General features: G+C 40.5%; 2 protein-coding genes across 2 annotated transcripts; both read left to right on the forward strand.

Annotated features, from left to right (window-relative positions):
- The first annotated feature begins 21,143 nt into the window (after window positions 1-21,143).
- On the forward strand, window positions 21,144-31,816 carry LOC119741695 (glycoprotein hormone beta-5-like). Its single transcript, XM_038217551.1, has 3 exons — window positions 21,144-21,836; window positions 28,968-29,180; window positions 31,604-31,816. The coding sequence occupies exons 2-3, from the start codon at window positions 28,980-28,982 to the stop codon at window positions 31,790-31,792; spliced, it is 390 nt and encodes a 129-aa protein (XP_038073479.1). The 5' UTR covers window positions 21,144-21,836; window positions 28,968-28,979; the 3' UTR covers window positions 31,793-31,816.
- Window positions 31,817-50,345: 18,529 nt separating this feature from the next.
- On the forward strand, window positions 50,346-57,045 carry LOC119740501 (glycoprotein hormone beta-5-like). Its single transcript, XM_038215821.1, has 3 exons — window positions 50,346-50,830; window positions 51,885-52,176; window positions 55,371-57,045. The coding sequence occupies exons 2-3, from the start codon at window positions 51,934-51,936 to the stop codon at window positions 55,557-55,559; spliced, it is 432 nt and encodes a 143-aa protein (XP_038071749.1). The 5' UTR covers window positions 50,346-50,830; window positions 51,885-51,933; the 3' UTR covers window positions 55,560-57,045.
- Window positions 57,046-72,089: the final 15,044 nt, after the last annotated feature.

Consider the following 72,089-nt stretch of genomic DNA (forward strand, 5'->3'; position numbering starts at 1 on the left):
ATTGAACATTCGGACTAATTAACCTTATTCTAAAATCACACTACCGAACCTTCGGATAAATGAACCTTCGGACTATCGCATCAAACGTTCGGGTAAACGAACCTTATTTCTTTTTCGGAATTAAACCCCGGTTAGGTGAAATTTGCGCGCTCGGACTATCGAACCTTCGGATCAATAAACCTTCGGACTATCGAACCTTCGAACTATCGGGCGGACCCCGGGATAAGCCCGGTTTATCAGGTTGTGTCCGATCACCCAACAACAACATGGAAAAAAGAACCAAGACAAAACCAAAGAGGGATCAATCGGGGATCAGCCCGATCACGCAATAAATCCAAGCCACGGGGTTGCCTCAGAGGGTTTATAAGGCATGTAGGAATCACAAAAACTGCAGTTCGTTGACTCTTGCCAACGCAAACAAACATTTCATATTGTACGTTCCCGACACAGGACGACAGACTTTTGTCTAACCCAGGAGAGTTTCTTTTGGAAATGAAAGGGTTTTGTTCACAAATCTATGCTGAAAATGCTTTCAAGAAATTGTTCCTCCTGCTTTATACTCATGAATAATTGCATTGCAAAACTGTTCACAAAAGAATCACCATACCCCCCCCCCCCTGCATACAAGCTGCACATAGTCTCTCAAGGCCGTTTGCTCAGCACGTAGCTCACCGTGTTCGGTGAATCTTTGTTGCGTTTTCTGCCTCCCGATGGCCGTGAGTCCAATTTCTATCCCGTTTGATTTATTTCCCCTCGCGAGTTGAAATTCTCACCGTTTTCGGCGAACCTGAGCTACGTGCTGAGCAAATGCCACGAACGACATTTCTTTTGCTCAGCACGTACAGCTCTCGTGTGCGGCGGGCTTTAAAGAAGGGGTTATCGGTTGAATATTTCCTGAATTGAAACAAAATTCATTAAAATAAATGTGAGGAATGAAAAGAGGGGGACATTATAACAGACCTTTATGCCGGTCTTTGGATTGTGTGTTGAAAGCACCCTTTAACCTGTTGTTGAAGGGTATCTTGATTAAACCCCCGCCCGCTCGCATATCAAAGTGATCTTGGACTGAAGAATTTCGCAGGCACAATTTTGTTGCGTGTTTCACCAAACTGAAGTGTCCCCTTGAGAATCTGGTGCATTCCTGAGTGCCCGCAAATCGGACAGTAGTCACTCCACTTCACATGTAAGCCGGGGGTAGAATGTTTTTACATACATTGACGAATTTCGGATTAGCATCGCCATCGAGGGTACTGCAGCGCTCCCTTTTGTGGGAAGAATTAAAATAATAGAAAAGGTCTCCCAAGTCCGACAATAATTATGTCTAAGCACAAACGGCCCCAGCTTTGATGCTTGTTTAAAACATCTCTGTGGGTCCATTGCACTGTATGAGGTTGATAGCCTGGAAGTAGTGAAGCATGAGACCAAGCGGAACCGCCTTTGAGCATTTTACATTTGGTTGCCCTTTCCCTTGCTACAATTGCTGGCTGAATGATTTTTAGCCGTAACCACCCCGAGAACCATTCATGTTGGAAATTTGTCTTTGTATCCTAAAAAAGAAATTCATTAATAAATCACTTGGATATGGGTGAAAATAGATATCATTTAAAGACCTTTCACCGTCCGGCATTTTCGTTCCTAGGATTCCTCGTTCGTTCACGTTGGTTTCACATCGCGTACTCGCGTGAGAACGAGACTGTAGAACGACACGAATATTTACCTACCTACAGCCGATGGATTCTAGATTTAGTCGGGCTGGCTTGATTACCGTCCTTAGCAGCGGTCACTTTAGGTTTTGTTTCGTAAATGTCTTTTAAGTCTCATCAAAACATTGTTAAACTCTAAAAGACATTTTGGTCTTCTATTTGCCTTTAAGGTTTCACCTGATGACCGTCACAAAAACTATTTCACACATGTTAATCCAATGTGCGAGTGCACCGAGTTGCAGTATAATCCTCATGTATTTCAGATTTCGGAAGTGAGAGGTCAAATTTTGGGACGATATTTCTCCTTTACGTCAGGCAATTTATCAATTCTTTTTAATATTTATGCTAGAAACAATTTTTCGAAGGCTTTTCTGGTGTTAATTTACCTTAACAAAAACTCAATGTTACACAAATAATTGCAGAAAATTAATTTCCTATTCAAGGGTTCCGGAAGCGCGTCACAAGAGATGCTTTTTCAGGCTCTATAGTCTAATAAGGGTATTTCTTAATCGTTCTATACAAGAAACTGTTTTTCAGAGTTCAAATGGCACCAAATAAAAAACCTGTACATTTTAAAAAAACTGCTTTTGAAAGGGTTCCTATACTATTTTTACTAACGCAGTAATGGTGCCAAATAGTCTTTATATAATATTCTGTAGCGCGGCCTCGTTTTTATTCCATATGGCAATGAAGCGCAGTGAGCGGAGCGATCAGTATCAGGATACGTCTTATTAAAACTACAATACAACAAGGTCATAGGCGAAAATCCCGGGAATGGGGAGGATATATCCCCTCCCCCTATTTTTGTCTGGGGTGGGGTGGGCCATTGGATCCCCCACCTCAGATGTTTCTGGTGAGAAGCCAAACAATGCCGATTTCTAGGTTTTCTTATAAATTTCAAATAGTTGAAATGTATGAAAAAGCAAAACAGAGAACATACGGTATATAGATTGCATTGTGTCATGTGGTTTCCAATCGGGCAATTTTAGGATTATTGGTCATCCCCATCCCCCCCCCCCCACCTCGCCCACACGGATTAACGCCACTGAACAGTCGTTCCGTCCCCTAGAGCCAAAACAGAGACTGAGGGTAGCACTATGTATGTGTCGATGCTTCTCAATATACAGTATGTATCAAAAAGTGCAAACAAAATACAACGGAATGCCAGACGTAATATGGGGGCCGTATCATAGGTCCGACGCCTCATAGGTCCGACGCCTCATAAGTAGAATGTGTCATTTGTTTTCTCTCTCTATTGGGATTATGTTTATTTTCTGAATAAATTCCATTTATTGTGTTTATAGCGCCTTGAGCGCCTTAATAGGTGGATATGTGCGCTTAATAAATCTTCATTATTATTAATCTTCATTATTGTTCCAAATTACACCATCTGGTTTTTCCAATGTCCAATCGGGAGGTTGGCGTCTTGGATGGCTACAGAAGCGTGATCGATACCTAAAGGCTAAAATAAGACTGGTAATAAGATCACATTCCGAGCATTGCATGTCTGAGGATGATCACGATCATCACGTCCATCTCCTAGAGCCAAAACAGAGACTGAGGGTAGCACTATGTATGTGTCGATGCTTCTCAATGTACAGTGTGTATAAAACAAAAATGGAAACGAAATACAACTGAATGCCAGACGTAGAATGGGGGCCGTATCATAAGTCTGACGCCTCATAGGTCCGACGCCCATGGGCGGAGATCCGGGGGGGGGATGGGGGGGGGGTGATATATCCCCCCACCTTTTGACCAGGGGGGGATGACCAATGTAATCATCCCCCCACCTTTTAAAGGCAGGCGTACTAATTTGGGCAGGGTCCGTATCTTGCCAATACCCCTTGACAGGCCAGCACCACGCAGCCCAGCAAGTGCAAGTGTCGTTCGCTTACCGTAATTTTCGGAATATAAGCCGCCCTGTGTATAAGCCGCAGCGCTCCAAAAACTTCAGAATAAGATTTAGGCCACAGCGTATAAGCCGCACCATCGTATAAGCCGCACCATTTTAGACTGGACTGGTCCCCCCCCCCTTTTTGAAGGGTGGGGGACACAATATCAAATGTCTTCCCCCCCCCCCAGATTTTTGAACTCGTGTCTCATTTACAGGGCCCTATTATGTACTACAATGTATCTTTTGCTTAGAAAATATTGGTTAAAGTGGTCAGAAATTGCCTCAGATAGCACCACAGAGCATTTAGAATCCAAAATTTTTCGGGTCCTTAAGCGGGCCCCGAACCCCACGCCTATAGCTCAGAATTCTGGTAGCTGATTCAATAACTCCAACCTCGAAAACAATGTTCAAACATTTTTCTTATGCCTTTAGCTGAGAAAACCTCGAAAATTATGTTTAAATTATTATCTTTTGTGCTAAGATAATTATTGGTTAACGTGGTACGAAATTGCCTCAGATCACACCACAGAGCATCGAGAATCCAATTTTTTTCGGGGCCCTTAAGCGGGTCCCGAACCCCCAAGCCGTAAGGGCTTCGCGCTTCGCGCTCGCATCAGTTCTGATCAAGGTATGTCCCCCCCCCACTTTTGAGAAGCGATTGACACCCCTACATGACGCCCCCATGAAATGTTACAGCCCCCCAGCGCCCCCCCCCCCCCCACTGAAAAATTCCTGGCTACGCCACTGTCATCAGGCATACATCATTGTCCACCATATGTTTTCATAGTTTTTGTAGAGTGTAGACCAAATCACATTCTAATCATACCTTATACCAAAATGCATCTAGGCATTATTTTGCATTAATTATTTTGTAAATAATTATACTTAAAATAATGCATAGGCATTATTTGTGTTGCTAGGTGACCAGAGCTCCATTGTGCAAAGATAGCTTAGGCCTACACTTCCAAATACATTGGATGAGAAATTTTAGTTTTGAAGATCTTTTGTATTTGTTAATGCTTGAAGGTGTTAATTATTGTCATTTATTGCAATTCAAGCTCAAGAAAAGGTTGAATTTTGTAAACCCCAGGGGCTCCAGGGGGGGGGGGGGGTTACCTCAACCCCTAGCAAGGGCTTTGCGCCTGCAACCCACCAGGGGGCCCTTAACGGTTTCTTGGACCCCGTGCCGTGTCGCGTTCCACACAAGGATGGCCTTTCAAAAATCATCCCCCCCCCCACCTGTAACAAGAAATCTCCGCCACTGCCGACGCCTCATAAGTCCGAAATTTCGGACCTATAAGGCATCGGACTCATGGGCCTTTATTTGGTTGGGGTTGCGATTTTGTCGGGCTTATGAGGCGTCGGACCTATGAGGCGTCGGACTTATGAATGGACCCCGTAGAATGAGTAACCAACATAGACAATATAGGTATGGTTTGAAAGATAGCCTTTTCACTTTAAAATGAGACACCAAACGTCCAATCCTGACAATTTTTGACAGAGTTGTGAGTTATTTTCCAAGAGAGGATAAATTGACCATGGTACCAAGTTTTCAATTTTAGGCATTGGGACAAAGAGGCCTATTATTGCCTCTGTACTGTGTGGATATTTGCCTCGCCTACAAAAATGTGTTTTGCGAGTAAACACAATTCAAAACACGTGCTTGCTATCACCTCATGCTAAAAATGTTTAGCATGTAAACATGTTTACAAACTGATAGCGAGAAAGAGTTTAGGATATACTTGCTAAACACATTTTTGTTGGCCAGGCAATTATCCACACAGAGGCTATTAGTCTACCTTTGTCCCTATGCCTAAAATTGCAAACTTGGTCCCATGATGGTTAATTTCACCTCTCTTGGAAAATTACTCATAACTCTGTCAAATAATATCAGATTTGGACGTTTCATGTCTCATTATAAGGTGGAAAGGCGTATCTTTCAAACCATACCTATATTATCTATGTTGGTTACACATTCTACGTCTGACATTCCGTTGTACTTTGCATTTTGTTTGATACACACTGTACGACTTCTAACCAGCTTCACCTTCTTTCAGCTGAAAACGACTGTTTAGTATTTCCCTGTTTATATGACCAAATTCCTAATCGTACTCGTCTTATTATAAATAGTTGAAGCTGGAATTTAAAGGCACATCACCGGAGAAACGACATCAAAAAATAATAATGATCCCCCAAAAAGGCAAGTTTAAATTTACACGCTCTTTTCTTTAACCTATTAATTTAAACCATTTATTTTACATGTAAGTGCTTTGACAATTAAATACGGGAGATAAATGATGAATACGTGTCTTGCAACTCATGCATCCTAAACTGAGCACATCTTTTTGAGTACATTTTCAATAACATTAATGTTGGTCTCCCGTGGTTAATTATGAGTTTCAACACAAAATTATATTATTATTATTATTATTTTTGCAACATAAGCGTTATTCACTTTTGAATGTGACATCCAGCAAAAAAAATATTACTTTTCAAATTTCGAATTATTTGTCGTCGAACAACAATTTAGGCGGTTTTGGGGGGTGTATAATGTGCGCAAAAGCGAAAATAAAATCGAATTTTCAGAGTGTTGAAAACGTCCAAAAATATATGTTAATTTTTTTTTCCAGTTTATATCAATGTGTCCATTAAATTTAAATTAAGGAAAATGACTGATGCAAACTGCTTACTGACTGGATTATTACCTGAAATATACTAATCGACCAATTTAGCTGGCATGACGTTTCGGTCTCAACAAGACCCGCTTCAGAGGCAAGTGACTAGTGGTACAAATGTAAATTAGATAAAACATAATAAACTGAACATCTGTTAGCGAAGAAAAACACCGATTATGTTGAAGAGCACATGTAGAGAAAGTTTTAAGATTAATGCCAAATAACATCCTTTCATGTATGCGGATCATCGCTTGAGGCTTAATGTTCTTGGACTGAAAAAATGTCACTTCAGATATGCCTATTGATAATGACACTGGACGTGGGTACCTGAGAAATGTGCGTTGCCTTTGGGTATCATGCATGTTCAGACATGACAGATGAACAGGGTTTAAAAAATAGGAGGTAGGTTGAAAAAAATGACATCAATGAGAAAGGAGGACCCAGAACTGTCTCCGTTTGTTAAAATCAAATAAAAGACAGTCCTGGCTCCGCACCATTTTGATATAGTTTTGGGTTATTACCTGGGATGTTTTGTAAGAAGGAAAACATGGACACTGGCTATTACCCGGAGCTCACAGCCACCCATGGCTATAAAAAGTAATCAACTGAATTTTTTTTTTAGGTGTCTACATTAGCTCATCGTATTTTACGATTTGTTCACATCCACTCGTCCTTTGGTCTGGTTGTTTTGGATAACTGTGCAAATCATTTCGTCCACATAATTATAATCTTAGGAGAAGCATGGGCGTCGCGAGAGGGAGACAAAGGGGGCGCTTGCCACCCTTGGAAAAGCAACCAAAAAAGGGAGAAAACAAGAAAGGAAAAAAAGGAAAAGAGGTGTGAAGTCACATTTGCTATTAATAAAATACGCAGTTAACAAAATGGGCGTCTGCATGGGTGTCAATGAAGGAGGGGTGGGCAAATGTCCCCCGCCCACCCTAAACAAAATTATCAATTGAGAATATGCTAGAGAAAGTACACGGATTTTGGGTAACAATTTGCTTTGCTCCCCGCTAGAAAAAAATCCTGGCGACGCCCATGCATGGCCAGGGAGGGGGGGGGGGAGGGCGAAATAACAAGACTTATTTTAGTCCATACACTTCTCTTTTTTCGCTATAACTGATTGCAATATAACCTCACCAGTTTTCATACCTAAATGCAGAAGTTTCATCAGTTCGTACAATGTGGCCCCGAACCATTCCTTCGTTAGCTCAGAGCAATATTTTATTATGCCCTGCAAAAACAAGAAAGCCATATCATATTTTTAGATGATAAGCATATGTTACATGAACATAAACTCAAGGACTGAGGCTCCGTCAAACTCCAAATTGAAGTCTACGGACACTGTGTCTGTTTTTGAGTAGTCATAATGCGAACCAAAAAAAATGTACGTCTCCAATATTAGGCAGCTTTTTTCTGCTTCTCATACTTTGACTGAATGGCTGGCTGTTGACAAAAATTTGTCATCATATATTAATATTCATGAGTAGAAACGAGGAAGAACAGTTTTCATCAAAGACAAATGGACAATAATTTCACCCCTCTCATTTCCAACAAAAGCCAGGAAGGCTGCAGGAAGAACCTTCTTTTCGTGCAGTGACTGTCTTAGGGCACCGATGAACTCGTACAGAAATATGAGGGATTACAGGGTTTATTGCGAGAATAACTTGGCAAACTGTCACCACTTAATATACTATGTACATAAACTAAATGTTTTCAATTTACAGGCAACGACAGCTACAAAGATAAACAAAAACAATTAAGAATTTTTTGTAGCATGGGGGCAAAGCAAATTGTTCCCCTAAAATCCTTCTACTTTCTCTAGCATATTCTCAATAAATAATTTTGTTTAGGGTGGGCGGGGGACATTTGCCCACCACCCCCATTGACATCCCTTCAGACGCCCATTTTGTTAAATGTGTATTCATAAATACCTCAGACAGTTTAGCCATTCCTAGTAGTATGTAGTCACCACTACATATACTTTGTACATAAACTAAGTGTTTTCAATTTACAGGCAACGACAGCTACAAAGATAAACAAAAACAGTTAAAACGAAGTAACCCATAACATTCTTTCCGGAAAAGCAACCCCAAAAAAACCCAAAAAACAAAAAAAGAGGTATTAATTTAATACACATTCAACAAAATGGGCGTCTGCAGGGGTGTCAATGGGGGTGGGGTGGGCAAATGTCCTCCCGCCCACCCTCGAAAAAAATGATAGATTGAGAATATGCTAGAGAAAATACAAGGGTTTGTGTGGACAACATTTGCTTTGCCCCCCCCCCAAAAAAAAAACATTCCGGTGACGCCCATGAAGGAGGGAAGTTTCATTTGAATTTTCCCTTAAAGGAAACTTCTGTCAGAATTAGAAAGGGTCTCACCCCTTGTAGGGGGGAATTTTTTACAGCCAAACAATTTTTATTTTTTTTTCGATAGAAAAGTAGCCGGTTCTCCTTTCTGGCGGCTACTAGTTTCCAGCCTTTTCTATGTATTGTGTATCTAAAAAGTTACAAGTTAAATATCAAAACGCATACGCCACAGATCAAACATTTTTTGTTTGGTTTTAGCTTTTTTTGAACCAAATTTAATCGGTGACTGCTCTATGTTCCGACACCCCTATGTTCCGACAACCTAGATTGTGTTACTCCCGGTTAGGGTTAGGGTTAGGGTTAGGGTTAGGAATAGGAATATGTGCAGTCGGAACATAGGGGTGTCGGAACATAGGGGTGTAACCATTTAATCAGACTATTTTGTATTTCACTGATATTTGCATTTGGGCATGCGATTGTTAATATCTAACTTAATACGCGTGCATGACATGAAATCGTTCGTACTTGCCTTGCCATAAGTAGGCAAGATAAATAAACCTTTGAGAAAAAAAACATATCCAATGCAATTAACTGGACAACAATCTTAAACCTTCCCAAGTGTGAAATGCTCTTTCGGCCGTTTAATTCGCGCGATGCGATTGCGATTTCAATGGTCGGTTTCTGTTACTTGAACTGATCAGCGTAAAGTCAAGGTCACGCTGGAAGTAACGACTTGTTTTCCTTTGTGAAATATACCGTAAGGGGAGGCAGATGTGACTTCCTCTGAAGGTTGAAGTAAAAGGCTTCCTATGCATTGAAGGGTGTTTACGTTCTACGATTCCAGCCGCGACGACCCCATTTGTTTTTAGAAGCGAGTAGAATCGAGCACAATTAGTCCAAGCCTGACATCGCTGTAATGCGAAGATGCTCTAATGCCAAAACCAAATATAGGTATTGTAATGTTACAAGATTTTCTTTTTGGTGACAAGTGTTTAGGATCGGAGGCTGACCGGTGATGGGAATTTCAAAAGGCTCACCTCTTCACTATGAGTATTAAATAATGATAGGAGGACGAAAAGATAAGAGGCGTACAAAACCGGAAAAAATATGTACTGGTATATTTAAGCGGATTTTGTCCCTTGGGGCACACTGCGTCCACACACAACTACATTCTCGAATCAGGATTCATTGTCTAATGAATTATGCATGTAAGCTATTTGAATGCCACCAGTGCCAGTGGGGATATATGAAAACTTGATGCATTTTATGCTTCCGACAAAGGTGTTCTAGGGCTAAAGTGATCTGTCTATGTCACTGATAAAAAGGCTCTGGTAAATTATTTTATAGTCAATGGTGCAGTCTATCCGACCAAATCATAGCTTGGTCACGTCAGTGATGGGATTATATTGCGGAAAGAATGGAAAAGATAAGTCACCAATAGCAAGCAACATAGAGAGAAACCTCACCGACACAAGTAACTATCTACTGACTGAGTAAAAGTTGAACAAAATGGAGATATTCATCGCTTAAACATAAGCGTAGCCGGGGTGAGGGGCGGGGGCTTGGGGGAGGGGTGTGTGTTGACCCAACGAATCACCGCAGAAAAGAAATTTACCACAGCAAAATATCCAAAATTCTGGCAACTTTTGGTGCTGAAATAACTGTAACATTGAGGTTTCTGCCTGAATGACATAACACTTTTGCTCATGAATATGGACATTTGCATTAGCATAAACAAACAAAAATGGCACCTAAACCATTGGACATGGCAGAACAAAAATTGAAAATAAGGTTATTTGGGAGGTGCCTTTTCAAGGACTGCACTGAAAACATTACATTGCATAGGCACTTTGAGCATTCCTAGATTTGAACACATCCACATGGGTAAGGAAAGCGAATTTCTGAAAGGCCAGTAACCGGACTTTTGTGCGATATCTTATAGTGCTGAGTTTTCTCTTCTTTCCCAATTGCCTTTATTGGTACCACGATACGGCACATAATAAACAGAGCATCGAGTCATCCGTTTCACGTCCCGCTGTTAAATAAAGGTAACTGAACCATACCAATTTTGGAATGTTCACTTTTTTAAAAACACGATTGCTGGGTTATTTTTTTGCAATAACAGCCTGTCTAAAATGAAACAGTGAGATCTAATGAGCCATTTGCGAATTAAATTTGAATAACGTCTGGTTCACTGACTTGCTAACTTTGAATTCGCCAGACCTAAGACACTGTTGCTATATCACGTAATTCGGGGCAAGCCTTAAGCTGGCAACCCCCAGCTCTGGAATGATCTGGTGTCTTTGTGCAATTCTCATCCATTGCGAGCAATGTATTGATGCTGAGCGTCTCTTACGTAACTATGCACGAGCGCTATGAGCCATTACGTGCCTAGCATTATGAGCATGTCAGTGTACCAAATGTTTAACTCGCAAAGGGTATATATAGGTTATTCGCAAATGGCTTATTAATCCACTGCGGAATTGCATTAAGGGTGCAAAAAAAAGTGTGATGCGTGTTACCACGGAATTGCCCCAGTGTAACCATGCTTGGACAGTCCAAGGAAGAACAGGGGCTTGAGATGGGGTCTACCCGATGTTCCCCAATACCTATGTTCCCCAACACCGATGTTTCCCGAAATCCTTAGGGTTAGGGTCAGGGCTAGGGTTAGGGTTAGGGTTAGGGTTATATGGTAGGGATTTCGGGTAACATCGGTATTGGGGAACATTGGTATTGGGGAACATCGGTATTGGAGAACATAGGTATGCGCCCGCTTGAGATATATATTGCCCATCCTGTTTCAATTTCGTATACGCATGGAACTCACTAATGTCATTACTCGCCCTAGAGCACAGGCCTGATGTAGTTTTTTTGGATCACTATTATGTAAAACACAACAGACCAAGTCAGCTAATGGTTTTGGTATCCGTCTTCAGCAATTGATTTCACGGACCATCACGAACACGAACAGCTCCCGGGGATTAGCGAGGCACTTAAAATGGAAATTGAAATTGAGACCAGCTTTACGAAGTGTCGATGTATGATTACCCCATATGCAAATAGCACCCACGAAAATATCAAGGTTTTCTTATCTTAGAAATTTCATCATCCCTGAGGTGGAGTAGTGAGGATGAATCCAACACTTTCTGTTAAGGGTAACTGCATAATAACAGCTGTTGAATACATTTTCCGTCCCACTTATTCAGGCCAACTTGTTTTCAGAAAGGAGATAACAAAACAATTTAGATGCAGGGAAACAAACCTAAAGGTTGTAGATTATTGCATAGAGGAACAGAGATGTAGATTTAATTCAGGTGTATCCTTAATTTAGATTAGACGTAGTACAGAACACACATTGCTTTTTTTGCAGAACCAAACAAGAATAGTAAATATATTCTTCCTTGAAGCCCTAGCTCCATTGGTACGTTTGACCATAAATGTGTCATTTTCTAATGTCAATTTGACACTGAAGATGCAATAAATGATGTTTTTTTCTGGGATAACCAATCTGATATGTATATATCCAAAACCTTCCACGGGCACCCCCCCCCCCCGATTGTATCGATCTGGAAGGGGAAAAACGACAAGAGGATTGTTACAACTACGTGAAGATAACCCATCTCACTGACACCTCAGCCGATGGCCTACATTATACGTGCGACAGACCGTCCAGCGTGCTCTGTGCTTGTTACCGAGCACTGTTGATTTGAAAATGGATAGGGTAATGTTACACCGGCTAAGAAGCCGACGAAGCTAGCCACTTGAAAGGAACGGCCTTACTTTAGTCTCAATCTGAGAAATCCGATCGCTATTTGTGATTTACATTGGACGGGTGAGTGAACGGGTTCTGTAATCAGTGAAGGACGGACTAGGATTTGGCTAAGAGACTCGATATTGTGTCATCGCTATCACTACACTCAGCACTGCTGACTAACACCGTATTCATTACCTACTGGCCTATGTTAGAAGTCAGACACGTTCGAGATCCGTTCCCCTGGTCACCAAGTTAATTCCTCTTTCTCTTGAAAATCTGTTATCACTGTTCATGATCATTTTGCCATCACCAACCCCATGAATAAGTTTTATCAGCGTAGAAATGGCTGTAATGCGACATCAGTGCTTGTATATGCATGGATCGTGGTCACCAAAACTCTTTGAATACGATAACTGTCAGTGCCGGATCTAGGGGTGCAACCCCCCCCCCCCCCCCGGCTTCAGCCGCTGGCACATGCTATGATACAATAGAGTAAAATCGGGTCGTAAATAACAAATGGAATAATAAAGTTCTTTATAGTTTATTCTCAAATTGCCTTAGAACGCAGGAGAAACCACCACAGATTACAAAATGTATGGCTGTCTTTGTGTTCCTTTTCACCGTCGTGATTGAGGGTGTCAATATAATACCGTCACCACCATCAACACAAGAATTGTTACCACCACCATCAAATTCATCACCACCTTCGTTACAATCATCGTCATCACCAGAGTCATGATTACTATCACAACCATACTACCATCTCAACCATCACCACCTTCATCACAAACCCCGTCATCACCAGAGTCATGATTGCTACCACCATAATACTACCATCTCAGCCATCACCACCTTCATCACAAACCCCGTCATCACCAGAGTCATGATTGCTACCACCATAATACTACCATCTCAACCATCACCACCTTCATCACAATCCCCGTCATCACCAGAGTCATGATTGCTACCACCATAATACTACCATCTCAGCCATCACCACCTTCATCACAGGCCCGTCATCACCAGAGCCATCATCCCAATCACCACCATACTACCATCTCAACCATCACCACCTTCATCACAATTCCCGTCATCACCAGAGTCATGATTGCTATCACCCATAATACTACCATCTCAACCATTACCACCTTCATCACAACCCCCGTCATCACCAGAGTCATGATTGCTATCACCATAATACTACCATTACAACCATAAACACCTTCATCACATTCCCCGTCATCACCAGAGTCATGATTGCTACCACCATAATACTACCATCTCAGCCATCACCACCTTCATCACAATCACAGTCCCCGTCAGCACCAGAGTCATGATTGCTATCACCATAATACTACCATTACAACCATCACCACCTTCATCACAACCCCCGTCATCACCAGAGTCATGATTGCTACCACCATAATACTACCATCTCAACCATCACCACCTTCATCAACCCCCGTCATCACCAGAGTCATGATTGCTATCCCCATAATACTACCATTACAACCATAAACACCTTCATCACAATCCCCGTCATCACCAGGGTCATCATATATCACCATCATACCACGGATCCAACACACAAGGATAAACGACTATTCTGAGCTCTAGTACAAAATGCACTAAACGGACTTGCCATCTAAAACGGAAATATTCATAAAACTTTAAGCAAAACCACTCCTTATATAAGATATACTTCTTCCAAAATGGTACACATTTTTAATATTTCAGGTCGTAACATGGTATTGTGCAGTTTTTGTCGTCAAAGATGAAGTATTTAGCCTACCCGGGAAATAAATGTCATATGTGACACAGGCATGTTTTCGATGAGAACACCGTTTACCCAAAATCTCGTTTTTATTGAGACTTTCATTAAAAATCTTTTGAGAGATGTGGTCCCGAACCTATAAAACAAATGCGAAATTTCATAGTTCATTTTAAAGCTGAAGATATTGTGCTCGGAGTTAACATGGTTATGTCGTTATTACTTATCAAAATTCAATAATAAAGGCCAAAAAGTCGGATCATGAATATTCAAAAAATATTATTAGCTGGTTTAACAGGTATTTATGGTAATTGCCACCTGTACGGGCCGTTATCGCGTCTAACCAGGAGTTTGGCTGAGCCGTTACTCCTTGTGTGTTGGATTCGTGATCATACCAACCTCGTCCCCAGGGTGTCGAGCAGTTTGCGCCCACCACTACCTGCTCTCACACCCTGCTATTGGATCATTATTTTGCATGTGCACGATTTTTGAACACGTATGCAAATGAGGGGTAGTCTGGTGCCTGCATGTGCGAAACATTAACGTTACATTGTTATGGTATGCGGTGTTTGGGGTAAGAACAGCATCAATTCGTCGCGCCGTGAGTTATGAAAACACGATTTTGTTGAAGTTAAAATGTTACAATCTGGCCCGCCAATATGCAATATCACAATTCATATTAATATGAGCTAACTGGAAAGGAAAGGAGTATTTTTGAGAACGTAGACGTTAAAATTACAATGATCGTGAAAAACACGAAATACACGTTGGAAATAACAGCACCAACTACACGATATAAATCCATTACTAGCAAATTGCGGTATCGAATCAGGATACAGGAAGAAAGTTTCCTTTCCAGGGCTTACTATTGGAAATGAGGTTGGAAATAAAGTAAGCACTAGGGACGAGGTTGTGATCATACCATCACAACCATCACCACCTTCACCACACTCACCGTCATCACCAGAGTCATCATAAATATCACCACAATATTACCATCTCAACCATCACCACCTTCATGGCAATCACTGTCATTACCAGAGTCATCATAACTATCACCACAATATTACCATCTCAACCATCACCACCTTCACAACACTCACCGTCATCACCAGAGTCATCATAACTATCACCACAATATTACCATCTCAACCATCACCACCTTCATGGCAATCACTGTCATCACCAGAGTCATCATTACTATCACCTCAGTACTACCAACATAACCATTATCCAATTAAGCTGCTTAATTTCACCATCATCATTATTACCATCATCCCACTCAAATCCAATCATCCCGGATCAGTTTGACCACCATCAACTCCAATACCATCACCACCTTCAAAGTAGTTACTTTGATCTATAACATCGTCTATTCGTTCCTTTTATTATTATTACCAACAAAAAACATAATATATTGAATGCCACAACCCACTTTAGAAACACCCTCGCTCGTATCTTTTTCATCTTTATCACCATATCCTCCTTTCAGCATTAAAATCGTAAACAATTTTTGGCAAATCAAAAATCATTGATCGTAAACTCATTTGCTGAAAAAAGCGCCACTATGTCAATTTCGTTTTAGTTTTCAAAAATACCTTAAAACATTTTAAAGGATTATTCGTATTATTACAAACAAAGGAGACAGATATTTATAGAAATCTCACATTATATAGAAATAACTCAACAATAACTTGGCTTTTTAAACAGTGGCGTAGCCCGTGGCTGCAGAGTGGCAGATTGCAACGGAATGGAGATTTTAAAAGCAACATCGGGACGCCGATGAAAGCAAAAAGTGGACGGTGAAAAAGGGTTGACGGGGTACAAATTACATTTTGCAATGGGCAAACAAATCCCTGGCTATACGCGCCTCTTTACAAAAGCTGTCCATTTTAACATGTTAGCGTACAATGACCGCGTGGTTTCCAAGTCAGCCCTTGTATTATGATAACCACATTTCGATAAACTCCAAACCATTGGCTTGTTGAAAAAGCAAAATAACCAAAAGAAAAAGATAGCAAAGCAAATTTTTAAGAACGTTTAATTGCTTATATTTGTGTTATCATGCAAGCTAGATGCATTACGTCGAGCTGAAAAAAAAACCCACAAATTGAATCGACAACATTAGAAGTGACATTACTTAAAGGTGTTTGACTTTTATGAATTTTTCCTCTAGGAGTACTTTGGTGTTTGCTTTGCTATCTTTACATTAGATTGCGTCAGCTTTGGTTTCGGGTTGTGTTTAAAAATGCTAATAAAATGTTATGTTGCTTAGGCAACAATTGTGATAACATCTCAGAAAGGTATAACACTGAGCAGTTATCATCGTAGTGAACTGCATGTGGACAACGGCGACATATATCATGGAGGAAGGACTCATAAAATTCAAACACCTTTAAGAAATGTCACTTCAAATTTGGTCTGTTCAATTTTTGTTTTTTTCTAACCTTGCTATACAAACGAATATACAGTGCAGATTGAAAAAAAACACGTGTAGTGTATAAGTGCGCATGAATAAACAGTTATGAGCCTTACGTAGCCTCAAACATTTCCCAGAATACCACATCTATCATGAAATGTACGAATAGTAATTTTTTGGCCAATGCTATTACTGTTTATGTTCTTAGGTTTAGCTTTTGTCTTATTTCGGAGTAATAAGATTTTAATTGTGAAGAGCAGAACATGCGTACTACAGTTTGCGAAAACTTAGCCACAATCCCAAACTTATTATATTTAAAAATTCAGAGCTGGTCTAAATAACAAAATTGCAAATTTAAGGGGAATAATGTAAAGGACCATCAGTTCAATCAGGATGTTGAAGTGTAAATAGTTTTAGTAGTGTACGTAAATCCTTAGTTTGGATGTTTCTGTAGTTACGGATTGATACTAAATAGATCCAATTCCAAATTTCTTTGCAAGGATAGTATTTAAGCATCAACCCGCAAACGGATAGTCTTGGTTATTGTGCAATCAGTAACGATGGAGTAAGCATGATTTAGCAATCTTAATCCATGCACTATTAACGATGACCTCATGTCATGCAGTCTTTCCAATGCATCGACAATCCTCTGAAAATAACACCAACACAGGCGAATGAAGAAAGAAGAGCAACAACACAGGCAGAGCCTAATCGATTTATAAGGAATCAATAGTCAATGACCACATCATAGATCTTACCTGTAAACCGTGATGTGTGTCGCCCTGTCAGTGACTCGAGTATTGAGCAGCTCACTTTTCCTGTGTGCGGTACCAAATCATCAAAAGAAAGGAATTAGAACGCAAAATCCGAAATGCAACCCGCGTTTCCTTGCACGCACATACATACACATGGATCGCTCTAGCTCTGATAACAGTTGAACGTGTCGCGTTTTTGTCCCGCTGCTAGCATGAAACGTTCTTGCCGCTCCTCCGCTTTCTATTTTCTCCCCTCAACAAAAGATGACACGCACACGCTGTTGATAAAACTTGCGATCCACGTGCAGCGTTTATAATGGCATGTATTATACAACATTATGAGCCTCGTTGCTTTGGAGTGGCGATAATAAGCACCCGTTTATCAACGGACTTTGACGCTTTAAATCATGTCCAACGGAATCATCTTTTTCACAGTTCATTCTAATTTCATCAATGATGTTCGCTGTACTTTACAATATGGGATATTTAATTTTACCTGTATCAATGCCCAATATAGAGGACAATTGCAGCATCCAAAATATAGTATATAGATAGTTTATAAAACGTTGAAACGATTTTTGAAAAAAGTTTAAAGAAATAAGCATTTGAGCGGGTGAATAAAGTTTCGGCGTTCTTTTCTCTTGCTGCTCACCAGAATGATTCTTTCAAGTTAACACTTTTTTTCCCTTTCAACATTTTGAGACGTACATGCAAAATATGCATCATTTGCATTTTGACCGCCAAAACGTCCGGAAATAAACACAGAGGCAAAGACGGTTCTTCAGCACACAGCACAAATTTCTGACGCATTTGTTTTTAAATAAAAATTAAACTACAAAGATTATATTCTTTCAGATGATGCAAGTCGCCGGACAAAAGAAACGAAGCGAGGAAAGAAAATGAAATGAAGGACAAATTCTGCTTTGTAATTATTTGCCTGCTGATTCATTTGAAAAGTCCAATCATCAAGTGGTAATATCGTATACAATCTTCACTCCCACATGTAATTAGTGAGCCGGTGCCGTCAAGGAAGAAAAGGCTGAGGAGTAGCTTAGCAACCGGCTGCTACTTGAGTTGTTATCGCGGGATGCATGATGAAGAGGAAATGAGAGGGAGAGGAGAGAGAGGGAGAAGCCCATGGAGTATTATCACCCATGACTGAGGAGGATACGCCAGCCTGATCAAGAAAAAACGAAGAGGGGAAAAAGGGGAGAAGAAAGTACACTGAAATTGAGATTGATATAGCGTGTCATAAGACACTGAGAGTCTCTATACACGAGCAATGGATTAAAAGCAAGTAGCCATATCGTGATCAGCCAGTATTAGAAGAAACCATGTCTTTACGGGCGATTGTTTGCATTCTGGTGATCACGTATGTGTTGAAAAGACGATTTTGGTCTTTTTCATTTGGCGGAGACCAAACAATTCTCGGAAATAAGAGAACCATTGATATGCAGGCACGAACAATAGTAAGTTGCCACAATGTATGCCTACCCACGTTTACCCAGTCGCAGTTGCTATCATCCTCTACAACAATTACCAACAATATTTTATCGTTGTCTTCATGTGTGTATTCACATAACAAATACTCATTTTTTTTATTGAAATACGATGACAGATTTTTCAAGAAGTATAGATCATGAATTTACACCGTATAAATGTAACTGATTGATTGTTGATATTTATAACCACGGGTTTTTGTCGATTTATGGCTAACTAAATAATCCATAGAGTTTCATTATCCCGCAAACTCGGAAAGGTCAGGACTGTACAGTGGGCGGATTCAGTTGGCGGACCGACATTATTGTGCGCTGTTCCAAGAAAAACGAAGGTCGGAAATCGTTATTACAGCTCCTCCTCCATTCATTATTATATTATTAATAAACGATGAAAAGATGAGAGTGAAGAACTGTTAATTCTGTTCCTAAATTGTTTTCTCCAAAAGTTCAGTTTGTTGAAACTTGAAATAAAATATACGTGTACGCATCACAGACGCGACAAAAGTGCAAATAATCTTTGGTGGAAAAAGAGAGATGGCGATTAATTTGCATCGTTAGTGGTTGGTGACATTATGTGCATATCGCTGCCGACGGAATGATATCCGTTCGTGTGAATGCGCCAATGTTATCGTCATTTTGGTTCCACCTGAATTGCCGTTCAGTGCATTCCCTGCACCGAGAAGTCGTCTACTATTTTTCGTTTTGTTTGGATTTTTTTTCACATCAGGCCTAACTACATTCAACCTTTTCAGCGTACTATCTTTGTCGGTTTTGTCTCCCGCAAGAATTCATTAGCGGATGAAAGTGACTTCAAATGAGTTGTTGATGCCCATCCAACCTAGAGAAAAACAAGTCTTTGGAATAGCTTTGGCCAATCAATTCAATCCAAAACCTCCGTGGGCTCTTTTAAGAAATCTTTCAAAGAGTATCTTATTTCCCAATATGTAGCAGAGTTTGGTTGTTTTCCTTTGGTTTGTTCTCCAGTGTTGCCACCTCTCTTGCAGTTTTACGGGGGGGGGGGTGTTTCCCAGTCATTTCCTAATTTATTTCCGGTCAGGTCATTTTGTTATCTTGTTTATGTTTGTATTTGACTTAATTAATTAACTATTTAATGATTTCCTGTCTTTGTTTTCTCTTCTAAAGGCACTCCGCTACAAGCTTTGGCTTACTAGGATTGTGCCTCCACAATTTTGTATTTTGCTTTTTGTTGTGTTATTGTTCACTGGAAATAAATGAATTGAATATAATCGCGTTGAATTGAATTGAAATGAATTGAATTGAAATGAATTGAATTGAATTGAATTGAATTGAATTGAATTGAATTGAATTGAATTGAATTGAATTGAATTGAATTGAATTGAATTGAATTGAATTGAATTGAATTGAATTGAATTGAATTGAATTGAATTGAATTGAAATGAATTGAATTGAAATGAATTGAACAAGGCCCACCAGATATACTAGAATCGGAGGAAAAACTTATGATAAAAGATACAATGTGTGACACCCTTCTTTCTAACCTCGGTTTCATGGAAACATTGCACTTCACATTGCCATGAATTTGGTCAGATTTAAATGACTTCATTATCCGTGCTTGTCGATTTCAAAGGTTTGTCAGTCCTTAGCAAACTATAATAATCCACCCCACTGCAAATCCGAGTGACGTATACATACGATCGAGCAAAGATCATCTGCACCATAATTTGGAGAAATGTTGTAGTCAATAGCTTGTTGAATGGTATAACAATAGCATTTTAATCCGTGAAACAATGTCTTCCTTAATTTATCAGTTCCTTACAGGTTCATTAAGGAAAAGTCAAAGTAAATTTTGATTGAAATTCGAATGGAATGTCTTCTCTGTTTCCATCATCGACATAAAAAAGGCTCCCGGCTGAAGTCACCGATCTCTCTCATCCCTTATCATAGCCAGATCACATGATCCATCGTCGAGATTATAACCCAGGTAACCATTGTTGACATATAAATAGATGGACAGGTGCGTGCAATTTGAGATATCACAAAAGAAAATAAAACCACAAACCAAAAAGAATATATTTAATATCGTTATCGCAGGATGTGACTAACAATCAAAACCCCAAACAAACAAACTAACGAGCAAACAAACAACCCAACAAACAACCCAAACAAACTCCACCTGTTATTGGATATAAAAATAAACAGTACAACAAGCTCGCGAGCTATAGCGGTTAGCCAACACTTTGCATAGCGTTGGCGCACGAGCCCATTTTGATCCAGCTGGAGACTACGTGCATGACATCGGCACTTTGATTCATGGCGCAGTGCCAACTTAAACAAAAGACAGAGCCTCTTGAAATTGAAACTTCACATTAGTACAATCTGGGATCGCCCGCGCGCAGCCTCCGACTTTGGGGGAAATATGAATGGAAGATTCGGTTTTCATTATCAGCTAAAAGCGCATTAATCAGGTCTTTGTTGACACGACTGACAAGCGAGTCGCAAGAGTCAAAGCTTTCCGGAGATGGTGATAAGTCACATGCTGTTAGCTCAGACGCACTTTGGTAACAGCATCGAGGCTTCAGTCTCTCCGCCCATATTTGTGGAGGCGACGACCTCACGCGCGTGCGGTTGGTCCATCCTTGTTTATTATTTTCTTTATAAAACTGACGAGCATCAGTCGTGGTCCACACACACACACGCGGCTTCTCTCTGGCGGGAAAACCGTCTCCTGATTCGTCAAACTCGGTACGCCACCGTCACACTCCTTCACTCAGCTCGACAGTAGTGGGCCGGGTTGTTTAAATTGCAAAAAAAAAAAGACTGTCGTGATCCATCGTGTACTTGCGCAACGTGACGTGCTACATCCAGCTAGCCGTTGGGCACACCTATCTGTCACCATTTTTGCCGCGGGTTACACCCACCCCCACGTCCCATAATAATAAGTCAACTCCGGCTTTACTTTACTCCAGAAAGGGTTTTTTCCTCTCAGCATCGTGTGTCTGGCCTGCGATACAAGGAAGGGTTAGCATCATATCGTCGCTTCGTCTCATCATATGCAGAATTCTAACGATCCAAGGTAAGTAGGTTTCGGATGTGTGTTATACAGGCTTACGCCTTTACTGATCCTTTGCTGTATGGAATTGAATCAATGTGTACTGGATGCGGTGATTGATCATTTCTCACTTTTTTTTTTAATCAAGTATTAAAGTCGTCCGACATCTGTACTTCATGACAATTAATTTCATGTAACATTCTTGGAGTGATTATGCGATTAAACTGCGAGTCTGGTGAGTCGGTTGTCGTGTGTTAAGACCACGACGCTCGTCACTAGTCGTAGCTTGGTGAAAGTTGCTGTTGGCTAGGAAACAGTTCGGGGAAATATGTCTGGAACTACTTATCATTGATTGGATTAGTGAATTGCAATTTAATTTCAGATAAGTTCAAAATGAAAGTGGGCTGAATTTGGTTTTAAAAAAGAATTGCCGGGACCATGGCTATGACTAACTTGTTAATATTCTCATAAACCTTGCTTAAATGACAAGAATCAACCCTCTCAATTAATATTCACAAATATCGTGGTCATTCTTTAACATAATTGGTATTGTACTGATTTTTTTTCCAACTTTTTTTCGTGAAGTTGAACCAATTATGCCTCATGGGCAGTCTGCTGAGTCTCCGTAGGTACGCTGATTTAAACCCTAATATTCCCAAGTGACACTATACATTGTGCGAAAACTACCATGAATATATTTTTTTTAATTTTAAATGGCTCACGATAATGACCTAATACCTTAAAGTAATGCACGTGAGATTTACGTTATTATGATGGACAGCGAAGCTTAGCTGTGCTTAGTCAATCATGCTGAGCAGTGTTCAAATGCCATCAGGAGGATTTGGAAAGGTAGTCGGGAGATTTTATCTCCATTCATATACTGATGACGTAAAGTCAGACACAAATATGTATAATTGGTTAATACTTACCGGAGACTGGCAGTATCGTGATTGGTATGTTATCCGATCTCCCGACGATTACCAACACTCAACTTTGCTTTTGACTTCTTCAAACAGCGCCCAAACACAGCCCGCCGAAACATGCCCGATGAACAAGACCGTGCTTTTCTAGCGCTTTCCCATAATGAACTGCCCGGCTTGTTATAGATTGGCCGCGGTCTGCAACACGCTTACGTATTTACTTAATCATATTGCAAATATTGAGCTTTCCGCCACCATTCATACAAATTACCTCGTACAACAACGGGTGAGTCAATAACATCTCAACACTTAACGCGAGTCATGGTAGGTTTCCTTTTTAGTTTACCGCCGTTACAATAATGGATCACTATTGCCCTACTGTTGGGGCCAGGAAACTTGCAAATGCTACATGCACAACGGGTACACATTTTGTTTACCAAACCCTCCAGTTTCAACCACTAGAGGCAATCTAAAACTTTGTCCCTGTAAACGCGGCACTCCAATTTTCAGGCTACGCTTTTGTGATAAATTGATATCCTTCAGGATATGGTTAAAAGCTCCGTCCGAAACTCCTCGCACCATCGGGCGCTTCTAAAAACGAATCAGGAGAAAATTTCAAGAGCAGTCGAAGGCGAGTAATTTAGCAATCATAGCCCTAGGGGATGCATTACACAGTGTTCAAAATGTCTTTTGTGCGAACATTGACACACTTGAAATACTTCTTGGGCCACGAGGCGTGACGCGTTTTGCAGTTTCTTTGATACAACTTTGGCATGAATTGTTAAGCTTCAAACCAATTCGAACTCCATCCATCAATAAATAATGTATCGTAGATGAACATAACACAAATCAGGCCATGTAAAAAATATACTAAACCAGTTTCTGTGCCCGCTTCTTTTTTTCTCGGCGGCCTCCCCTTTTGTTATAATTCATATACATTTGCAATGTATTTTGCAAATATATTGCCAATGTATTGTCTTTTTTATTTGTTTCCAACAACATTTTAGCTTTGTAGAAAATGAGTGTGGCTCCTTTGGATACACTTTTGTATCAGTGAAATAGTCGAGAAAACTGAAGAATGTATCTGCCATCTTGTAAAATCCGCCATCTTAGGAACAAAGGAAAATAAGGCGCTCTTAAAAAAGAAACTACTTATTTTATTTTCTCGCCCTAAGCAATTAGTATATACCATAGGTAAGTCTTTGTTTCATTCGCTATCTCATTGTAATAGTTAAGTAAGGGAACATTTCAGGCTAGGACTATCATCCACCTATGTCAAAAAATGTTAGCGATTATGCATAGACTATTTTCCACATAACATATCCTATCCCTCGTGGGTAAATTTTACTAAGGCAACCCAGCGAGTTACCTCCATGCATTCAAGATTTCTACTCTAGTTGTACGGTGAGATACATGAATAATATAAACTCTCTTACAAGGGGAACATCCACATAAGCGATAACCAGTTGGATTCTGTGTTTGTTTCCAGTCTCAACGACAATATTATATGTAAGTTATCTCCACTGGGATCTCCAAACAGCCTGCTTTAAAACTTGCACTTGTTCAATATACACATTTTGTATTGATGCCTATAGTCCCTCTGCAGATATCAAATATGCAGTGACGGCGACTGTTAGCGCGGCCATTTATAAAGAGGCGATGATGAAGCTTTACGTGCCACAATACGAGCGGGATAAATCCTCATCAATTTGTAATGAGTGAATGACATTGACAGCAGAGCACGGGCAATATGAGTCAGAAGTCGAGTTAGCAGTTCTGGTACCCGTGTGGGTTCGCACTGCTGCTGGCAGACAGCTGTCAAGGAATCAAAAAACAGTGCTCCTGGCAAAGCGCAACATTAAAAAACCCCACCTGACTGGTATGGATACAATTCTCATGTGATTGCCAGTTTAGTAAGGCCAAAAAAAAATAAGTCGGTCTCTTGTCAGCGCGCGCGTCGATTTTAAGCATGCGCGTCGATCTTTTTTTTTTCCAAAATGTTCCGCGGTAGCTCCAACAGCGCCCTCTATTTCTGCACCTCCTCAAATTTTTTTACCAAAGAGCACCAAGGAATGGGAAACTGCACCAAGGCAAATGATCGAAAGCACCAAGGCAAATTATGGAGGCCACCAATGTACATGAGGACAACAAAAAAGCAAAATAGTACCCACCTTGTCTGTACAGTCCAAGCTGAAGAAAAAAAGAAAGCCGCGTGGCCGCGTCAATTCCGGAACTTTGGTCTGACCAGAGACCGAATATTTTTTTTTGGCCTAAACTGGAGGCACTAATGAAAGAAGGGGGAGGGAGGTGAAGCTAACAAAGCAAAACAAAATCGTACCACAAGGGGCGCCCTTTCATCGCGTGGTAAAAACAATCAAAGCATAAAGTAAAGTTACTTTTTATGGCGCCGTATTTTTTTTTAAATTGAAGATAAGGCTTTCTCATGCAGACTGCCTCACGCAAAAGATTAGTTTTCAAGATTACAGGTGACACTTCGCTCCTCTATCTGACACGACAAATTATTCCCGCTGATTCTCGGTAGACGCATATAAGCTCTGGTCTTTCTTTCTAACATAAACACTCAGCTAGTGCACTCACAAATTCAGAGTCATTTCAAGTACCGGTTATGTGTCCGCGGTCAAAAACAAATCGATCTTTTGGCAATAAATACTTTGTCAAAAGAAACAAAAATTGTGGTAGTAAGAAGTAAGTTTGTATTATTCCATTCAAAACACGTTGCCATGTTCATGAGCGTCGCGGTGGGACAAGGGGGACGCTGCCCCCCCCCCCCCCCACGAAAAAAATATATACAAAGAGGGGGGGGGGAAGAGGTGCGAAGCCATATTGCTGTTAATTTGATGGGGGCGGGGTAGGGCAAATGCTCCCCTGCTCACGCTCGGAAAAATGATAAATTGAGAATATAATGAAAAAGTTAAGGAATTTTGGGTACAATTTGCTTCTCCCCCCCGCCCCTCTGAAAAAAATCCTGGCGACGCCCATGGCCAAGTTGATAAGCCATTATCTGTTTTGGCATTTGGATTTTTTTCTCGAGTCGTAAAAAATGCTTCTAAGGCTCTTTTTTTAAATGTCATTACGTGTTTACCAATAAGTAGTTCATTGTCCTTTTAATAATAGAAAACAAGTTTTTTGGAGGTTGCAAAATAGCTGAATGCAAAATGACACTTTACCATGTTTTGTCGCTAGTTAGTTAGTTGGGCTTGCTTGAATACAGTTTTTATCAAAGCTCATTTTAGATTTGTTTGTAAATGAGAATTAGTCCTTCAAGTTTATTCCCAAAAAAAATTTGGGTCGCAAATGACATTTTAGTTGCTTATTTAAGTTTCAGTTTTCAACCAATGACCGCCACAAAATAATTTCATAAATTTTCATCTTTGTACGAGTGCTACGAGTCCCACTAGTATACAGTTCACATGGTTTATAGATTTTCGGAAGTGAGAGGTCAAAGTTTGACACAATATTTCTCTTTCATGCGATTTTTCAGTTTCCGTAAATTAAGATACTAGTAAAAAAAATTGACAAAGGCCTTTTCCGAGGGTAATTTTCTTAAGAAATCAATGTAACAAAAATACCTTTAAGAACTCCGACTTTTACACGCTAATTTTCCTATTCGAGGGATCCGGTAGCACGCCCCCTGGGGTCAACTTCCAGGCGCAATTACATCGATGTGAACTTGATTGATATCTCGCAGTCGGTATTACCCCATAAGTAAGACTACTGCTAAGAAGTCTAAGGAGTCGGTCTGACTTTTAAACGTCACCGTTTTTTTCCTGATCGTTTCCAAAGAGCATTTATATTTTTTTTTGAAATGTTGTATACTTTTTCCCCCTTTATATAATCTGTTTCCAATAGTTAAATAAGTACATAGGAAATCTTACTAAGTGGTCAAGCTCTAACTTTTCCACCTCTTCATTAGCATAAATTTATGAAATTTAAGGGCCAAACAGATCCCAGATTATTACACGTTTCATTTAAGGTAGAGGATTTTAATCGCATTAAAAATATATATATATATACTATGCTATAAATTAATTACAACCCGAACTGCAGAAGTCTATTGCAAGATTTATAGCTATCTTGGTTTTTCCTATTTTTCAAAGTGCTTCAAATAGACAAACATAGCAGGGACGCGTACATTCCCACAATCGTTGTGATAATATGGGCAATTTTGTTTTCTGAATGCTGGATTGAAGATCATTTGTTTTCCACCGGAGCTTTTTTTGATCCGTTCCAGTTCTCTATTTGCCAAAGTTATCTTTGCTGGTAGGCCCTTAAGGAACAAAAATGTCGATGAACAATTTCGACCTGACGAGGCTAATGGGCTTTTGATTGCATTGATAACGGCCTTGCTTTGCTAGAGTAGATGGAAAAGATTAGATTAATTTGAACAGAGGCAAAGTCTAGTTTACGCAATAGTAACAGTTATTGCATGTCTCGGTATAGGCCCTTAGTTATCATTTCTTATACCCCCACCTTCTATTTGAATGAAGAAAGAAAGAAACCAAACAAGCAAAAACAAGAAACACATTATCAAAAGAAAACACGCGTTTGGACCAAAGTAGTTTGACGGAAGGAAATGTCCAGCTATGGTAGCGGATCTGAGAAGGGAGGGGGTTACGGGGGTTGCACCCCCCGTTCAGCCGCCGACCACTGCTATGATACGAGTAACATGGGGCCAATCACGGACGTCGGGAGAGGGAAGAAGACAAATGGATAAACACCACTAAAACCCCGCGAAGCTAAAATCAGGTTCTGCAACCCATGGCAAAAGATTGTACATTCAGTCATGTCGGCACAAGCTGCCGCGCGAGGTCGCTTAATATACGCATGCTCGCAGGTAGTTACGAATCGAAGTGATTCTTAGCTTAATAGAGAAACGATGTGCAAGATTTTTGAACACGTATGCAAATGAGGAATAGTCTGGTGCCTGCATGGCGTGAGTTACGAAAGCACGAGTGTATTTAATTAAACTGTTACGATCTTATCGAAACAACATGCAGTATCACATTTCATATTAATATAATCAAATTGGAAAGGAAATGAGTATTTTCGAGAAGGCGTGGACGACTGATCGCAAAAACACGTACTGCACATTTTGTATAGCAACACCAAGTACACGATAAAAATCCATTTCTAGCCAATTGCGGTATCGAATCAGGATACAGGAAGAAAGTTTCCTATCCAGCTAGGGCTTACTATTGGAAACGCGGTTGGAAATAAAGTAAGCACTGGGGACGAGGTTGACATTACATGTATTTCTAAGGAGCAGTCTGGTTCCCAGACAGAAATATTCTGACTATTCGGACAAATCTTGGGCCCTCTAGGCACCACGGCACCCAAAAGTTCGGACATTTCCTGGTAAAAAAAGGCTTTTATTAACAATAAAACGATGATAAATACTTATCATCGTTCTATAACGTTGAGTTACAAAATTCATTGCTTGCTTTTAAAAAGTTAAATGCAAGTTGTATTGTCCTTATTGAGCCCTGATGTTGGTATTTGAATAAGGAATGTTTTTTTCTGTGTCATGTTCTATTTTTGAATGTGACCGTTACCTCAGCTACATACGATCTAAGTGACGTCAGAATCGTCTGATCAGGGAACCAGATTACATATAGGAGAAACCACACTCATGATTAGAAGTAAAAGATAAATTTATCATTTTGTTTAAACCAGAAGCGCAACAAAAATCAGAAGGATAATTCAAGCAATTCAATTTCTTTCCTCTTAAGTAATCTACGGAAGCGTATATGATCCACAAGCAATTAAAATAAATTATAAACTGTTAAATCGTAACGGCGAGGTACTATAACTCGATAATAAGTCGCCGCAGTGAGATATTGCTCGTCGCGGTAAGATGTTAGCTCACCGCGACGAGTTCTTGAAAAGTACTAATTTGGATTGCTAGTGCATGGCCTCTCCATGCTTCCGTAAATAATCATAGTAATAATAATAACCCTGGATTGGACATTTGGGAGACATCCCCATAGACTTCACTGTGCCCTAACCAAATATTCCCTTGTCGTTTTTCCACGAATTTCGGTATGTTCACTAATTAGACAACGAGCAACAAATATAATCGAATTGCGACACTAAAATGTTGCCTCTAAAGGGGGGCTGTGACATAGGGAGACATGAGAATGTTTATGATAACGTGTCTACTTAATGGTGCCATTACGCGTACCAATGTCACATTATTATTATTATTATTTTTTAGGTGATCACCAACATGGCGACTATACGGTTAACATTTGGGCAGTATCTAGCAGTACTTGGAATCCTAGTGGTAGTTGTCATGAACTCCAGACCGTGTGTTTCACAGTTGACCTGCGTGCCGCGCGAGTACCTCGTCTACGAGGCCCAGAAGTCAGGTTGCAGAGCTCAAACCATCACCACCATGGCATGCTACGGACGTTGCCATACCTCAGAGGTACTTACTTTCTTACGAATTGCGAAAGAGATAGCATTTTACCCCCAGTAACACACGCAGTTTGAAATTACTCACACGTATGCACAGGGACTACTGAATATTTCAATATAACGGATCTATGGTTGGTCTGATGGAGCTTACGGTTGTTGCCCTTATGTAGGTTCCTGACGGATTTTTAAAATGTATGTTGTTGGAACTAGCGACCCCCCCCCCCCCCAGATTGAGACACGAGTCACAAAGCCAAGCCGTCTGAGGCCAGTTCAGTATGTTAGTACAGATACCATAATGGGGTGGAGAAAATTTGGCGGGACTTTCTGGTCAGTGACTTGACTCTCAATGAAACGATTCCCACGGCTTTTTTTATGCCAGGCATTGTACAAAAATATGTGAATGGGGAGCAGGTTTAAACTTTCTTTTCTCAAGTTGCAACACAAATCACAAAGCCCACAGATAAAAATCGTTAGTACTGGCTTCACTGGGGTTAACACAAAGCACCGATAAGTACTCAAACGCCATCGTTTGTGTCTCATAAATCACCAAACGGCGACTGCTCTATGCTCAGACATCCCTATGTTTGGACAACCCGCACATATAAAGATTGTGTTATTCCCGGTTAGAGTTAGGGTTAGGCAGTTGGAACATAGTTGAGTCGGAACATAGGCGGAGTCCCAACATATTTGTGTTGGAACATAGGTGTGTTACCTTTCAAGCAATAGTTTCCTTGAATACTGTATCGCAGCACCGGGGAATCCTGTCTAATGGTTTGCCTTCGATATACAGGAATATCAATGTGGAAAAGATGACGCTTGAGAGAATGCAATGCTTTTAAACCTGTTCGTGTCCATACCGGTAACATGAATACTGCCATAACGCCTCTCTGAGGTGGTCAGAAATTGAAGAAATGGAGAATATTCAAGATTTCTGTTCTGTTTTATCCGAGTTCTCTGCGTATTGTTTCCAGCTGTAACACAAGAGTTATCCAGAGATGTATGGATGGTGTCAATCAGGCTTAGCTTTTCGATTATGACCTCGCAACTCGTGTGACTTTGACGTCATTTCGTAAAAGAAAACTTAAATTGACGCAAAGCTAATAAGAGGCTTAGATTTAAGTATTGCAAAAAGTCGTGTCTTAAAGATATGTCATTTTGTTGGGGCTGTCAGATATATCCTTAAGCTAATGTTGTTTTAACTTGTTGGAATACACGGACTTGCGTAGTTATGCCCATAAATGACGTGGTCCAATACGCATATACATTTTGTAAAAATATCAGAAATGTCAAGTGTTGCAACTTTTGGATCAGATATCAAAAAAGTAGCCTATAACTATATCACATCTCGAATCTTTATTTGATACATTGATGTTTTCGGGCGCGAGTGCTATTCGTGATTTACCAGTTCACTTTCTTTTTATTTAAACGGGAAATATCAACATTACGGATTTTTTTTAGTTTTGATTTCTTTTCTCAAATATTGCAGACTTCTTTATAAATTTGCCCCCCCCCTCCCCCAAAAAAGGAATGTCAACAAACTCTATCGTCTGGATTGCCATGCCACAAGCCATTTTGTGGCTGATAACCGCGATACCAGCTATTTTCACTTGTAAAACAGACACAACAACAACAGAAACATGTTTTCAATGCTTCGAGACTGTGTCGATTGTGTCATGCATGCCGTGAGCCTCTAGTCATGTTATAGACTATAATCCGTGGTAAAATTAACCGTCTGCTGTGGCGTCAGTCATAAGGTAAAAGATTATCGCATCCGATTATCTCACCAACCGTATAGTGCCCGTTAGCCCCCCCCCCCCTAAAAAACCCCTAAAAGTCAGATGTTGCCTTGATTATTGCATACACCATTGTGGCATGCTGAGATTGACGCTTCGACTGCACAGTTTTGCAGAAAGTGATTTGGAAGTCTAACTCTAGGGATGACTGAACAAATTTAAAAACAGTTGTTGTTGTTGTTGTTGTTCGTTAGACAAGCAGCTAAATTCAATTGAACGTGGTAATGTGAAGAACCAAATGTGATGAGTTTTGCAAGACTTAAAAAAAAACACAACCTTTGGTCGCTTGTGGGGCAGTTTTGAGCTTGATGACGTGAAAACGATAGTGTATAAGAATTGTCGCTAAGGTGTCCGTGGTACTATTATAATACGTCACAACTTGAGGTTCAGTTTTAGAAAAGGATTGATTGTGGCTTCAAGTCATGTTAAAAATAGTGCATTTTGTAAACTCTGATATCGACGTTCCAGTTGATCAAAACCACAATTAATATAACTTGGGTTAAAAATAACCTATTCATAAGATGGAATTAAATTAAAAATAATCCTTGTTCTTTTTATATCTGCCAACTTGATCTCGCTTCCCACAGCTTCTTATTTGTTTGATACAATAATTTGTCAAACTTTGTCTCAATTTTGGCAGATACCACAGCTGTTGCCACCTTACAAGGTATCTGACCACGACATGTGTTCCTACGACCAGACAGTGGAGAGACAGATCCAACTGAGCGACTGCGATCCTGGCGTGGATCCGACCTTCACTTATCTCGATGCTGTAACATGTGTCTGTAAAAGATGCCAGAGAGACACCACCCACTGCCACGGAATCTAATGACAAGTAACCCCCCCCCCCCCCCCGAAATGAGGAAAATCAAAAAATTACAAAAAAAATAACAATAAAAACAAAAACATGAAAAAGCTTAACGTTACGAGAAAAAAATCATAAAACTGGAATAACAGACTGGACCAGTAAAAGCTGGGATGGAAAAAGCTACTTTTCAAGCCCCAGCAAACCATGACCTAGGCCTATATCTATAAGGAATGAAAAACGCCGCCCGTCTTTTGGAACCCCCCCCCCCCCCATCCCTCACAAAACCGATAAACCTCAAACACAAACTGCACTCTGCTTTTGAGTACTATTCTCCAGGGAGGAATGCACCGTCAGCCCGCTGGATAAGGGAAGCATTAGCTTATCAATTTCTGCAAGTGAATCTCCCCAGCTCAATGATTTCTGTAGTCAGTCTGGCAAAGCTCGGTCGACAGACGGAGACAAGAACCCCCCCCCCCTAAAAAAACGAACTGCCCTCTAGATCTCTCTTTTCTCTTCTTTCTCGCTTACCGCCTCCCGCCTCGGCTGACTCGCTACGAAAACAAGTCTATCTTTGACCACATCGGATAGAGACTGTAACAAAAACAAGACACGTAAGCATGACGCAGGGGAAGAGAACGACAAGGAGTAAAAGAACACGATTCGTCTACGCGAACAAGGAGCCAATCACACGCGTACGCACCCGATGGAGACGTCGAGTCTCGAGGCTCAAGTTGCATATTTTTATTCTTGGGTCAGTCGTTTGCAACTACCGAGAAGCGTAATGCCTCGAGCGTGCTCACAAGTGGCTCCAGAGGAAAGCATGTTACATCAGAATGAGCTAGTAGTCGGCTCTGTTGTCTTGTTTAGTACCTACTCAGTAACTGTTGTTTTTAAAAAGACTTGTAACCCAAAACAGATAATCGAATGTTAACCATCACCCAGTCGTACGATAAATTCATGCCACATTCTTCAAGGCCGGCAATTAATTTTAAAAATCGTATTAAAATAGGGAATTAATACATTTTTCCGCGTTTTATTAAAAAGAGGCAACTCCGTCTCCATTAGAATGTTGGTCGGAAAAAAATCTTATTTAAAGGGATACATTTCTGTTTGCATCTTTTGTTTTAAATCAAACATTCGTTTTTTCAATAATTTGTAAAATTCACGTCACACCATGCAAGTATTGCTACAGTTCCAAACAAATTTATGGCGACTTTATACATCTTGGCAATTTTTGTCGTTGAAAGCTCTGTGTTACTCTCCTTACCTTTCGTCTTCAGGGGATTGCATTAGCCCTACCTACGTCACTGTGTTGCTGTTGGTCTTTCTTCAGCGCACGAACGTATACCACAAATTAGTCTAAAATGTGTCAGGAAATTTAATGGAATTGAAATCGACATGTTGACCTTCGGGCCCCAAAAAGGAAACTGAAAAACAGGGACAAGTGAAAACGGGGAAGAGGAAAATAACTCAATTTAGATAAAAAGCTTCAAAAGTGCTGCGGCATAATTCTACTCGCCGAAAATGACAAGACCGTGTCAACAAATTTACAAAGGGTTCGCTGGGAATCAAACTGACTATCCATGTTACTTTCCGTGGCGCGCCAGAACTCGGCCTGAAAAAACTACCATGTACATTTCAGCAACCACATGCTCATGTTATTCGCGAAGATATTTTTTGAGATAACGGCGAGGTTATTGTTGAATCTCTGTAGAATTATCAAACTAGAGAAACAAATCGACGATATCATGCACACTCACGTGTGCTAATAATGCCCTAGGTATTTAATTACTGTTATGTTATACAACAGGTTCACAGGGGTGTATATTATAGCGGGAAGAAGCTTCGTCAATGCCGGTGTCATGTTTCCCCTTAGAGGAGTATTCATTGGGCACACTTGTTTTACGCATGGCGCTAACAGTTTTCATTTCATCGCCCGTGTCATGTTTATTAGCTTTATTTAAGCAACGGTTATGACTTTCTAAATTTACATGGTCCTTTAGTCATCTCCAATGTTAACAATTGAGAAATATTATACAATTAAAGGGGGGAAAAGTCTTTAAAAAATTAGTTAATTTAATTTCATGAATTTTCATTTGATTTTATGTCTCATAAAAGTAAAAACCATTCCCAAACGAAGCGTATAATGAAAAGACTTAAAGAATGGGAAGCAGTCCCTACAAGAAAAAGAAAATAGTAAAACGAAAAAAAGGGGGAGCTTGACGATGAATAACTTGTGATCGAAGTGCTGATGAAAATGCGATAGTGTCACGTACTATTCTCATGAGAGTAATCCAAGGAAGACCGGCTGGGGTTCCGGCCATACCATCATTTTATGCAGTGTAAGAAGATGTAATGTTAATATTAAATGGAATCTTATTTATTTTTACGTGCCTTTGATGCCTTAAAAGGTATTCGCGTGGTGGTGGGACACTGGTGTGAAGTTGTCCTCTTTGTTTGATGAGGACATTTTTAACTTATCAATAACGTATTAAGACACGAAATGTGACAGTTATGTAGTTTACTTTGTGCGTCGTAATGGCTTGTGGTAGCTTGCGGCTCCACTTTGTGGAAGCTAATGGTGTTTTATCGGTAGATGTTTAAAAGAACGCACGCTAATGTGCAATGTTATTTTGTTTTTGTTCCAGGCCATTGTTTAACTTGTATCCTTTGAGCTAAAAGTAGTCATTAGTCAGTTATTGAAACAAGATGCATCATGCAAGATGCAAATTATTTTAAAATGCCGTCTTAAGGACCAGTTGACGTATATTCAGTTTTTGCGAAAACGAGTAAGTTCGATGTGAAAGTTCAAGATTTGACGATTTGAATAACAACATGAGAATAAACAATCCTCCGCGTGTATACATTATAATATGGGGGATTTTACCTCCAATGTTGGAAAAAACGTGTTGTTCTGATTAAGTATACACCATTACAAAAACTTTGGACCACACTATGTATCTTGTTTCTATATATTTTTGTGAGGTAAAGAATAAGGGTTAGCTGTACATTCATCTTCTTTAAGATACCGTCACCCATAGATTTTTATCTCCTCCGTGCATCCTGAAGGCAAATCTTGATATGCGCGTGCGCAGTCAATACCGACCTGGTTTATTGAAACATTAGTTGTGACATTGTCAAATAAACGTTTTCGAATCATGGTTTCTTTGGCAAAAAAAAAGAAGAGGTGTCAATTGTTTTTATTGTTGTTGAATTTTGTTTCTTTTGGAGTACACTTTATTTTGCGGCCGGGAGCACGATGTTTGTACTTAAAACGTGTAAAACAAAAAAAGTAGTTCTGTTAAACCATATAAGGAGTAAGGACCGGTTATTTTGGGTCTTCTCGGTGGGGTGGGGGAGGTTCCCCAATCACAATTTCCATATAAAATGGCCAATTTTCCTACAGTTAGCAGGAATATTGGGTGGTTGAGAATATATAATACGACTTGAATTCGTCGCGCTGTGTTAACCACAAGAGGGCGTTTTTCGATTTGTTTGCCCATTTTTGGTCAAAAAACAGTTCTTGGTTTTTGGTACAATTTCTCTAAATGTTCTTTCAAATGCCTTTGCAACCTGTGTACAAACTTGCTTAGATCAATATCCAAAACAACCTTTGGCATCTAAGGTCATCGGCAGAGGGCGCTATATTCTCTTTAGGGGAAACTATCATCATTACTGATGAAGCGTTCCTAAAATTTGAGATTTTTATAGGGGCACTAGGTCCTGAAATCCCCGAAAATGTCATGTTTTGGATTGTTAACTAAGCCTATTTCAAACATCTGGTTGAAAGGAAACCAACCTAATGTCTTACCGTTCTCGAGAAAAGACGGAAAAAACCCGGTTGTTTACATCAGACACGACGGAGTACTTTTAAATGTTCTTTCCGATTAACATCATCTCGTTCAAAGCGCGTTTTGTAGTAGCCCAATTGGGCTGTTCCAGGACCTAGTAGTGTCCCTTTAACCGAAATCGGTACCTAAGAAGTACTTGTGGTAATGTAATAATTGATTTTTTTTAGGCAGGAAATGTTTCCAAAAAAATAACCCCCAAAATGGTGGTCCAACCTCTTCCCCAGGTTGTCGAACAGTATACGCTTCCACCACTACCTGCTCTCTCACCCTGGCATAGCTGCCAACTGTTACGAATTTTTCGTAATTATTACGAATTGTTTGTTAAATTACGAAAATACGATTTGCCACTAAAACATTACGAATTTCCCATTTTCTACCTAACGAAAAAAAAAATACTTGTAAAGTATCGTTTTTGACCGAAAACTTTTGGCGAAATGTCGCAATAATGGATGGACTGGTGACAAGTCTAATAAGAATGCAGTCAAGCAGCTGATAGACATCAATGCAGTGTGCGCAGTGGAGTACTTGAGGACCAGACTAAAACTATTTTTCAATGGTGTGTCATTTGTGTGCATCTCGTGGATGTGTGGTTGTGTGTACTGTATGCAGTACTTTTCAGTGACGATCGTGAGCACATTTTGTCGCTTATTGCCGGGATGAGACCCATCAGTGTGAGATTTTAATCATGGAATTTAATAAGAGTATGGTTGGAATAATTGGTAATAGAGTTTGAGTTTGTCACAACATCCAGAAAAGATAAATCAGCATGCGTTTGCAAGGTATGTTGGCGGGATATTTCTATTGCATACGGTGGCCCTAAATCATTGTGTGTAAAAACATAGCTTGAGTGACTCCAGCTGACATGCTCATATTCATTCACATGTAGCGCTGGAGGAAGGCCTGTGCGTTTCCATGTGGCAGCAAGAGACCCTAAAAAAATGGTCTCTCCCAAAAATTGTTCATTTTCACCTCTAATATCCCACCCCAGAGTTCACCCACATACCTCATACATTCAGCAGTCATTTACGAAGCCTAATGATCGATTTGAAACAAGACCAACAAAAAAAAAGTGAAAAATCTTGACGATTTCGGTGGCTTGTCCGTAAAAATACGCCTGTTCCAACGGCTGTCTTCCATTTTGTTTTGCTAATTATATTAATGTATGCATCACGTGATGACATAAAAAAAATCGGCGCGCACGATGTATTTGGGTACCACACCGCTTTCAGGCGCCGCAAGTGAGTTCAATTTTCGTCTGGTGCGTTGCCGTGGAGAGCATTCTCGTTGTCTTGCTTTCCGCGACAACGCACCAGACGAAAATTGAACTCACTTGCGGCGCCTGAAAGCGGTGTGGTACCCAAATACATCGTGCGCGCCGATTTTTTTTATGTCATCGCGTGATGCATACATTAATATAATTAGCAAAACAAAATGGAAGACAGCCGTTGGAACAGGCGTATTTTTACGGACAAGCCACCGAAATCGTCAAGATTTTTCACTTTTTTTTTGTTGGTCTTGTTTCAAATCGATCATTAGGCTTCGTAAATGACTGCTGAATGTATGAGGTATGTGGGTGAACTCTGGGGTGGGATATTAGAGGTGAAAATGAACAATTTTTGGGAGAGGCCATTTTTTTAGGGTCTCTTGCCACCACATGGAAACGCACAGGCCTTCCTCCAGCGCTACATGTGAATGAGTATGAGCATGTCAGCTGGAGTCACTCAAGCTAGTAAAAACATTGATACGAACTCAAAACTCCACATCGATAGCATGCATCTCAAAAAAAGATATGCGCACATGTTATTATTGTTATTATTTATTTGACTTCAACAAACAAATACAGACATTAAAACAAAATTATTAAAAAAAAAAAAAAAAAAAAAAAAAAAAAAATATTTTTTATTTTTTTAATTATCTTTTGGCCTACAGTACATTATTATTCACAACAAGAAGGGTATGCACATGTATGTGTACATGTAAACCATGTACCTGTACTTGATGTTTGATAAAACGAGCAGTTGAAAATGACCGCGTGGGTTGATTACTAATTGGGATTTTGAAAAGTTGGCAGCTATGCCCTGGTATTAGATCATTTGCATACTTATATCCAACATTTGTTTGATACGTATGCAAACGACGAATAGTCTGGTGCCTGCCTGTGCTTTACCTCAGCGTTGGTATTTGTATGTGGTGTCTGGGATTAATTCGTCGCGTTTTTATATTAATTTGAGCAAATTTGAAAGGAAAGCATTAGTTTTGAGAAGGTGTAGACATAATAATTACAATGAACGTGAAAACACGTAATACACGTTGGAAATAACAACACCAACTAGGCCTACATGAAATAATTACATGTCTTGCTGATTGGGCTATCGAATCAGGATACAGGAAACAAGTTCCCATCCCAGGGCTTATACTATTGGGAACGAGGTCGAGAACATAGTTAGTCCTGGGGACGAGGATGGAGGTGGTGTGCCACCAATTTCTTACTCCATTGAGCAGCAACACTTTTGAATTTCATCAAAACTGTTCGGTCGGTCGTTGGTGTCTGGTTCCCAAACGACAAGCCCATGGGCGTCGCAAAGGGGGGGGGGGGCAAGGGGTTGCACTTGCCCCCCCCCCCCCCCCCCCGACACACGAAAAAAAAAGGAGAGAAAGAGGGGGGGGGAGAAAAGAAAAGAAACGCATAATCATATTGTTCTTAATTTAATGGTAGGGGGGGCAAATGTTCCTGCCCACCCTCGAAAAAAATTATCAATCGGAAAAATGCTGGAAAATATAGGGATTTGGGGGGAACATGCGCTTTGCTCCCCTATAGAAAAAAATCCTGGCGACGCCCATGACTATTCCCGTATCCTAAAAAATGTCCGAAGTTTCCCGAGTGCTTTTTTCGAGCACCAGGGTATTTCCAGTATAAGAAAGGGAATCAATGTGTGTTTTGGAGGTATTAAAAACTCTGTTTAAGACCGGTTGGAGTCTGGATTGCCGAGGGTAATTATCAACACTCCCGACTCCAACCGGTCTTAAATAGAGTGTTTAATACCGACCAAGCACATATTTATTCCCATGCATAAAAACCTTTTCGGTCAACAAATCAAATCTTTTCGGTCAAAAATCAAAACAACTCATCAACTAGACGTTGCCAACCATTTTGTTTAACAACTTTACTTCATGTTTTATGAAACGCACCTCTGACTATGGTATGGAATGTTTCTTTACAACTCCTTACATTATAAGGATATTGGCGTGCGCGTCGCGCGTACTGCGTGACGTCGCGCAAAACGCAGCTGGGCTGGTGTTGTGTGAATTTCGGACTATGAAATACTGATTCACTGGTAGTATTGCCCATGGCTATACGTGAGGAATGTGAACGTTCAACCAATAACACGTTAACCGGATTTCATGGGAGTCCAAATTTCATGCGACACTGGAAAAGTGTTTAAGACCAGCAAGCCATGTCTTTATCATCCGTTTAAGACCGGCGGGTTAGTGTTCTTTAAAATTGTCTCTTTCTTATCCAGCCCTGACCAGTTGGCGCAAGTCAGATTTTACCCGACCCCTTTAATTGCCTCCTGTGCAGTCATGCATGAAAACTAATCCAGTGAAAATGTCACCAAAAGAAGCAGGAAGAGTAACTTTACAAGTACATATGAAAATATCTTATCTATATTGCTACAGAATAAAACTATGGCCAATTTTAAAAGTGTATAGTTTTTTTGACTCACACTGTATTATTATGCGGCAGTGTAAATTACAATATATTGTAATAATTGGTGGACATAAAAAAGTCGTCTGCTGTGATCAGTCGTGTCTTGCGAAGTCTCATACGTGATGTTAACGGATTTTTTGACGAGTAACGGGCGCAAAAGCAACATGACGCTCTCCATACGGCTGTTTACGTATGATGAAAAATTACTAGCGAAAGTGAATAAAAACACTTTTCCACTCCTTTGATGAAATTATATTTTCAGTATGTTAAATAGTGATATTCCTTAGCGTGATAGCATTAAAATAAATTCTATTGCAATTTGTTCTAGGTCAGGCCCTGTTTTGTTCTAAATTGACCGGACTACGTCCTATTGTCCCTTTTTTGGTTGTACTTTTTAGGAAGACTCCCATATGTTTTGTACACGACCCCAATCGCAGACGTATGCTGGAAATCGTGGACGATATTGTTCTCTTTTTTTCTCTGGTATTTTTTGTCCACGGTTTGAAAAGATGAACACGTACACGCGGACGGACAAGGAAGAAACAGTGTTTCATTACAAACAGTATGTCCCTTCGGCTTCACCGGCGGGGTATAAACATTTAAATAGCGGCACGTTAAAGTTTGAAAAATTGAAAACCATTTGAAAATCATTTGCCAGCAAACATTCTTTGAATAGTAACAAATTAATCTGCAAAGTTTTTAAATGATGATGTCATCAGACGGACAATTCTGTTGGTGGAGTGATTTGAAATGATCATCTAGTTTCTTTTTTGATTCAAATCAGTGCCCAAAAGCGATGATTGTGGCATATACTATTGTTGTCATTTTGTTTTGGGTTTTTTGGGGGGTTTTTTTTGGGGGGCGGGGGATGTAGGCATCCAAATTTACTGTGATGTCATCAAACCAGTTAATGTCAATGAATACATAAAAATAAATGTTCGCGTAATTCTTATTTGCAAAGGAAATATTTTCGTCTTACTGACTTTTGTCAAATGATTATGTTTGCCTTCAACTGAGAGATTTGAATTTCATCTCGGTGATTATTCAGATAGCTCTAGAAAAGAAGCAGAATATGTCGGCGAGACGTTATAAAGCGAAGACAGACTACTCTGAAAACTGTGATCGACGCGAGGGAGCGTTTTATTTTGCCAAATAGAATTCTTCATGGCATCATCTCGGCAGGCTATTTTTGTTGTAACTCACGCGCAATTTGTGGAATTTTATTATGCCCCTGCAAAGTCAAAAAAGCCATAAAACATCTATTTTTAGATGAACATATTTTGTTTAAACTCGAACGCATCGTTATTGCTTTCTATCTTGATGTGCATCGATGCTGATTCTGCTTTGGAGTAGCTATTTGTGCAGCGCCAAAAATGCGTTGACTGGCTTTCTTTTGCGAACAATTATTTTATCAATGTTAATACTCAGAATAAAGCTGGAAGAGCAATTCATGAAATCAATTTCAGCAAAGATTTGTGGACAATTCACCCTTTCATTTCCAATAGACCTTCCCGCTATTGCAGAAAGTTTTTTGTCCTAGTGACGAGAACGTAAACTAGACCTGAATGTGCTGCAAGAAGCACAAATATCACCCGGTTGTTTTGAAGTAAAATCCATAACATGACCACTATATGGGCTCCGTGAACAAGTACACCTTCAACGCCCAGAAAGGGAGAGTTGGGGGTGACCTAGACTGGCTCCCGGTCCATCCACTGCGTATTTCGAATAATCCAAAGTTATTGGGGGCGGGGAGTAGTCTGCGAGACCGTCGCAAGTTAAATTCGAACGTATTCGAACGAAGACGCTATATACGGCTTAGCTTTGTGCACATTCAGGATAAATAAGTCGTGCGTACTTCGCACGCGAACCAGTACAGTACGCACACGTCGTGTCTCATCCAAGGGGATCTCAAAAGTTGTAAAAACGCGCCCTCTTTGGCGCACGGAGCCCATAGTGTTCAGTAAGGTACCTTTTTATAAACCTGCAATATTTTATAAACCTGCAATATTTGGCTGTCAACAGGGGTGTTATCGAACACGTGTGCCTCGAAACAGTCGGGGAAAAATATAGGAATAGAAGCAAAACAAACCAAGTATTCATGAGCACGTTCTTAAAAATAAATCGCTGAGAACGGCCTTCCAAAAAACTCCATCAAAGATTTTACATGCGATGTCGTTATTTTCGCGAAATAACAAAAAAAGGCCTTCGTTTGCCGAATGAAAGCCAGCAACCAACGAAACAAAGGGTCCAAAATAAAGCTTATTTTCTGCAAGCAAGTAAGTTAAGTTAGAATTAAGACTGCCACATCAATGAGACTCAGTATTTTGTATTAACAGTGATTTCAAAAGAAAAAAACCTCAAACTCGCCTGCAAATTGGGGGATTCCCTGGTGGGTTTACTGAACACGGACTGTGGTTTTCGCGATTCAAATTCAAACAAGTCGGCCTACCACCACGCCGAAGCGTGATCGGCCAGTGCACCGCGTGTATACATTTCCAGCGACGGGGATACGTGTAGTGCCTGCTATTGGATCCGTGCACAAACGGCGCTGTTTGTTTACATTCAGTGTATGTATCAAAAAGCTACGTACGTCGCTCCATCGGGTTTTTTTCTCTAAAGTCGTCAACAGTAGTATTCTCCTTTAAGTACTCTTTCCAATGGTAATTTACTTGATTCGTTATTTTCCTTCCGATTGAGACATTTATAAACGTCGCAATCAAAGGAAATTTTTCAAAGGTGTTTTAAAATCAAATGTCTTGCTGAAAAAATCACAGTCTATCTGATAAAGAATGATTGTCTTTTTTCTGTCGATTTATTGTTATATCTCCAATATCAAAAAGGTATTTGTAATATAAAAAAGCAATTGAAAAGACGTCCTCCGGTGAGCTGTTTTTACGCAAAATGAACTGGAGAAATTCGGTTACAAGAGGGCGTTTTATACGAACTAAAGCATGGACATTTCGCCCTGAAAACAGCGGTGCTCCTGGACCGACCCAGTACACGCATGCGCATCGGCGCTGTTCTTTTATATTAAGGGAAGTATTAGCTCATTTGTAACAGAGGCAGAACAAACATTAAAAGTTTTTCCTACTTTTATTTTTTATTTAATGAATGATTCTTTCTGTATTTTGGATTCACCCAACTTCGACCGACCTTCTGGTAACCCGAATAGAAAAACGACCTGCGTCGGATAAATATCAAACCAAACATATTTTTATCAAGGGATGTTTATCATCAAGGAGTGTTTATAAATGGATGTTTAGGATGTCTCCGGTTTCTGGTATGCGCGCGCGTCGCCGTAGCCTTTTCAATAAAAGATGATGTCTCAAAACCGCCAAACTCACTGGTTTGACTGGAATCCTGCTACTGCACAATTTTAACGTGTTTTTTGATGGGGTTATGATCGAGAATAAGCTTTATGTGGCCTCTCCGCACTCCCATATATTTGCACTAAGTTTAGTCGGGCACCATTTGCAGTCATCAGCCGACATTTGAAGCAAAAAAGACAGGTAAAAAAAAAAAAAAAACGCGTCGCCGCACCACTTTTTGGGCAAGCTCCATACCAGAAACCAGAGACTTTTTTTTGGGCCTTATCCAATGTTTTTAAAGGCATGGTCTACCAGCCAGATTACACAGTATGACAAGATTGTCGATTTTATTTAAAGATGATTTTTTTTTGTATGTACATTTTTAAAACTAAAATCGCTTGTAATCGCTTGTAAAACTTCATATAAGTCATGGTAATATGCACACCTCTATATCAGGGTTGACGTTTTGTTTGTTTCAATTTCGTGCAGACAAGTAAGTTAATTAGCTGTTTCGGTGAACGCACCGAAACAGCTCTTGTTTTTGTTATTTTATTTTAGCTGTTTCGGTGTAGGCCTACACATCGAATTTTTTTTGGGGGGGGGTACCTTTTTTTTTCTATTTTCGGAACATGGTAAATTCGTATTTCTTTTTGTAAAAGGTTTGTTAGGTCGTAGATAGATGCACAAAATATCCTTAAATGTGGGACGTCATCATGACGTCATCAAAAACGTGGGTTTTTTTTTTGAGGGTATGTCCGATCGTTCTGAAACTTGGTGGGTAGGTAGGTGATAAAAGCATTCAAAAACTGAAGTGAAGTCATCATGACGTCATCATCTGATTTTGTATTAATTTTTAAAAATGTAATATTTTCTTCTCATTAACAAAAATAACATAAAATACGGTCCGATCGACTTCAAACCTGGCACACACTTAGACCACCATCTGAAAATTGAGGCCGAATCGTGACGTCATCATGACGTTGTCACGTGACGTCATCCTAAAGTTGCATAATTTAAGTCCCTATATCTACAGAACCGGGGTCCGATCGGGTTAAAACTCGGTATGCAGGTATGCCAGGAAGTGTTATAGACAAAAATCGCAGTGACGTCAGAATGACGTCATCATGTGATTTTGTATGAATTATTCAATTTTTGGACCTTTTACTCATATCTCATTAACGGAACGTGGTAAATTCGAAATTGTTTTTGCAAAAGGTTTGTTAGGTCGTAGATAGATACAGAAAATTTCGAACAAAATGTGTGATGTCACCATGACGTCATGAAAAATGTTGTATTTCTTTTACATCGGATCGACAATTAGACCACCATGTATAGAATACCCATGTACATGTTCATTGGACTTGGATGAAACTCCTTTACGGCAGTTATTAATAAAATTGTCGAAACAGCTCAGTGTTTGTTCACAAACGCATTTCTAGTTTAGTTATTTTTTCATTTTTCAACCCATTTCCTATAATATCGCTCTAATTGCCCACAAATATTATTGGGACAGTAACAAAATTATTCTGCAGATTTGTTTTAAGAATGACGTCATCAGATGGAAAGTTAGTCTAGGAAAATTTCAAAACGATCATCAGTCAATTCAAATTCATCATTCAGCGATGATTGTGGCACATAATGCTGATATGATAACGTTTGTTGTGGTAGGCTTTCAAATGCTGTGACGTCACCAAACCGGAAGTGCAATGTCAATTAGTTTATACAAATAAAACAATCTAATCTTCAAAGATCAAATGATATAATACTTACAATTCAGAGACGTTTGAATTTGATTTAGTTAAATTAATCAGCTCTCTCTGGAACTATGATAAAACGAATCTGTATGAGGCGTTATAAAACTGAATATAGACTGCTTGGACACGGGGTACTGTTGAGTTTTTAAAGGATGGTTGTGTTGATGTTTATTTTCTACTTTGAAATGCTCTTTCCATTTAATATCAGTTCGTTTAAACACGCGTTTTGTAGCCCATTTGGGCGTATGCCGGGCAGTAATATCCCTTTAACAAAGTCTGAAAAAGTACTGTATAAACAACAATACCGCACCAAAAAATCCCTTACTAAACCACAAACAACAGTTTGAGGTCCAATTAATCGTATTCATTCACCTCTATATTGCACGCAGCTCTAAATATTAACATGGATACATTTATATAGAAGACAAGAGGCGGTGGACTGATCAAGCTTTATGTTGACAAGACGACATGGAACTGCGACATAGACGGGGGAGAGTTAACCCAATTCTGAGTAATTCGATCTCATAAATGTCAAGGCATGCAACCAACACCAAATCAACCATCTAAACCCCCAGGCTACGACGAGGCTGTATATGATACAAATTCAGTCGTATGTAACCGCCACAATTTCCTCGGGTACATACCAGAGTAAATTAAATTCTTGGGATGCCGATTTTAAATAAAACAGATTACTCGATCTGGACGTCACCCGCCATTACTCAATTTGAAGGCGCCCCCCTCGAATTTGTATGCTCCAGATTTCGAGTTTCCAAACGCTCAACTCTGTGTCTGGTGTGCTCATGAAAATCGACTTCATTGATGTCTTTTCCTGATAAGTCAATGTAACAAACGAGGACTAAATTGAGATTAATCGAGTTCGTCGGTTCTGCCCAAAAGATTTGCAAGATAAGACTTTTTGTAGACAATCATCTGTCAGAGTGTTCCGTCAGTATCATCGCGGTCCCGATCGAGAACTGCACAGTATACAAGCAGCCCGATATGAGGGAGTGCAGCGAACGGGCAAGTCATTTATACGTTGGGCATAATATTTTGCAGTTTCAAAAAGAGTAACTTTTACAGACTTAGATTACAGAAGAGACGACTAAAGCATTCGAAGGTTGCTGCACTGCCCAGCATTTGCAATGCATAAGATCCAAGCAGTTTGCCATACCTATTTAAAGGTGGGGGGATGGGACAATAATAAAATTGCCGTCAGACCACTCTGGATAGTCAAACAGCCAGTTGAGAATTTTGGACTAGACACCATCTGACACTGGATGGCGCTATCAGTTGTTTCGTATAATGACATCGACATTGATTTGCCAAACAGAACGAGCATGTAGACTAAACAAAATCTAAAGGGTGTCATATCCCACATTCCTATAGCGACAACGTAATACAAGCAAAGGCTACCGTTGGAGGCGCACTCTACTTTATCCAATGATGTTGCCAAGTCATTGGCTACAAACAAGGACTCGGGGAAATTTTTAAGCTCTGGCAGGAGCTTCTACTTGTCACTTTGGTCGGTCGGTCGGTCGGTCTGTCTCCGGACAATTGACCAAAACCGAGCCCCCCCAAAAAAAAAAAATCCCATGAGATATAACTACCAAATTTTAATTTTTCAAAAAAAAAAGCAAACAAAATAAATTTAATACATAACAAAAATTGTTTGTAAAAATGCGTAAAGTTGTTTATGAACATTTTGTAAATGGAGGAAAATATGTGCAGTTATGTTGTAGTCACGTGGTATATAGTTCGCTATTTACCGCGCTATATAAGACACCGTATTTTACTGGAAACTTAGTGGGTTTATTTTGTTCAGTTTTCGGGGAATGGCAGATCAGAGCAGCGTGATTTTCGAGTGGGAGCAGCCATATGGTTGCGAAGGCGAAGCGTGGCCGGTTGTCAGGCAAAGCTATTCCGATTACGTACTTAGAAGCTATAACAGAGCAGTAAAATTCAGGCACCCCAAAAAAACATGGCCTTTTGAACGTTGTGTTTCTCACAAAATTATGCCCAGTGTAATTGAACTGTTTAATTATAACCGAAGAGGAAATTCTAAACTTCGTGTCAGTGAAAAAAATCCCCGTCATCGATGCCGACACATCAATACTGGTTACTGGTAAAGCTGACCTTCAAGTCGGGAAGAAATCGTTCGAAAATTTCCCCAAATATTTGTATTTATCACATTTCTAGGAATCTACTCAAATTGTTATTTCACGTGTAGTTGAACACTTATATCAATTAGTGTTACACCTTAAACTATCTCCAAGGAAAACTTTGACGGGGATTTTGTTGCCGACCCAACCCAACTACACGTGGTTTCAGCAAAGACCCTGAGCGCCGTAGGCGCTATGGTTGACCGATTTCTGCCCAGCAACATGATGCAAAGCAGATATTAGCCTATTCATTGGCGTCACTCGGCGTGACTTGGCGTGGGACTCGGTATCGACCAATGGAAGCCGGCAAAAACGGTGATATTTAATATATAAATTTTACTACACACCATAACGGACAGGCACCTTACTAATATTCGTGAGGCTTGAAAAGATTGACAGATATTGCAAACGCCAGTGTTAAAACTTTCAATAGTGCACATAGCCAGGCCTATTTTTCCAATTTCAACGAAAAGTAGTAGACATATCAAAACGATTTTTAGCACTTAATTGGATCATTATAAGAGACATAAACCCTGAAAGTTGCATGAAGATACGATCTTCCAAGCGGGAGAAACTAATTTTCAAAGATTTTGCCCGCCTGTGTGAACATGTCTGTGTACATGTATTTTCATTCAAAATAAAGTGTTACGTAACCTTTAGAAATCGCCCTTCGCAACCACATGGCTAGGAGGGTGTGTGACGGCGGCTTGTAAGCACAATCTCCGGTCAACGTTACGTTCATGCATTCAGACTTTTGAACCTGGGGTGCTTTCGGATTAATGAACCTTCGGACATTGAACCTTGATTTCCCTGACTATCGAACCTTCGGACTAATTAAGCTTATTCTAAATTCTGACTACCAAATCTTCCGATTATCGAACCTTCGCATTATGGAACCTTCGGACTAACGAACCGTTGGACTATCGCATCAAAATGCTTGGATTAACGAGCCTTATTTCATTTTCTGACTAACCCCCGTTTATCGGATTGTGTGTGTTCGGACATCCCAACAGATGGGAGTTCTTGGGTACTTGCATTGTTGTCCTTTTATTTTTCTTCTTTAGAATTTCACGTCTGGAGTACCGTTTTTCTAAGGGTGAGTACAGGGGTAGCATTGTTCCTTACATCTCCCTTTGTGTGAGTACTCCACAAGTAGCTGTGGTACAGACTATCGAACCTTCGGATCAATAAACCTTCGGACAATCGAACCTTCGGACTATCAGTCGGACCCCGTTCAAACCACATTGTACCACACACCGTGCGGTAATGATTTGCATTTATTCCATAAAGGAACTCAACTGCACGGAGTTACCAGAAACAAATAACTATCAGTATACACAACTCTAGCGGGATACGGCTGTAGCCGTTTTGCTGGAGGCCTGGAGGAAAATAATACAGATACAGATATAGATACACGAAGTGCACACTACTCGTCCTGTCACTCACGAAGAGGAAGAAGTTGCATCCTATCCAAAGGCGGTGATGACCCTTGGTTACATTGGAGCTTTCATTTGTCAGAGTTCTTTACCAGTGGTCAACCATTCCTCTTTGGCAGGACGTGTGCGCAAGTAGGGATGTACATGATGTACGTGCATTTATCAAGCTGACTCTGATCATGCATTCTTCATGCGTCGACTTGTCTGAGCATCATCCGTTGTTCAACGGGGCCGTAACCAACATCTGATTTAATATGAGCATGCATGCATAGTTTTATACGACCCCAAGCGCCAAGAAATCGAAGTAGATTTTCGGAATTGTGACGTCATTTCGATCTGAAATGTCGACTAAGGCATAGGCGTAGCCGGTGGGGGTAAGGGGGTATTTCCCCCCCCCCCCATAGACTTCCCTTTCCATTCAAAGGCCCTTTTTCACCAGCGCATATCCCCGCAATAGAGAATGCCCTTCTTTTGTTAACAAGTGCCCCTTTTAACTGCCGTGTTTTGTATCTCTCAAATGACGTCAATGCATACAGAATGCCACGTACATCGGCATTTTGCCAGTCAATTTTCGTGAAGAAGACATTTTGAGTAACATACGCGCGTTCTTAGAACATTTTGCACACTTTTTGCATGCAGGTATGTTTTATGGGACCACCACCCAACTGAGCAGAAATTCGGCCAAACAGGTTGTTCTCATAAAGCATCGGATTACCAAAGACACGAGGCGCCAGTGAATGGTCAGTATCTGGAGGTCAAGACGCAGTGTTGTTTTGCCAAATCTGCATGCATATCATAGACGCTTTATTGGGTGCGTGCGTTTAGCTCACCTGGGTGCGAATTTTCTTTTCCCAAACTACATCCGCATATACATGGTTGTTTAGCGCCCTCTACGATACTTTTATGATACGTACGCAGGTACATAATTATTTCCCCCCACGTTTTGGCGAGTAGTGCGATAGCTCAGTCGATACAGGGTCGTTATTTCGCACATTGAGGTTGCGGGTTTGAACCACGGTTTTGTACCCGATTTTTTTTTCTTTTCTAACCTTAGGCTTAGGAGGACATTTTTTAAAGGGAAATAGAGTTCGAATTTCATAACGTTCAAATTGGTTTTTTCCTAATTTTATATTTTCTTCTTAGTTTTAAAAAAATTAAGGTGCAAAACGCCATAGCTTACACCCATATGCGGATGTCGTTTGGGAGAAAAAAACCGCCACCCGGTTCAACATGGATAAAGGTAGACGGGTCAGCCACGATAGCCGGGCTAATCGAACGCTCAACCACGGGCCATCACGATCCTCATGTGACGCCCGTAGCCGTGGCCGTGGCCACTGACAAAACGCCCGTTTCGGATTAGGTATTAGTTTGCGATTTACTGCTTTTTAGTCAATTGCAAAACTCCAAAAAGTTCGGCTAAAATTATATCCTCAACAGTCGCAATGAACTCAATAAATGATTACCTTTAGACTTCAAATAAAGTCAACGGATAATCCACTTAATGAGGTTTCCGCTGTCCGGCCGCCATATTTGTCCGTTTCTAGGGAATGAACAACGCATACGTGACGTACTTCCGTGCACCACTGACTCTGCTCCACGAGCAGAATATCAATTGTTGCATTTCCATATTTCATAACGACAATTTTATTCCGACTGTCTTGGAGGCTAGTTCACACTTCATGCGAATTTCAGTACGAAGCGAAGTCGACAGGTTAACTGCAAATGGCACAGCGAAACTTCAACTGTTGACGTCATGAAACTCGTTTCGCTTTCGCTTTCGCATGAAGTATGAACAGGCTTTAACGTCACTGCGACGGACTGGAGCCAGTGATAAACTTTCCAACAGTTAACATTTATTCCTTTTCGTAATATTTTTAAATAATTTTCTACCCTTACAATTTAAAAAACAACAACCACGGTTTGGAAGTTTCTAAATTTCTGACAAATTTCCCACCAACGTGTGTATGTCGACTGTTGAATTTGACGCGCCGTCACCGCGTTATCAGGGAAGTTGTTTGTTGTTAGGGAAATTAGGATGAGTTTCTTTTGTCCCCATAGCGTCTTTGGTCCCAATAATACCATGGGACACTCGTGTGTAGTCCCTACAGTTACGGAACACGAATGGGTAAACTCTGCAACGATGCACGCTAGTTGTCACCAAATGTCGCCTCGGATTTAATACGCTCCTCTAGGCATGATCGTCAGGCACCAACCGCAATTGACCCTCCATCTTGCATGAAATTGCCAAATGACGCGTTTAAACGCCACATCAGTGTGCAAGACTCTTCCATAATCACAATGTGGGGCATTATAAAAAGCGACTGGACTTTCTGGAAAGTGCGCGCGTTTTTGCCCGCGTGGTCCCATGTCGTATATATGTGCGCAAAACCAACCAAACAACGGGCAGCACATTACAGTCCAACTGGAGTTGAATGTTATCTTATAATATTCACAGAGAACCCCTGAGCACCATTCTATCTTGATTTAACCATCTCCAAGTTTTTGCAAGGGTAAGCTTGCCCGCCTGTGGCATGGAGATCCAAATCGTGGAGTATTCCCGCGCTCTGCAAGTCGCCTGGGACTGCTAAGGCCTTTGGCATTAACACAATCCCCTTTATATCACACGTATATATCAACATCCTAGCGCCTACTCACTCCTGATCGTTACAACTTCCCGCCAGACAGTGTTGCAGAACGTCGTGTTTGCAGAGCCACCATCTTGTTAAAAAGAAACCATTGGAGGAGAAGACAAGCGTGGACGTCCTCCGATGAGGCCTGTTGTCTTTTGATTCAGAGCAAATACTTTCGTTTTGGATTCAAGAGGATTATTGCAAGATACAAGGTAAGTAACTTTAAAGTATTTTGTACCTTGCGATATCAAATTCAGATAATGGAACCTATTTATGAAAATGACAAACAATTGATTTTGAACGTATTCGACCTATAATTATCGCCATGCATTACAAACTTTAAATCATTCATTATCAATAACATGAATTTTGCGTAAGACTTTTCTTTATTTGACGGGATGAGTTTTTGTCGGTCGAGAAATTGTTTGCGATTTGAACCCACGATTTCTTTGTTGTCTAATGTCTGTGTCTTGATATTTCTCTTGGTCAATAATTAATGGCGATCATAGTTCTTAACATAAATGGTTCTCAGCATTTAGCTCGCTTAAAAAAATCCCCAAATTTTGTCAATAACGAAAAACAAAAATCTCCATCAACACAATTTAAAAAAAAAATCTAATCCGGGTCGACCAAATCAAATAAACGATTTTGCTTAAAATCAGAAACCTTATCAACTACCAAAGTTGACATACATCAGTAGTGTTCTTGTGTAACCAATGTCCTTCAGGTCAATGACTTTAGCAGTTTTTACACAAGTACACATAAAATTTGCTTTTGGGACATTTTCACTCTAAGACCCTATGAATGTTACATATGGTTTGGCTATTCAGCGAGTTAATGGCGTCAACGTGGGCCAAATATTAGAATCACGAGTATATATCGAGTGAATTGCCTCTTGCAAAATGCATGCTAATGTTGAAGATCCCGAGTTGACTCTCTTACAAACTCTATTACAATATCGTAGCTAGAGTCGTGGTTATGAATACTGTTTTCTTTTTGATGGATGCTGTTGTTCCAGTATTACTGACAGGTCAAAATTCACAGAGCTTCAAAAAGAACTCACAGAAATCGTTAAAAAAACAGGCTCATCGAGTGCATATTCTGAAAATACTAATTTTTTTGGGCATAATGATACTTTGGAAAAACGGAGTAGCTCTCATCCTATACCTTTGGAGGGCTACGCAAAGGCACTTGTTCACAATCCTAAATAAGATAAAAAAAAAAATTTAAAAAAAATAAAAAATCGATGGTGTTTTGTTTCCCCAGTCGCTGCGTCTTCCCCTTACATTGAGGAACAGGTGCAGACAATCTAAATATGGCTCTGGTATGGAGTACCGTAGTCCTGCTGCTTCATGTGGTCAGCGCGATTCTTTTCCTTGTTCCTACGTCATTGACGAGCGGCTTGCGGTACCCAGACATCAAAGAAGTCCAGCTCAGAAGGGGCCCCAACGCCGGCTGCCGGGTACGAGAATACCGGGATCACGAGGTGGTAGTGCCAGGATGTAGACCTCAGGCCATACTGGTCAGAGGCTGCTTCGGTCAGTGTCAATCCTACGAGGTGAGATGCGGGAGCATGCAGCAGTACTTTAAAAAGTTTCTCATCCATATATATATTTTTTAATTATGACGTCTTACAAATATCCCTCCTTGGAGAAAATACATGGGGTCTTCATTAGCCAGAGCAAATGCAATATTCAGCGTAGCAAGCATGCAGCTACGTGTTGGACATAAACGTGTGATTTGGACGTTTTAAACACTCTATTTAAGAGTCTATATGGGAGTCTGGATGCTGATAATTACATGAGCCGAAGGCGAGGGTAATTATCAGCATCCAGATTCCAACTTGTCTGGATCTGAGTGTTCAATATACCTGCACCAGATTTCACTAAACGATGCGACGCGTCGCAACTCGGGTTACGACGTGTAACACGTCGCAACTCGCTACGCGTCGTACAATCCATTTCACGAAACATGCGATGTGTTGACCGCGTCGTAAGTTGTTTGACAACGGCTTAAAACACGTCGCAAGTTACGACGTGTCTAGTAGTCATCGCAAAAAAAGAAGAGTCCTACTCCGAGCCATTTCTATGCCGTAAACATAACATAAACGAGATAACAATACCAAGGCAATGTGTGTAAAGTTGTAAATAGAAATTCATTAAATAGCTATGAATTAGCCTGGAATATTGCATTTGAAATTTCGAAGTAGCTAAACAGTCCACTGATATCAGAGCTTTTTTCCCTTTAAAATTGCATCACACGGCCGCCATTTTGTTTTACGTTTTTACAAATTTTGAGCGGAGATCCGACCACTCTTTGTTGCATATCAGATGACTATTTACTGTACGCTGAATTAATACATAAAACAGTCACTGCGTTGTGCTATAAATACACCTACGACGCGTCGCACTTACGTGTTTTGTGAAATGGATCGCAGTTTACGATGAGTTTCATGAAATCGGGTGCTTAGACCTAATGACGTAATGGCTTTGTTTACATATGCGCTTTCGTATGGGAGCGAAGTCGGGCCGCCAGACGAAGGGGGGACCGTCTACCACATAGGAAAGCGCACGTGTAAAGAAAGCGTGACGTCATGAGGTATCAGCACTATACCGACCAAGCAATTATTTATTCCCATTCATAAATACATCTTCGGTCAAAATAAATCAACTTTTTGGTCCAAAAGTAACAACAAGTCAAATATTAAACATTTTCAACGATTTTGATCAATGAAATACCCCGCTAGCTATACAATGGCAAGGCCCTCTTGTAAAGAGCTCCTTATATGGAGATTGACGCGCGCGCTGCGTGTAGACTGCGTGATGTGGCGCACAACGCAGATGTACCGGTGTAGTGTGAATTTAGGACTGACCACTGACTCACTGGTATATAGTATTGCACATGCCTACGTGAGGATTGCGAACGTTCAATCAATAAAATGGTGCTGGCACCGGATTTCACAGGAGTCAAAATTTCAAGACCAGCCAGCCATGTCTTTATCAACCGTTTAAAATCGGCCAATGGGAATGGGTAAACTGGCTTAGGTATTTATTATTCATTTTCAGTAACCGTTGTCGTAACCCCGACCTTTTGATGCAGTATTGGCTAGCTCGCAGAAGGCGCTGGTAATAGCTTATTTGTTGGAGGTTCCATGCATTGGATAGATATTTGTCTGATGTCACATGCATCTGTGTGCACACTGTTGACATCAGACTGACTCTTGCTCTGTAAAATGGCAATAAAATTGACCGTTAACAAAGCTAACTAGAACGGAATGGGTGTTGCAGTCAAGCGTTCGGACAGCTTTCCGGATTCAACTGCCACTGACAATCAGAATTTAACAGAGGCTGATCCGCGTTTGTAAAAAAAAAAAAAAAAAAAAACAGTATAAAACGCTTTGAAGCGGTGGTACCCCGCTCTAGCGCGCACTCAATACCCCTTCAACCAAATGATTGCCAATATGCACACGCTACGCCAGTATTATCTTGCACACATGTAGTTGTGCTTGTCAGGTAAATGTCGGTTTATATTGTGAGTCCAAAGCGACTCTGACATCACAAAACAGAACTAGCGAGTTTAACTGTTTTCAACCTTTACGAAGTACACACAAATCTCTATAATTATTACGTCATATTATTAGAGTTGGCGTTCACTTGCGCCGCGCCATGTTTAACTCGCCAATACTTATATTCTAGAGACCATGGTCAAAAATCATAAGGCCAAGTAAAAATAAGAACATATTTAGCGTCCTAGTGTCTGGGTTTTTTTGGGGTGAGGAGGTGGGCCTTTTATTTTTTACGTTCAAGATGGCCGACACTCATTTAAATTTCCGACATCCGTTGATTTTTACACTGCTCGAAGGCACAAAAATGTAACAGATATGCTTGACAAGAGAATTAACCATATTTTACAGAGGTTTTAATAGTAAGTTTGAAGCACGGTTTTACAAGAATAAAAACACAGTTCAATATATTGCTCTATTTTGAGTTAATGGTAAAGGTGTTGAAGGAAGACAAATTCAACAAACTTGTAGTGGCCCAGATTGATACCATGTCATGAATGTCGGCTAAAGATTCTTCCGGTTTTGCTGAGATTAAGAGCTAGTCTTTGCGCATGTTGATCCCTGGACCTCGACCGCAAAAAGAGAGTGAGAAGAAAAAGGGGGAGAGAAAGGAACGATTAAAAACGTGACACTTGATGTGACTTTTGATGAACAATACATATCTGAATTGAATTCACGTCAGTGTATGTGACCATACAATCCATGCATCACGAACACTCATGACCGATGTGCATCGTCTTTCATTCAACTAACGACCCCACAAAAACATCAGCTTTATAGAAACGCCACCAGAGATACTAGTAGAGATCGAGGATTAAGATCGAGTTACTTAGATTTGTTACGGCCTGAATGAAATGTGATATTTTTCTAGTGCTGATAGTGAGCCCGCACTCAGTTCGCGTTCGGGTTCGGTTTCGATTCGACAATTTTTATCCGAACATTGGCTTGGTTCGGGTTCGGCAGCAAATTAGAACGTCAACCCAATATTGCTCCGGGAGTATACATGTTAATCGTCTTCGTGCATAAGAAACCTGTTTTAGAGGCCCTTTGTACGTAGGACGTCCCATACCAGAATAAACCCAGCCACGTCACATTGCCGCTACTTATATAACAAAGCCCATTATGGTCATTGACAATACTTGGTTGCATACAACACATTATTTATGCCCGCATCATATATTATTCCACAGGTGCCCATTTTACTACCGCCGCACAAAGTGTCGCATCACAAGATGTGCTCGTACGAAGAGGTAAAGTGGCGGACCGTGGAGCTACAGGACTGCGAGCCGGGTGTCAACCGGACCTACTCTTACCCTTACGCGGTAAAGTGCCGATGTAGACGATGCGACCCCTCGGACACCTACTGTGCGGGGATTTAAACATCAGGCAAAAATATTCTGAGGCTTAACATACTACAGACTACTGTCCGACCGTCCTCATCTTTACACATTTTAAATGTCTGTGTAACTTGTATGTTTTATTTTAACTGAATATTACTAGTTTTCTTGATTCTCGGAATCGGCAACCCTCAAAAGGCTTTTATTTTGGGTTGAATTTGCGCACAAGCAAATCCTCCCTGTTAGTAGACTGGTTGTTACAACATTATCGATTCTGACTTGGGAGCGTATGACCAGTCTATCCAGTGAAGATCTGATTTGTTGGGCCGCAAAATGATTCAAAAATTGTGATGTAAAACGTTGGCCAGTTAGTTTGTTTCATTCAAAAGTGGGTAACCTTGTATAGCAAGGGGAAAAATAGCACTTTTATTAATTTACACTGTAACTATTTGTGCATGAAATGCATGTAGCGCATTGTGTCCTAATCCTCACAAACAACACGACGCAGAATATGACAAGAGTACAAATGAATTTGATTGAAATACCTTTTATTTTCCACCTGAACAGGTATCTTATCCTCTAAACCTTTGCAGCATCATAAATATGTCAAAATATTAAAGAAATTGCACATATGAAAGACAGTTGCACAGTGGGCTTACAGTAAAATGTTTCAGTGTTTTATAAGCACTATTGGAAAGGATAAAAATCACTTCTTTTACATAATCACTTTTTACATCAATTAGTCTTTATCTCTTTCAGCCAAGGGTACGAATCATGTTTGTCTTGACCAGGCTGTTCAAAAAGGTATTGTTTTTTTCTGTTAAAAAAAAAAATTTAAAAGAAGACTTAAACTACCTTACACTCTCAAAACGCTGGTTAAATTTTTTTCTGGTTAAAAAGGTCGGTTAAAATTATAACCAACTTTGTGTTACATTGTCCATTTTGCCCAACTGTTGCTTAACAAGTGAACTGCCTAACAGTTGGTTGAAATAAAATAACCAACGTTGGGCAAAATTTACATAACGTTGGTTAAAGGTTTAATCACATTTTTAAACCAATACATTTTTAACCAGCGTTTTGAGGGTGTAGGTTGCGAGAAGTTCAACTGTTAAGCATATGCGTTATAGTTTCCTGAAGAGAGTTAAATGCAAAGAAAGCTTTTGCACACAGTTACATCTAATCATAGATGAGAAGTACTATGAACGAAATTCAGTTGTAAAGTGCATGCATGCTTTTGTTTATAGTTACAAATCACCGATTCACATACTTGTTTTTGCAAAAACTATTAAAATGTTGATTTGAGCTGCTTTGAAAAAATATGTTTTTGAGCTGAAATATAATAATTGTAGAATAAAATGTACAATAACTGTTTGAATTAAATTGCAAACACTGTGACATATTGTGGTGACTGTATGATAAGTATTTGAAGCAGGAAATAAATGTGTAGGCCTACAACAGTTCATTGCACAAAATAAAACACGACAGTTGCACTGCCATTCTCTAACGTAAACGTAAACAAGAGATGCAATTTGTGTATAGCAGAGAAGTACATAATCATATGTAGGCCAGATCTAGGTACACTGAATAAGAGAAGCGAAATCGTCTCCAAGTGCAGGCATCGAGACAGATGTGTTCTTACTTCAGTGACGTAAACGCGTACTAACTTCAATGACGTAACGCGCGTAACGCGTGCGCGCGCTTGATTCGAAATAAGGTAAGATGCTACTTGTATTCTATTTTTCGTCATTCTGCTGATGAGTGCCTTATGGTACGAAACAGTCTGTCCAGAAGAGAGATATGCCAAAGTTTGTTTAACTCATATTCTGAATTTATTGCATGTTATAGCTCTACAGAGATGTATCGAGCACTGTGAATTGTGATAGAAGACGATTTCATTGGATATATATATATATCTATATATTTTCCATTCCGTCCAGTGAGACCTCAGATAGGGCGCTAGGATATAGCAAAACCACCTACTGACAAAATAGTCCTGGCAGTAACAAGTGAGGGGTATACTATACAGCTACCCTCTGCAGTGGAGAGTAGTTGTTTATGGAGGAATAACAGGTCCAATGGTTAGAATCAGGGTAGGCCTGCCCTACACACAGTGATTTAACATGGTGTATCCACAAAACGTTTTCCCTATATTGTTCTTTATGAAAGAAAACTCGAAAAGTTCGTCAGGAAATTGCGTTCTTGAATAATTGCGATGTTTTTATTTTAATTTGAGGGATTCCCGTCCTTAGAAGGCTCACTATGACTACCACTGGCGTTAAACCATCACATTTTAAGTGAAATAACTCTAAAATAAGTAGTGGCATTTTATGACGCACAATATATTGCGGCTGTTCCATTTTAAACTTCTTGAAATTCAGTGCACGGCAACGGCAGTGGTATAATATTGTCTAAAAATGGCGGGGGATGAAGCCCATAGGAGTAAATCATTTACCATAAGGAAAGCACTTTTTCTCCCCACACGCTAATGGTCCGTAACCGATCACTGACTTATTCATTTGTCTAAGTCCGCGCTCTTGTAACGCCTCTGAAAAGGTCACAGCGCAGTAGCCCCTCCCCAGTTCTGCTATCAGGGCCCCCGAATTGTTGCTGAGGCTCTCGTGTTTTCTGCTTGATGAGTAATCGCGTTGTCATATCATCGGCGTTCCACACCACAAGTTGACGACGCGTGTCATAATAAATAAACATGCTTGGATGCGTTTACGTTTGCCTGCATGCACAGAGTCACAATCGATTGTGTTGTGAGTTTAAATTAATACTACTTTTTTTTGCAAACTATACAGTCCATGGAAAAAGAAAGAAATGAAATAATTGTTTTCCAAATTTCGAATGATTAGGCCTATTTTATCAATTGGATTGCACTATCCGCCCCCTATCATAGTCGAGTAAAAAAAGGCACAAAAAAGCCAGTAAACTCGCAGACACCTCAATAAAAAAATAAAAAATAAACAAATACAAAACGAACAATAGTGAGCGTTCTTTGGAACAAATATTTGTTTAATCTGTTGAAAAGAACGGTAAAAAAGTACGTCTTTGACGTCAATAAAGAAATCGTTATATTTCACATCCAAAGCAGCCTTAAAAATAGCCAAACAAATTTTGGAGTAGGCCTTATAAGTTCCGACTCTACACTAGATGAATTTTAAGGCATATGAACAAACAGGGTCGGCGGCACTAAAGGAGGAGAGTTCGGTGAATGTTGTGTGTTTTGCTTAGAGCCTCCTGATCCTATGGCTGTACGACTACTGATTGGACACGCTGATTGGACAGAACGCCTTGAAACAACTTATCCCGTATCTTGGATCCCCGAAATGTCACGCGGAGACGAACGCACATGTACATCATGCATATCGTTCTGCTGCAGTAATCGAGGGGCAGGGGCGGCGGAACCGGGGGGGGGAGGGGAACTTGCCCCCAAGATCTAGGCAAGTGCCCCTAGCGGTCATAAATGTGCCCCCCTCGCGCACTTAATGTGCCCTCTCGCGATAAAAACAAAACTGGCCCAAAAATGTCTGATAATTTGTTTTCAGTATCCATTTCCCACTATGGTATAGAGAGATATGATAATGAACGAGGAACACAAAAACAAACCCCCAAAACCCTTCCAATGCGCCCTGAAAATGGGTACATCATGCTTATTTGTTTGCATAATGGCTGGTTTTGAAGAGCGCCCCCTATTTGAAAGATGGTTCCAGGCCCCCATTATGCGTTTTTACGGTGCCGGTTGTAAAAGGTAATTATGTTTTGCTGCAGGTTATTTGGTCCCCCTGCCCAACGGAAACGTGTCTCCCTGGTAACTGTATCCACATCGGGCAATTTTTGATTTTGGTCACCGCCCATCCCCCCCTTCCCCACTCGCTGGCACAGATTTACGCCACTGCAGTTATAAACAGTGGCGTAGCCACCGGGGGGCGTGGGGGGGCGACCGCCATGTATGTGGAACCTTGTCCCCCCCCCCCCCCCCAGTCGCCCCCCCCCCCCCCCCCCCCCACTGAGATTTTGAGTTTCTAAAACAATTATCATTGATCTAAATCTAAAAAGTTGCGAATGATCCACATGATGACCACTGAGAAACGACCCTTCGACCGGAGACCGCGGACCAGTAAGCTGACAACCGGCGTGACAAATGCGTATTAACACCCACTGCACTGCTCGCTCACACCACGGAACACGTATTATAGACAGGTGGTCCGTGGGTCACACAGTTTCAGTCAGCGATATCACGCGAATCGGCCACGCACAAACTTTTTCCTTCATTCATATAAGCTAAATAATAATAATAGACCAATTAAAATTCCTTGAAATCAGTGGCGTAGCCACAGGGGGCGTGGGGGGGGGGGGGCGACAGCTGAGATTTTGAGTTTCTAAAAAAAATATCATTGATCTACATGACGCCATGGGCGTCAATCCTGGGGGGACAGGGGACTGCCCCCCCCCCCTTTTTGAAGGGTGGGGGACACAATATCAAATGTCGCCCCCCCCCCAGATTTTTGAACTCGTGTCTCTTTTACAGGGCCCTATTATGTACCACAATGTATCTTTTGCTTAGAAAATATTGGTTAAAGTGGTCAGAAATTGCCTCAGATAGCACCACAGAGCATTTAGAATCCAATTTTTTCGGGGCCCTTAAGCGGGCCCCGAACCCCACGCCTATAGCTCAGAATTCTGGTAGCTGATTCAATGACTCCAACCTCGAAAACAATGTTCAAAATTTTTTTCGTATGCCTTTAGCTGAAAAAACTTCGAAAATTATGTTTAAATTATTATCTTTTGTGCTAAGATAATTATTGGTTAAAGTGGTAAGAAATTGCCTCAGATCACACCAAAGAGCATCGAGAATCCCACGCCTATAGCTCAGAATACCGATAGCTGATTCAATGACTCCAACCTCGAAAACGATGTTCAAATAATTATCTTTTGCTAAGAAAATATTAGTTAAAGCATGGAGGAAAGTGGTAAGAGATTGCTTCGGATCACACCACAGAACATCTAGAATCCAATTTTTTCCGTGGCCCTTAAGCGGGCCCCGAACCCCCACGTCGTAAGGGCTTCGCCCTTCGCGCTCGCGATTGACCCCCCCCCCCCCCCACATGACGCCCCCCCCCCCCCCCCCCCCCATGAAATGTTCCAGCTCCTGGCTACGCCACTGGTTATAAATCAACACGCCAGATCGCTGATCGCGATCCGATTCTATGGTTTTTATTCTATGGTTTTCATTAAAGGCCCACGCGAATTGAGGTTGAGTCGCCCCCTCCAGTAGCTGCGCACAGTGCAGATAAGACGTGAAGCAGCCTAGCAGTAGTGATATGCATACACATCCTTGACAATTACTACTCGTGCCATTTCTGCAAAAGAAAGTTGTTTTCATTTTGATAGCTTCATGATAGGCCATTTATCAAAGCAGCAGCTCACAGAATACCTGGAGGACAGAATGAACGGGCCAGAAGACACTTTTAACGAGGTAGTTCTGTCCCTGAACAGTTTTACCAGGGGACAGAACTGACCTATCGCGGTAGAATCGAGTTAGAATCGCGTCAACGCAGCTTGTGACATGTTGTCCAATTACATGATATACAAATGGACGCGGAACGCGCACAATCTGAGACAAAATAAACTTAGTGTACAAAAATTCCATAGGGTTGTCTAAGGGGCGTGGCTAACTCGCAAACGGCGATAGGTCAATTACTGTCCACACTGGCAAATAATCATTACAACTACCGCGATATACTGAACTACGTTCTCCCTTGAAGTTAAAGTCATAATACAAATTGAACATTTGGAAATGTTGACTCAAGGTGTACGTTTAATCAAACAAAATGTCACTTTCAAAACAACTTCATCGAAATTCTAAACACTTTTCTTTTTTAATTACATTTTAATTAATGTTACGTACCACCGCTACATGTATATTAGGGCCCTGTCACACTTCTGCGTATCCTAATTCCTTATGGGTTGCGCATTGACATTTTTTTCATACGCAGTCGAACGCACAATACGCACCTCATATGCATCTCTATCTTTTTGTGTAAGTTTTATGTACGCAATCATACGCATGGTACGGATACGCATACGCATGGCCGGATAGTTTTGAGCATGCACAAAACTACGCTGCGTACGCTGTTACACAGGTCCTAAGTTATAAATACGCAGCGCATCGGTCCCGCATCGGTCGAGCGCGGTACGAGTACGCTATGTGTTCGTGGGGGATACGCTGTTCATTATACAAATAGTGAGTGGCTCAGCGTGGAATGGGAGGAATATTATCGCAAGGTAAAATCTGGACTTTTCCATTTCACGAGGCGAAGCCGAGTGAACTGGAAAAGTCCAGATTTTACCGAGCGATAATATTCCTCCCATTGCACAATTTAAAGCCACTAAATATTTGTTTTATATAACTGACATATAGATCCTTGTCATTTGATATATTTGAACTTTTTTCCAATACAAAACTGGGGGAAAATGTACTTCTCTCTTCCAAACCAACCCTTCACGAAAATGTTTGAACCCAACGCTGTAGTGCTGGCTCTTTGGAACAATACGCGCTACGCGCAACGCTGAACGCGCACACCAGCATGCATTTGCACCACTGATCTCTATATAAAGACTGGATAGCGGATATGCATACAACATTCACACAGTAGACTTTGCATATTGACCAATTCGCCCCCGGTCTCACGAAGATGGCCGCGTATAATACGAACGTTCTACGCGTAAATACGCGCGCGTTGTATCAACAGTTGACGCGCATTTTGGTCACGTACACATATTATGATGTTCTAAAAGGGACACATTTCCGTAGTGATTATTATTTCAAAACACCGAAAAAATTATATTTGCGGCATTTTAGTAACCACGACGTTAGAAAAATTGTAGTTAACCTTGGTCAGTGATGGTGGTCAAAATATAAGTCAAGTGAACCGCGACGTTACAAAAGAAATCATGCTGTCTATAAAAACGACAACTTGTCCTTTGTAGATCACCAGCCGGTCTCACCAATATGGCGTCAAATTCGTACATTGTGCGGCTCTGTATTAGCTATCCAGTCTTTATATAGAGATCAGTGATTTGCACACAAACACCGCGTCATGACCCTAACTGGAGCACGTTTTGGCGGCCCTTGAACTGGAACATGTTTCTGACGTCACAGCCGTGACCTGAAACATGTTTCCTGTGCACCACGAAAACGACTGACCGGAAAATTGTTCATGACGTCATGTTACTGCCTACGTGACTGCAAACAACTAAAAAAAAATTAACGCGGCGACCGGACATGATTAACAGTAACTTTCAAAGCAAAAGTGGGAGTTTTTTTATAGCGTTTCCTTAAGTTCTAAAAGGGTAGGCCTGATATTCTGTATCAACTTTCGTACCAATTGAAGATAAAAACCCACTTTTTAAACCCCATTTATGGTAAAAAGTAACGTCGTCTGCTAAGCTTGTTTACTTTTCCGCCATCTTGAAACATAAGTGAACCGACCGGAAACCTCGGTTCAACTTTGGTCGAAACAATGACGTCATTTCAGTGTAACCGAAGCGCCAAAACGGCCGCGAACCAGAAACATGTTTACGGTCACAGCGCCAAAACGTGCTCCTGTTGAATAGTATTTCCCATTCCCCATGGGCGGATAGTTCTTTTGAGCCGCGGCATGAATGGGACCAATAACGAATGCCACGTGATGTGAGTTCCACCAATCAAATGACAAGGATCTGTATGTCGGTTATATAATATACAAATAACGAATGTTTGTGAGTGCGATGGTAAGAATAATTTCATGAGGTGACAGATTGAATGTTCTATTCCACGAGGCGAAGCCGAGTGGAATAGAACATTCAATCTGTCACCGAATGAAATTATTCTTTCCATCGCACGAACGTAAAACATTCGTTATTTGTTTTATACAACACCTGAATAAATTCTTGTCATTTGATTGGTAAATTATAAACTACAATTTATTTTGGACTTCTGCTGCCGTAGCGGGTTTGGACTTCTGCTGCCGTAGCGAAACAAAATATTTACAACAACGTTTTCATATTTTTACCTGATGGAGGAAGCCGAAATTTCGTTTACACACTCCTCGTGTCCAGAATCGTAGATCTACGCTTTCGTCGTAAACATCATCAGTATATCAGATACTGCACTGCTGTATGTACATGTACGATGTCCAGTCGTTTTAAAACTTCCTTACGCGCGCGCACACCCATAGCAACTGTGTTGCGTGCGCGCGTCAGTGTCACGCGAAGGTGGTTGAGCGCATGTGCAGTGCTGTATTCGTACAAGGTACCCTATGACTGTTGTAAATTTGGCCAATCATTGCCTACCATGGGGCTGGATCAGTGCTTGTTCAGGGGCCATTTTTTCGCTTGTTCTTTGAAGCCGGTCCTTTATCACCGTTAATGCCCGGCCACGTGATCGAGTTTCGACCAATCAGAAACCATCAACTCTCCAAGGTATTTATTAATACGCGGTAATACGCTGTTCTCCTATATCGGACGTATAGCGTACTTGCAGCGCAGATACAACGCACGTACGCTGAATGAACTCATAGCGAATGCCGATGTATTGCACGAATTAGTTCTGCTCGTCCTGCGAGCGGGCAGCGCATTGCACTTATTCGTAACTTATGAGAAACGCACAGATCGCGTACTTGCGCACTGCATACGCAACTCATACGCATCTCATATGCAATGGATGCGCTGAATTCGTTACTAGTTCGCTAGATGTGCGTCGCACATAAGTCAAAGTAATCAAAAAATTTCGACGTTTTTGATCGTACGGCTGCGTATTGAAACAATTTGATAAGTAACTCAAAAGGAATTAGGATACGCAAAAGTGTGACAGGGGCTTTAACGACAGGTATATTTACTGAGAGTTTTCAGTCATCTTTTTTCTCTGATCCCTTCAAGAATGATACCTTTTGAAAGATATCTCATCGTCTTATGCTTTAGTCTAGCCTCACAGACAATCTTACCGCCACCTCTGCGAGCATAAGTATTGGCTGAGTAACTTGGGGAATTGACCCATCGATGTCCACGCTGACGTACCTTGCTAGCTTAGGTGGGTCGCACAGGTATTCGTTGATCGCGCCGGGGTAGGTCTGTGCCTGGCTCGCGGGGAAACCACACGGCTGGTTTGCAATGCAAGTTAAATTCAGTCCTGCTCGAACTACACCTGCTAGGAAACGGTTCACGTCTGTCAAAAAAAAATCACGCACTTTATAAGTTGAATCATCATATAAGTAGCTCACCTGAAAGCTTGAACAGAAATTGATACGCCAATGTTTCACGTTCACTCAGTGGCGTATCCAGAGGGGGTAACCCATTACAATGCGCCGTGAAAATGGGTATATAATTTGCAGTATGCATAATAATGGTCAGTTTTGAAGAGGGCCCCCATTTGGAATTTGGGTACCAGCCCAGCCCCCCCGCCCCCGCTTTTTGATTTTACGGATTTCGGCGCGGATGTTCGGTTGCCCCCCACCCCCACCCCCCCCCCCACCCCCACCCCGACATCCAAAGCTGGATATACGCTACTGGTTTTACTTCACCATTAGCTAACACCTTGTTTTGAAATACAATGTATTACAAAAAGTAAGTCGTTTTAGCATTGTGAACAATAGTTAGGATGTTATAGTTTAACAAACCGGACGCATACCGCCTTACTATACTGCTGCTGCACAAGACCATCAGAGGATCATAATGACCTCCAACCTCCCGGCAATAGCCCCGGCTTATCAAAAATTCACTGACCAACTTGAGCAATCCTTATTAAAGAAACAGTTGGACAATCGAATTGGAAGTCGAGATTCTGAACGATATTGGTGAGATTGAGCATCTGTGACCACTGTAAAAATGGTGTTTTGAGTATAAACACATTTCTAAACACGTCTTTCTCACATGTTTAGCCCACGACATGTTTAGATTTTGGATTTAGATGAAAATTAAATTTTGACATGTTTAGCTTTAGTCATTAAAAGACTTTCGAATAATGCCTATTGTTCGTTATAGGTTTCCAGAAATATTTACAAAAACATTTACAGAAGGGGGAATCAGATTTTAAGGGGAACCACTTCAATGGGATTTAACTTTAATGGGATTTAACTTTAAGGGGATTTAACTTTTATTACATTTTATTGATTAAACTTGTATTAACTTGTATTTTTTACGTTACTATAAGAAGAATGTTCCAATGCTGCTATAGGCCTAATATATCATACACTATAAGCTTAATGTTAAGCTTTGTCCGCCATGATGAAGTCACGGTTTCACCATGAATAATTTCAATATTTAAATTCAAAAGGATATTTCATGCGATTGTTCACTTATGTTTTGCCAAAAATCGAAATGTTATCATGGATTCGTTTGAACAATTACACATCACGGTCAAGTAAGTGCATTTTTGGACAAAATGCCAAAATTCAACATGAATTTTGTGAACATAAATTTCGTTAGTTTTGATCGGTCAGTTGCTATGTAATGAGATTATCTGTAAATAAACATGTTTCCAAAAGCTTTTAAAACGCTCCGTTTTGATGTAAGCGTGAGTATACATACTGATATATACTGAAGACCGCCCCCAGTGTAATGTGGTGTCCAACCCTCCCCCTCCCCCGCTATTCGAATTTCCACGGCCGGGCAATTTTTGGATTTTGATCATCCCCCATCCCCCCCCCCCCCCCCCCACTCGCCGGCACAGATTTACGCCACTGTTTTTACAGTATACTTACCACAACAATGTTGTCGCAGATATACGGTTACTTTACGCACGCAGAAGGCATTTCCCAAATCCACTCTCCACCAAGGATGAAGATCGAAGTGAGCTATATAACAGGTTTACATATATGCAACAAAATCAATCACCCATTTTCTTATTAGTGAATGTGAATAAGACATCTTTTGATCCCGAAAGAGGGACATTGAACACCGCCAAGTAATGACAAATCGTGTCCAGTCCTGATAAACTTGAACAATACTTGAAGGGTCAGACATGTCCTGCAATCCCCCTTCCACTACCCCCATCTACCCGCTTTTCGAATCTAGGGTGAAAGGAGGTGGGGGTGTAGCCAAAGGTTGTCTGATCTATTCAATCTTTAATAATGTATCTGGGGAATACCGTTGAAGTTCAGTGGACATTAAATTTGTATTGATGGGCATAGGGTTTGTCCTAAATTTACCTAATTCGTCAGTCGCACCACAAACCGGCGTATCGCGATTTGTTGGTGTTTTGGAAAAAACACGATATAAAGGTGGTCATTTCTGGTAGGCTCATTCCTTAAACCTCCTGTGTAAGAATTGAATCGGTTTTGTTTCAGCTAGAAAATTATAGTTAGGCTTCATTGTATGCAATCTGTCTGCATCTGAGTTAGTTTTTAGCATAAATAGTCTGTTCCCAAGATTACTTTATTGTATTTCATACAATGCGCGTGATAGTGGCCACGTGGCAGATATACGAGGATATATGACAGTGCGTGAAACGGTGGGGAAAAAATGCACAGCGGCGTATCGGGGTACACTTCGTGGTGAAACATTTCTGGATTATTGTTTTAGATACGCCGTACAGTCCAAGAAGCATTCTTAGATAATTAGAACTCAGATCGGAATAACACTATCTGAGGATGAGCACTTTAATGAAATAATTTCACAATTATTTCACAATTGTTTCACTTGTTAAAACCGGCACAATATCTGCTAGAAAATCGCATGCAAGTTAAAAGAAACATGCAGTGGACATTTCAGCTCATCTTGTTTTCATGCACATTACAATGTGTTGCAACAATACATACAAGATCTTAATACTTGTTTTCAATGGAAGTGACATTGCAAGAAAGTGGTAGTTTTTCAATTATTATCAAATCCTTTCATCAATACATGTAAAAGGGCGCTTGTCAAAAGTTCATATGAACAGTACAAAAATTAGTCCGTCAAAATTACCTACAAAAAAGTTTTGAAGAAATATTGGACTCTACTATTGTCCAAACAAGCTGTTTAACATGATAAACAAGTTCAAAGTGGAACTTACTCCAAGAAAATTAAGACAAATTTGATATTGGTTCACAAAGCTATGTAGACACCACTGTTCTGCCTTAAGCATAAAAACTAAAATGTTAAAATTTCTCCCCTTTACTGCTACAAAGGAGGTGGAAAATCATTTTTACACGGCAAAAAAGTTGTTAAGTATGTATTTGTCATAAAATCCGACTACACGTTCCCTTTTAGAAACAAAGAGTCTCACCTGTGTGTGTGAACGTATAGCCACGGCCGTCGGTAGCCCTGTATGCCGAGTAGTCGTGGAGTTGGCTACTCATCAATGCTGGTTTTCCAGTCAAAGACAGAGGGTAATCTTCCACTGGGGAACAAAAACAAAATCAATTAAAATTTAACCCTAAAGGGGCCGGGTTATTTTGACCATCTCACAGTCGGGAAAGTTCGGTGAAATCCTAGTTTCCATATCGACTTTAGAGCCTCAGCGATCACAGGCAAGACCAAACCTGTAACACAGATCCATTCAACTAACGCCAACTAATCCTTCTGCTTTGTTCAAGTGCAATCGATACAAATCTTAATTTTTGAGATTCACCAGAGTAATTTGTGGAGGCGAAGTAAACTTTTAGCTTACAGCAGTGGCGTATCCGGCGGAGGGGTGGGGGGCTTTGCCTGGCGGATTTTTTCGAAAATAATGGTTGAAGAGTTTTGGCGTGAAAACCAGAAGAAAACCAAAGCTCCAAAATCAGTACAATGCGGCTTGGAAAACGGAATATGCATAATAATGGTCAGTTTTGAAGAGCACTCCCATTTGGAAGATAGGTACCAGCTAGCCCCCCCCCCCCCAAAAAAACCCCTACCTTTCCCCACTCCCACCCCCACCCGACCCCGCATTTTGATTTTACGGAGGCCAAGTGTCCGGAGAAAAGAAACAGGTCTACATTTCGGTGCGGATGTTCGAGTGCGGATGCCCCCAGGCCCCCCCCCCCCCTCACCCACCCCGATATAAAAAGCTGGATACGGCAATGGCTTACAGAAGTTATAAACATTTAAATCATGTAACATACTTTTACTTTTTTAAGATCTGATCGTCATTATCTTTCTTTTTCTCCGTATATGAATGTCACCACAAAATTAATGTCTCTTTCCGAAAACCTGTGTGTTGTTTGTGTTTATCGGAGTCTGAACGTCTAATACGTCTGCTAATGATGCATACCGTACCTGGGCATTTGTATAAAGCCCGTACTTCCCGGGTGTCTTCGCTAATGACCAAATCTTTGACGTAAGTAGTTGTCCGTGGTTGCTGTTGCGCATTCCAGAGATTAACCCCTCCCAGATGGAAGGCCAGGCAGTCGCAGGGTACCCGTGCGTACGATACCAGATCGGCAGATTCTGGATTGGAACCAGCAAGTTCTCTGTGATTCCCGATAGTGCACGGATTCCCCCACGACGAAGCAAAACAACCTTTCAACCAAAATGGATTAATGTATACCATTATCGGAAGTCGCATTGGTTTAGCCTAATTTAGAACTGGGAATCGCACCAAATTTCCTTCATAAGTTACTTAATGGACTGAACCTAATAAGTGTAAACCGTGTATTTTAAATATGTAGGCCTATTTCAAACTAGCTGCATAGTTTTGCCAATGTTTTTGGCACCTCGGTCCGACCTAAAGCTTAATTCCCACAAGGCCTAAATTATATGTTTTTTTCTAAAACAGCGAAAAACCAGTAAAATGACTGACTTGTTATCTGCATAGGGCCTTGCAATTTTGTTTTCTATGGTGTTCCAGAAGGAATCTTGACAAAATGAAGCGCCTGAATACGAACAATGCCAACCTTCTGCAATACCCCCGGGGTTCCGTTACGATATTTTGCAGAAGATATTTGATAATTATTTTGCAAACACTATCATATTCAAGACTGCTTTTCCCAAACTGTCGTCGATGTTTTCAATTTTGATCGCGTAGACGAAATACAACTTAGCACTGAAACCGAGAGCTAAGTGCTGTAAGCCATTGTATGAAATGAGGACTTTTCTTGTTTTTTAATCCTCTCAAGAAGACAGCGAAGAGGCCCTTGGTTTTAGTGCAAATTTGCAATTCCTCTATGCTGGAGAAAATCAAATGCGATACATGTAAAAATAGAGAAACAATATGGTTGCTGGAGGGCGCTTTTCGTTATTTGTTTCCCGTGTTCATCTTACCAGTTACGAGAAGCGAAGCAAGCAGTTGAGCCATAGCCAAGGACCTGCGATGGAAAGGAAGGTCAAGCAGGGGAAATTCTTATCAGTTTTACGGATGAAGTTGACAGCATGTTTGTCTTCAGAAGTTGATTTCTCAGTTAAAAACTTCTCAGTGGATCTTACATTCCATAAAAAGCCTTGTCTCTGCATTATTGAAATGTACAAAACTTTCATCCCATTTAGCTTAATTTCCAATCCGCTTGAATAAAATTGAAGGCTCCTTTATTCCATCATCAAAACGAACCATCCGAGTTCATTATTGACTTTGTTATCATCTTTCGCCAACATGTCTGTAGGAACTGACCGTGATGTTCATTAGGCTTCCCATCTTATTAGTAGGAATACATTCATTTTCTTTGAATTTGTGTCCAACTATTCCACGTACCCCAACTTTAAGCAAAGTCGTTTATCGTATTGGTTGGGGAAAACATAATCCATGTTTCATTTTTTCCCCACAAATTTCCCTAGCAACTGCCAAATCTCCCTAGCAACAGGCCGACTGAAGCAATTAAGTGAGTGCATCAATGATGAGGTATGCAATTCTAACATTCATGAAAGCAGATATACACATGTACAAGCTGATTATAATAATACATATACTTATTACCCTGGATTGGACATTTGGGAGACATCCCTTTAGACTTGTGCACAAAATTTTTCAAACTTAAATGTGCCGTAACCCAATATTCACTTGTCCTTTTTCCACGAAGTTTGGTATGTTTACTATTTAGATCACGAGCAACAAATATAATATAATTGCGACGGTAAATTTTTGCCTCTAAAGGGGGGCTGTGACATTAGGGAGACTGACATGAAAATGTCTCCCTAATAACCGATGTCTCCCATCGTGCGAAGAAATTACGATAACGTGTCTCCTTAATGGTACCATTACACGGATAGTGTTTACCAAATATGTGAAAAGTTTTGCCTTCGACGTGTCTTCAGGGTGTCCATGCAGGCCAAATTAGCAACGACGGAAGCTCATGGGAGCCGATCTGAACTCAATTAAAGACAGGTTTAATTGAGGACAATTACTGAAGGATAATTAATGTCCGTGAACTTAACCTTCCAGATACCTAAGGCTAATTAAACTTATTGTGATTGTCAGTGTATCCTCATGAAAATTACGGTAAGTTCCTCTTCAGGATAATTAATGAAGGACAATTAATGTCCATGAACTCAACCTTCTAGCTACTTGAAGCAAATTACATCTATTATGATTGTCAGTATAATCTCCGCTAACCAACGAAAGGCAAGGACAAGTATGCGCATCAAGATATCAAGATGAAAGGTCCGAATATTACATAGTGTTATCAGATAACGTTTGCCCTGAAGTTCGAAGTCAGATCAACCGAAATGTGCAATGTTGAATCCTTTGTTTCAAGATACACCCTGTCGGTTACTTATTCTTATTTATATTATTGAAAATAATTTAAAAAACAAAATTGTCTGGGAAATTTTTTTTCATAAGGCTTAGCTTCCATCACCGGCCGGTTCAGGTACCGGCCAGCCTAGGCCGGCCTCTTTGAGGCCGGTGTGATCCTTGGCCGGTATTTTTGCCCCTCTCGGCCGGTACAAGGCCGGTCTTGCCCCAGTATCTCGTCGGCACTTTAAAGTTACTCAGCGAACAACCTATGGTACGCAGCCTGCCAGCCTCCAGAGTTGAACAAATTAAGGGCTCTAAGCGGATTAGTGTCTATTGTGTAAACATGACGTAAAACAAGCCTCCACTAGTTCCAGACTCTATCTTTCCATAGATGGATGACTGGCATATATTTAGTTATTACCTTTCGTTATAGCGTATTACCTAACAGTTTGGTTTCCGTGGAACACTGCACACATTACAATAAAGTAACATGTACAAACAAAATTGATGGCGAAAGAAACATACGGCAGTGTGACGTTTAAACTCTTTGAATTGAAGGATTGCTTCTTTTGTTACGCATTTTTATCAGTTAAGTTTGAGAATAAAGCAGAAAGCCCCGAATTATTCATCATAACCAGTCACCTGTAACTGACTCCCAAGGAGAGCGGCCAATTTATTGATAGAAGTCACTCACTTAATGGCTTTTGTTGTCCACACCTTTCACTGAATGATTTAGTACCTTCAATGCAATCAGCATACAGACAACATCACAGTACCGAAACTGCTTTACTCAGAGTTAAGAATGATCTTCTCAGGGCCATGGATAAGTACGAAAGCCCGGATTACTAATTCGTTATTACGGATTATTAATTCGTTATTACGGATTATTAATTCGTTATTACGGATTATTAATTCGTTATTACGGATTATTAATTCGTTATTACGGATTATTTAATTCGTTATTA

Source organism: Patiria miniata, unplaced genomic scaffold (assembly GCF_015706575.1).
Source record: "Patiria miniata isolate m_02_andy unplaced genomic scaffold, ASM1570657v1 HiC_scaffold_5, whole genome shotgun sequence".
Classification (NCBI taxonomy): domain Eukaryota; kingdom Metazoa; phylum Echinodermata; class Asteroidea; order Valvatida; family Asterinidae; genus Patiria; species Patiria miniata.

Bases quoted from the DNA above. Each gene is read 5' to 3' on its own strand.
- LOC119741695 (XM_038217551.1), top strand. From the start codon at position 28,980: ATGGCGACTATACGGTTAACATTTGGGCAGTATCTAGCAGTACTTGGA. The intron at 29,181-31,603 runs GTACTTACTTTC...CAATTTTGGCAG, and splicing joins GACGTTGCCATACCTCAGAG to ATACCACAGCTGTTGCCACC.
- LOC119740501 (XM_038215821.1), top strand. From the start codon at position 51,934: ATGGCTCTGGTATGGAGTACCGTAGTCCTGCTGCTTCATGTGGTCAGC. The intron at 52,177-55,370 runs GTGAGATGCGGG...ATTATTCCACAG, and splicing joins GTCAGTGTCAATCCTACGAG to GTGCCCATTTTACTACCGCC.